The 72,089-nt window shown below is 44.8% G+C and overlaps 2 protein-coding genes across 4 annotated transcripts; both read left to right on the top strand.

Annotated features, from left to right (window-relative positions):
- Window positions 1-36,010: 36,010 nt before the first annotated feature.
- LOC123119211 (uncharacterized) lies at window positions 36,011-38,908 on the top strand. Its single transcript, XM_044538925.1, has 2 exons — window positions 36,011-37,187; window positions 37,995-38,908. The coding sequence occupies exons 1-2, from the start codon at window positions 36,817-36,819 to the stop codon at window positions 38,425-38,427; spliced, it is 804 nt and encodes a 267-aa protein (XP_044394860.1). The 5' UTR covers window positions 36,011-36,816; the 3' UTR covers window positions 38,428-38,908.
- A 10,008-nt stretch (window positions 38,909-48,916) lies between these two features.
- Window positions 48,917-64,145, top strand: LOC123119193 (SNF2 domain-containing protein ENL1). Of its 3 annotated transcripts, none has more exons than XM_044538916.1 (19): window positions 48,917-49,649; window positions 49,900-50,076; window positions 51,079-51,271; window positions 51,349-51,479; window positions 51,543-51,591; window positions 52,122-52,322; window positions 53,947-54,093; window positions 54,261-54,401; window positions 54,479-54,556; window positions 54,746-54,931; window positions 55,164-55,235; window positions 55,440-55,558; window positions 55,735-55,846; window positions 55,952-56,020; window positions 56,205-56,290; window positions 56,369-56,479; window positions 62,050-62,179; window positions 62,257-62,390; window positions 63,808-64,145. In XM_044538916.1, the coding sequence occupies exons 1-18, from the start codon at window positions 49,084-49,086 to the stop codon at window positions 62,374-62,376; spliced, it is 2,688 nt and encodes an 895-aa protein (XP_044394851.1). In that variant the 5' UTR covers window positions 48,917-49,083; the 3' UTR covers window positions 62,377-62,390; window positions 63,808-64,145. The 3 variants fall into 3 exon arrangements, with proteins under 3 accessions (XP_044394851.1, XP_044394844.1, XP_044394839.1); XM_044538909.1 differs by having other exon boundaries at window positions 48,919-49,649; window positions 51,073-51,271; window positions 63,811-64,145; XM_044538904.1 differs by having other exon boundaries at window positions 48,919-49,649; window positions 51,073-51,271.
- Window positions 64,146-72,089: the final 7,944 nt, after the last annotated feature.

Raw genomic sequence — 72,089 nt, 5'->3', positions numbered from 1 at the left:
TTCTGTTTTAAATCATTTTAAATTATCTAGGCATTTTATAAAAATGTGTTTGCTTTATTATAATTACCCAGGCATTTAACTGCACACCCCGAACATTTTAGTTTAATATTTTGAAAACTTTGTCGTTTGACATTAATTTGAATTTGAATTTGAAACGTTTTCGAATCAACCCGAGATTAACTATAGTGACCGAGGTGACATGGCACCATTAACGTGAGATTATTGTAGCATGATTATCCGGGCGTCACAATTCTCCTCCACTACAAGAAATGTCGTCCCGAGATTTAGGACTGGTTATAGGGGGGAGATCTGGTTACGAAATTCTAACTATTCTTCTCGGTCATAGTTGCTGTTCTCGAAGAGGTCGATCCATTACGTTGATGTCTTCAGTCGTCTGCTTCAGGTCATCATGAAGAAGTTTATCGGGAGCAAAGTAAGAAGGTACCATGAGAAGTTTCAAATCGATAGGCAATTGTTCATTGCCTGAAACAGAGTGTGAAAGGGGTTTAGAGCAATGGGAATAAGTATTGCGTCTGATACCAATATTGATGATCTCTCGAAAGGTGGCCCGCGAATTACTTACGAGGCCACGCGCGAGGAATAACTATGGTAACAGGGGGTGTACAGGGGAGTCAGGTTTCGATCCTATGGAACTGTGGGTTATGGGCCCACCATGTGGGTTAAAGTAGGAAGGGCGGAGACGTCTTGCGTGATCATGCAAGCAAGGCATGTCAGAGGGTAGCCTGTCGATTATGTCGGCAACAACGTCGATACCAAGGGCGAGGGACAAAGAGAACCATTTTCCTGCTTGTTGAACGAGGCGGACCAATAGGCAAAGTTCCCGTCCGTCGGTGGCTACCGAAATGTCATCAACAGTAGAAACAGGGTCTTACTGACAGAGCGGTACCACGAGGTGTTTACGTAAGCAGGAGAATATTATTGCTTAGGTCATATAGATCACAAGAAAGGTTAAACCAAACAATGTAAAGGAAAATATGATTATCAGATTAAACAGAACAATGGAAAGGAAAATGTGTTAAAACACATATTTCAGGGGTATTTCCTTCCCAAGGACAAACAGAGCATGATATCCATGACAGGATAGAAGTAACAAAACCATTTAGGTAAGGGGAGAGGAATCTCATGACATTACCCAAACAACAGTGTTTGAATAATTGATAAAGAAAATTTAGTATTGTGCTTCAAATGTTCTTGAGTACCACAAACTTGCTTCGAGATAGCATTGACATGGTCTTTCAAGGGAGGTCGGACTTTGGATACTCAAAGGATTCCTCAGGAACAACTTATAGAATAAGTCTTACAATTTCCTCATGGAAGAATGGATAACCTTGATAAAAAGGAAACTATAACAATAGGCCTCCGGCCAAGTGTGCTAGGCACGATAGCACCTTACCGGGTCACATAAAGACCATTGTTATAACTCTTGGAAATATGTTCCAATCATCATATCTGACCGAGATTCAGATCTGATTGGTGTCAGGATATCTCAGACTCGGGGAATGAACTATGGGAGTGAGTTCCGAAGCGAGAGTTCATCATTAAACTAAGGAGAGGACGAGGAGGTGGCTGATGGACTCGCGACAACTCATCGAGATTTCCAAAAAGATGTATTTCCACAATTATGTGAACAAGGATATATCATTTGTCAGATCAAATGATATAATGATTTATGCTCGAGCAAAACATACATATTTAAACATTGGTTGAAAGTTGCACCCGAAATATGGGCTCGATAGCACGATCAAGGTTAGAATGGTAATTCGATAACCATTGGTCTAAGAATGAATTGTCGATCATTAACTTCAAAGCATTAGGGTTGCCAGAAGTACAGAATCCAAACAGCACTGTTCACTTGTTGGTACCCCAGTTAGAATCAACACGGGAACCAAGAAAGAATGGTGATGGTGAGAAGTATCACTATACCAAGAATTCTTAAGAGGTGGAGTAATCCTCATGACATTCTTGACATAAAAGATGGTAATACTCCAAGGTAAAGAAGAACAATGCTGGGTAGCAAGGAACTCAAGGTATAACACAAAACACAAACAAGTTTGTGTTGGAGGGAAGGCAATAAAGTGGTTGATGATAACACAAATCATCGAGGTAAGGATGGTATTTCTCATAATGAATCCGATTGATATCCTGGAAGAGCTCATAAGGTTGATGATGATCACGACACATTTGTCGAGAGGTTACACGAAGATGTAATCTATCGACGATGACATCAAGTCAAACAAATGATGAAGCAAAAGGTTATTGGAACCACGGTTAGGACACAAACTCGAAATCAAGTTTGTTGTTCAAGGAGAAATGATATGACGATGAAAATCGACGCAAGCTTAGTTCATCATTGAAAGTTGTGCTCCGGGAATAAGGACCAGGTAGCACAGTTAAAAAAATTAGTATGATGATGATATAGCTGATCAGGCTAGGAATGACTTAAAGGATTATTAAACTCGTAAGCAACGAAAATTACTTAGATTTATTGAATCGGAGTGCTGAATCGATTCACTTATCAGTGTTCTCGGTTAACATACAACCCAGAAGCATGAAGTGACAAAGACAGGGTAAAGGTAGTACTCCATCAAAGGACGGGGTAATGTAGTGCAATGGCATGATATCCTCGAGATACCAAGGGTAATACTCGACGACAGACCAAAGTAGAGGTTGGTCTAGGGTATTGCTTTGCAGAGGACAAGTGTTTAAACTTGCCCAAGAAATGGGATCAAGGAAGAACATATGGTCAGAACCACGATTGCAAAAGGCCAGATCCCAGATATAAGATGAACTTATACCAAGGGAATAATTAATTTAAGAGAAGCTTTTAATGATAAGATCTACATCGTGTCCATGGGCATGAACACAAAGTTCAAGGTCGACTCCCACTTCTTTAATGCATAACCTTTCATTCACTTCTCGCCTTCAACGAAATTGTGTGTTGAAATTTTATCTGACATAACACTAGTAGAGTATGACCCGTAGTAGTTTCCGGGTTCACACAGTTTAGAGAAGGCAGATGTCCAACCCATCGGGGCCTCTTAGGAACATATACCACAAACTTCAGGAGTAAATGACACAAGCTCGATAGCAGAGCATGGTTGACAAAGCAGAGGATACAATTTACTCAAGGCATTATGTACCACGAAAGAACTTCTCGAGATTTTTGTATACGAAGGACACTGTCGGATGATATTTCAACAAAGGATCCAACGGTCCATAGTGAAACTGATGTGAGTATCGGCACACAACTAGAGGAAGAAACAATGTGAAGGCATTGGATTATAGAAGCAACTGACTAATTCAAAGCTCACATGTAAAGGAATTATGATTACCAAATCAAAGGATCAGAAGCAAACGCTCTGATTAAGGATGGATAGGTTGAGTAAGCTTAGGGGTAAGATCGACAACAATTTGTTTGGTCGAGATCAAGCTCATGTTTAAAGTGACCTCTGAGTCGGAAAGATAATTTAAAAGGATCAACTAATGATTGCGTGCATTCGCACTCATGTTGAATCAATAGGATCAAAATGATGGTGCCTAAGGATGCTAACGAATATTGCCAGACATATGGAAAGTATCCACAATGCAAGCAGACAAGTATTGCAGAGCAATAAGCTACTAAGGATTTTTGGAGGATCGAATAGTATTTCGAAGACCATTGTGGAACACATGAACAATGGAGGAAGAACGGATACTCGGTAAGCATGAGGAATTATCCATAGGGGGTATTCATGTGGCAAAGATCTGCAATGCAATGGCATCAAAAGATTCTTAAAAGACGAAGAACAATTCGATGCATCTTGTAATAACAAGAGCAGCTAGGGATGAATGTAAGAATGGCAAGGGTAATAAGTTATCCAAAAGGATTTATCGATGGTAGGGAATTGCAAAAGAAGTGGGCACAAAGTCTCGAGAGAACTTCAGCGAGTATCTTCGGAATCTTCTGGAGTAGCAAACAATCATCGGGAGTGAGGGGCTCTCCGGGAGAAAGTATTTTCGAGAACCTAAAGTTAGTTTTGTTTTTTTAGCAAAATCATTTAACCCGAATAGAAGAGTGATCAGAGTCCCAGAGTATAGGTCGAGGAATAAAAGATCCTAATACCACCCAATGGCGACATGGGCCCACGGGCTGCACAGCCAAGTTAGTAAAAAAAATTCATCGACTAGACTCAACTTCGGCCAAAGAGTTGGGAACAGGGATTCCTACTGGCAGTCGGCTCTGATACCAACTTGTGACGCCCCTGATTCAATCGTACACTAATCATGCACGCAAACGTGTACGATCAAGATCAAGGACTCACGGGAAGATATCACAACACAACTCTAAAAACATAAATAAGTCATACAAGCATCATAATACAAGCCAGGGGCCTCGAGGGCTCGAATACAAGTGCTCGGTCATAGACGAGTCAGCGGAAGCAACAATATCTGAGTACAGACATAAGTAAACAAGTCTGCCTTAAGAAGGCTAGCACAAACTGGGATACAGATCGAAAGAGGCGCAGGCCTCCTGCCTGGGATCCTCCTAACTACTCCTGGTCGTCGTCAGCCGCCTGCACGTAGTAGTAGGCACCTCCAGTGTAGTAGTCGTCATCGACGGTGGCGTCTGGCTCCTGGGCTCCAACGTCTGGTTGCGACATCTGAGAAGAAGAGGAAAACGGGGTAAAAGAGGGAGCAAAGCAACTGTGAGTACTCATCCGAAGAACTCGCAAGCAAGGAGCTACACTACATATGCATGGGTATATGGGTAAGGAGGCCATATCAGTGGACTGAACTGCAGAATGCCAGAATAAGAGGGGGATAGCTAGTCCTATTGAAGACTATGCTTCTGGCAGTCTCCGTCTTGCAGCATGTAGAAGAGAGTAGATTGAAGTCCTCCAAGTAGCAACGCATAGCATAATCCTACCCGGCGATCCTCTCCTCGTCGCCCTGTTAGAGAGCGATCACCGAGTTGTATCTGGCACTTGGAAGGGTGTGTTTTATTAAGTATCCGGTTCTAGTTGTCATAAGGTCAAGGTACAACTCCAAGTCGTCCTGTTACCGAAGATCACGGCTATTCGAATAGATTAACTTCCCTGCAGGGGTGCACCACATAACCCAACACGCTCGATCACATTTGGTCGGACACACTTTCCTGGGTCATGCCCGGCCTCGGAAGATCAACACGTCGCAGCCCCACCTAGGCACAACAGAGAGGTCAGCCCGCCGGTCTAAATCCGATGCGCGCAGGGGTCTGGGCCCATCGCCCATTGCACACCTGCACGTTGCGAGGGCGGCCGGAAGCAGACCTAGCAACCTCCATTACAAAGGAAGTCACGTTACGCGGTCCAATCCGGCGCGCGCCGCTCAGTCGCTGACGTCAAGAAGGCTTCGGCTGATACCACGACGTCGAGTGCCCATAATTGTTCCCGCGTAGTTGGTTAGTGCGTATAGGCCAGTAGCCAGACTCAGATCAAATACCAAGATCTCGTTAAGCGTGTTATTATGAAGCAACCGCGAACGCCGACCAGGGCCAGGCCCACCTGTCTCCTAGGTGGTCTCAACCTGCCCTGTCGCTCCGCCACAAAGTAACAGTCGGGGGCCGTCGGGAACCCAGGCCCACATCTACCGGGATGGAGCCACCTGTCCTTTCAGCCCCCACATCGGGATCACTTGCGGGTACTCAACGAGCTGGCCCGACTTTAGTCACCATCTGTATAGTATGTATGTATGTATAGTATATACCCGTGATCACCTCCCGAGTGATCACAGCCCGATAGTATAGCATGGCAGACTGACAAGAATGTAGGGCCACTAATGGTAAACTAGCATCCTATACTAAGCATTTAGGATTGCAGGTAAGGTATCAGCAGATGTAGCAACAATGACATGCTATGCAATAGAATAGGATTAATCGAAACAGTAACATGCTACACTACTCTAATGCAAGCGGTAGAGGGTAGAATAGGCGATATCTGGTGATCAAAGGGGGGGGCTTGCCTGGTTGCTCTGGCAAGGAGGGGTCGTCAACTCCGTAGTCGAACTGGGGGTCGTCGGCAGTCTCGGGTTTACCGGAAAGAAGTAATGGAGGGTGAACACAATAAATAACTGAGCAATCAAAGTATCACAAAGCGTAGCATGGTAATACGCGGTGCTAGAGGTGACCTAACACAGTAGGAGGTGATACCGGTGAAGGGGGGAACATCCGGGAAAGTATCCCCGTGTTTCACGTTTTCAGACAGATGAATCGGAGGGGGAAAGTTGCGTGTTCGCTATGCTAGGGATGTGGGGTGGACAAACGGGTTGCGTATCCGAATTCGTCTCGTCGTTTTGAGCAACTTTCATGTACAAAGTATTTTCATCCGGCTTATGGATTATTTTATATTAATTTTTAAAGATTTAATTCATTTTTAGATTTTATTTAATTATTTAATTCTAACATTATCCAGAATAGTGCATGCTGACGTCAGCAATCAACAGAGGCGTTGACTGGTCAACTGACGTGTGGGTCCCAGCTGTCATTGACTAACTAAACAGAATTAATTAGTTTTAACTAGTGATTAGGTGAATCTAAACAGTATTAATTAACTTAATTAATTAATTAATTAATTAACATTTATATTTCTTCTTATTATTAATTAATTTTTTTTACTCTTTAAAAAAAGGTTCTAAGGGGCGTGGGCCCCATTCGTCATAGACACAGAGGGCCCTAGCGGGTTAGCGGGCAGGGGCGTGCGGGTGGCTGGCGTTGCCCGTGCTGAGGCTGAGCCCAACCGGGGGGCAAGGTAAGGCCGCGGCCGGAGCGGGACTGAGCGGGCGTGGCCGGCGTGGGCAACGACCGGCGACTGCGTATGGCAGCGGCGAAGAGAGGGAGTGGAGCGGGGGCCAACGCCTCGGAGGCGGGTGCAGATGGTCGCGGTGGCCGACGGGGTGGCCGCGGGCGGTCCTGAGCAGAGGGGGCGAGTGAATGGAGCCCTAGGGGCACCGGGCCCGGGCGGCGCCACGGGGCAGCAGCAGGTCGGCGGGGAGCGGCTGGGGTGAGCGGGCTCGTGGCCGACGAGGGCTCGGGAGGCGCGCGCGGGGTGCAGGCGCAGCTTTGGCGCGACGGGACTGCAACACGGCCCGTGTGGGCACGAGCGGCCGTAGCAGCAAAGGGGAGGGGCGGCGGCTAGAGCCAGTAGGCCAGGGAAGGCTCCCGGGATGCGGGGCTGCACGTCTCGGCGCGGCAAGGGATGCGGCCAAGGGCGGGAGCGCGACGACGAGCGGCGGTGACAATGGCGAATGAGCTAGGGGAGGGGAGGCCGGAGCACGGGGCGAGGGAGAGAGAGGAGGGGCACAGAGGCCGTGGCCTCACCGGAGTCGTAGGGTCTGGGCAACGGTAGTCGAGGGCGGTGACGGGGACGGCATCGGCGGAGCGGGTGCAGGCCGGTGGGGAAGGGCGTCGGCGAGGTAGAGGAGGCAGGCCGGTGAGATGGCGCGGGCTCCGGGCGGCGGCGTCCTGGCGCGGGGCGGCGAGGTCGTCGCAGCGATGGGTGATGGGATCGTGGGTTTGCCCCGATCTAGATCCAGTCGAGGGAGTGGGGGGAAGAGTGGGTGAGTGGGGCGACTAGGTAGACGGCTAGGGTTTCGGGGGGGTTAAGGAGAGGAAGTGGGGCGGCTGGGCCTTTGCCCAGTTGGGCCGGTGCCCCGGGGGGGCTTTCTCTCATCATCTTTTCTGTTTGTTTTCTATTTTGTAGTTTCTTTTCCTTTTATTTGTCTTCTTTTCTGTTTTAAATCATTTTAAATTATCTAGGCATTTTATAAAAATGTGTTTGCTTTATTATAATTACCCAGGCATTTAACTGCACACCCCGAACATTTTAGTTTAATATTTTGAAAACTTTGTCGTTTGACATTAATTTGAATTTGAATTTGAAACGTTTTTGAATGAACCCGAGATTAACTACAGTGACCGAGGTGACATGGCACCATTAACATGAGATTATTGTAGCATGATTATCCGGGCGTCACAGTATCATGCAAATATATTCTGTTTTCGTTTCGAGTTGTTCCTGTTGCAGAATAAAGCAAGATGTCTTCTCAGGAATCAGTTGGGGAGAGTCGGGTGTCTCACCCAACGCCAGGTCCAGGAGCAAATAGCGATGCCTATCACTTTGGACCATCAACGGAGGATGAGATGGAGGCTGATTTGAAAAGGATAGATGCCATGGAGGAAGATCAAGAAGTTACCTCTCGTATCCAAGCAGAATTCACTATGGGGGAACTACCTAGCTTGGCTGTCCCTGCTTCGGTCATCCCTTCCAACTCTAGATTTCTTTCTTATGAAAATATGAAAAAGAGTTTCACGTGTTCTCCAGAAGCTATGCAGCATCCTTGGGTAAAAGGAGCTTTGGCCGTTACGGGCAAGCTCCGTAAAGAAATTATGGACCTCAAACAACAAGTTAATAAGCTCGAGGAGGAGAACCGTATCCTGAAGGGCATCATTGCAAAGAAGATTATAACACCAACCGTGAAGAAGGAGAAATAATCACATGGGTATGGGCACTCCCCTTGGCAACTGCCAATCTTGGGGGAGGTGCCCCGGTATCGTATCACCATCACACTCCTATCTTTACCGCTTTATTTAGTTCGATCCTTTTAGTAATATCTTGATCTAGTAGATTGAAGTTTGATATCGAGTAGTTTTGAGTTTTGCATTGTGATCTATTTATGTAATCGAGTCCGTGTGCTATCTATAATAAAGATTAGTGTTGAGTCAAGGGCTTTGCTATGTTGCTATGATCTTGAGAAAGTATAAAGAACAAAAGAGTTCATATTGATCTTATGGATAGTGATAACTTCACACATAGAAAGTATGAGGCATAAAAATTGTTGAGAGTTGATGAACATAGCCTTGGTCATCGTTGCAATTAATAGGAAGTGATAAGGAAAGAGGGGTTCATATATAAATATATTATCTTGGACATCTTTTATGATTGTGAAGCACTCATTAAGTATGACATGCTAAAAGAGTTGATGTTGGACAAGGAAGACAACGTAATGGTTTATGTTTTCCGACATCTTAGTTAAAGTATATTGTAATTGACCTTCCAAACATGTTGAGCTTGCCTTTCCCCCTCATGCTAGCCAAATTCCTTGCACCAAGTAGAGATACTACTTGTGCTTCCAAATACCCTCAAACCCAGTTTTGCCATGAGAGTCCACTATATATACCTACCTATGGATTGAGTAAGATCCTTCAAGTAAGTTGTCATCGGTGCAAGCAATAAAAATTGCTCTCTAAATATGTATGACTTATTAGTGCAGAGAAAATAAACTTTGTACGAACTTGTTGTGGAAGTAATAAAAGCGACGGACTGCATAATAAAGGTCCACATACAAGGGGCAATATAAAGTGACGTTCTTTTGCACTAAGATTTTATGCATCAACCCTAAACGCGCATGACAACCTCTGCTTCCCTCTGCGAAGGGCCTATCTTTTACTTTATGTTTTTACTTTATGCTTGAGTCAAGGTGATGCTCACCTTTCCCTTTTTCTCTTTATCCTTTGGCAAGCTCCTCGTGTTTGAAAGATCATGATACATATATCCAATTGGATGTAAGTTGGCATAGGCTATTATTGTTGACATCACCTAAAGGTGAATACGTTGGGAGGCAACACAATAAGCCCCTATCTTTCTCAGTGTCTGGCTGAAACTCTATAACCACAAGTATTGCGTGAGTGTTAACAATTATAGGAGACTACGAGATAGTTGAGTATGTGAGCTTGCTGAAAAGCTCTATTATTGACCCTTTCTGATGTTACAATAAATTGCAATTGCTTCAATGACTGAGATTATAGTTTGTTAGTTCCCAATAAAGTTTTTGAACCATACTTGACATTGTGAATTGTTTATTACTTGAGCATAGGAAATCATATGACAAAATCTATATATGTTACTGTTATTAGACTGATCATGATGCCCTCATGTCCGTATTTTATTTTTATCGACACCTCTATCTCTAAACATGTGGACATATTTTTCAATTTCGGCTTCCGCTTGAGGACAAGCGAGGTCTAAGCTTGGGGGAGTTGATACTTCCATCTTGCATCATGCTTTTATATCAATATTTATTGCATTATGGGCTGTTATTATACATTATATCTCAATACTTATGGCTATTCTCTCTTATTTTACAAGGTTTACCATGAAGAGGGGGAATGCCGGCAGCTGGAATTCTGGCTGGAAAAGGAGCAAACGTTGGAAACCTATTCTGCACAACTCCAAAAGTCCTGAAACTCCACGAAACAACTTTTTGGATTTAATAAGAATTTATGAGCGAAAGAAATAGGCCAGGGGGCCCACACCCTGTCTAGGAGACAGGGGGCGCGCCCCCCTATAGGGCGCGGCCCCCTATCTCCTAGGCCCCCTGGTGGGCCTCCGGCGTCCATCTTCTGCTATATCATCACTTTTACCCTGGAAAAAATCGTGGGCAAGCTTACGGGACGAAACTCCGCCGCCACGAGGCGGAACCTTGGCGGAATCAATCTAGGGCTCTGGTGACGCTGTTCTGCCGAGGACACTTCCCTCCAGGAGGGGGAAATCATCACCAACGTCATCACCGACGATCCTCTCATCGAGAGGGGGTCAATCTCCATCAACATTTTCACCGGCACCATCTCCTCTCAAAACCCTAGTTCATCTCTTGTATCCAATCTTGTATCAAAACCACAAATTGGTACCTGTGGGTTGCTAGTAGTGTTGATTACTCCTTGTAGTTGATGCTATTTGGTTTACTTGGTGGAAGATCATATGTTCAGATCCTTTATGCATATTATTACCCCTCTGATTATGAACATGAATATGCTTTGTGAGTAGTTACGTTTGTTCCTGAGGACATGGGTGAAGTCTTGCTATTAGTAGTCATGTGAATTTGGTATTCGTTCGATATTTTGATGAGATGTATGTTGTCTTTCCTCTAGTGGTGTTATGTGAACATCGACTACATGACACTTCACCATTATTTGGGCCTAGAGGAAGGCATAGGGAAGTAATAAGTAGCTGATGGGTTGCTAGAGTGACAGAAGCTTAAACCCTAGTTTATGCGTTGCTTCATTAGGGGTTGGTATGGACCCATATGTTTAATGTTGTCGTTAGGTTTACCTTAATACTCCTTTTTGTAGTTGCGGATGCTTGCAATAGGGGTTAATCATAAGTGGGATGCTTGTCCAAGTTAGGGCAGTACCCAAGTACCGGTCCACCCACATATCAAATTATCAAAGTACCGAACGTGAATCTTACGAACGTGATGAAAACTAGCTTGACGATAATTCCCAATGTGTCCTCGGGAGCTCCTTCTTCATTATTAGAATTTTTCCAGGCTTATCCTTTGCTACATAAAGGATTGGGCCACCTTGCTGCACTTTATTTACTTTATTTACTTTTTGCTCGTTACTATTTATCTTATCACAAAACTATCTATCACCTACTATTTCAGTGCTTGCAGAGAAAACCTTACTGAAAACCGCTTATCATTTCCTTCTGCTCCTCGTTGGGTTCGACACTCTTACTTATCGAAAGGACTGCGATAGATCCCCTATACTTGTGGGTCATCAGTGGCTGGCAGGTGTCAGTTTCTCCAACTTTAGTTGAATCGAGTGTGGCTACGCCCAGTCCTTGCGAAGGTTAAAACAGCACTAACTTGACGAAATATAGTTGTGGTTTTGATGCATAGGTAAGAACGGTTCTTGCTCAGCCCATACCAGCCACGTAAAACTTGCAACAACAAAGTAGAGGACGTCTAACTTGTTTTGCAGGGCATGTTGTGATGTGATATGGTCAAGACATGATGAGATATAAGTTGTTGTATGAGATGATCATGTTTTGTTGAAGTTATCGGCAACTAGCAGAAACCTTATGGTTGTCTCTTTATTGCATAAGATGCAAGTACCAAATAATTGCTTTACTTTATCGCTATGCGATAGCAATAGTTGCAAGAGCAATAGTTGGCGAGACGACCATGTGACGACACATTGATATAGATCAAGATGATGGAGATCATGGTGTCATGCCAGTGACGGTGGAGATCATGATGATGCCTTGGAGATGGAGATCAAAGGCACAAGATGATGATGGCCATATCATGTCACATATTTTGATTGCATGTGATGTTTATCTTCTATACATCTTATTTTGCTTAGTTTGACAGTACCTTTATAAGATGATCCCTTACTAAAATTTCAAGGTAAAAGTGTTCTCCCTGAGTATGCACCGTTGCCAAAGTTCGTCGTGCCGAGACACCACGTGATGATCAGGTGTGATAAGCTCAACGTTCACCTACAACGGGTGCAAGCCAATTTTGCACACGCAGAAATACTCGGGTTAAACTTGACGAGCCTAGCATATGCAGATATGGCCTCGAAACACTGGAGACCGAATGGTCGAGCGTGAATCATATAGTAGATATGATCAACATAGTGATGTTCACCATTGAAAACTACTCCATCTCACGTGATGATTGGACATGGTTTAGTTGATTTGGATCACGTGATCACTTAGATGATTAGAGGGATGTCTATCTAAGTGGGAGTTCTTAAGTAATATGATTAATTGAACTTTAATTTATCATGAACTTAGTCCTAATAGTATTTTGCAAATAATGTTGTAGATCAATAGCTCGCGTTATTGCTTCCCTATGTTTTATATGTGTTCCTAGAGAAAACTAAGTTGAAAAATGATAGTAGCAATAATGCGGACTGGGTCCGTGATATGAGGTTTATCCTCATTGCTGCATAGAATAATTATGTCCTTGATGCACCGTTAGGTGACAGACCTATTGCAGGAGTAGATGCAGATGTTATGAACTTTTGTCTAGCTCAATATGATGACTACTTGATAGTTTAGTGCACCATGCTTAACAGCTTAGAATCGGGACTTCAAAGACGTTTTGAACGTCATGGACCACATGAGATGTTCTAGGAGTTGAAGTTAATATTTCAAGCAAATACCGAGTTGAGATATATGAAGTCTCCAACAAGTTCTATAGCTAAAATATGGAGGAGAATTGCTCAACTAGTGAGCATGTGCTCAGATTGTCTGGGTGCTACAATCGCTTGAATCAAGTGGGAGTTAATCTTCCAGATAAGATAGTGATTGACAGAGTTCTCTAGTCACCATCACCAAGTTACTAGAACTTCATGATGAACTATAGTATGCAAGGTATGACGAAAATGATTCCCGAGCTTTTCATGATGATGAAATCGATGAAGGTAGAAATCAGGAAAGACCACTATTTTCAAGAAAAGGGCAAAGGGAAAGAAAGGGAACTTCATGTAGAATGGCAAGCAAGTTGTCACTTCCGTGAAGAAGCCCAAAGCTAGACTAAAGCCTGAAACTGAGTGCTTCTACTGCAAAGGAAATGGTCATTGGATGCGGAAATGTCTGAGTATTTGGTGGATAAGAAGGATGGCAAAGTGAACAAGGGTATATTTGATATACAGGTTATCGATGTGTACCTTACTAGTGTTTATAATAGCCCTTGTGTATTTGATACTTGTTCGGTTGCTAAAAATTAGTAACTCGAAATAGGAGTTACAGAATAAACAGAGACTAGTTGAGGGTGAAGTGACAATGTGTGTTGGAAGTGGTTCCAAGATTGATATGATCATCATCGCATACTCCCTATACTTTCGGGATTAGTGTTAAAACCTAAATAAATGTTATTTGGCATTTGCGTTGAGCATGAATATGATTTGATCATGTTTATTGCAATACGGTTATTCATTTAAAGTCAGAGAATAATTATTGCTCTATTTACATGAATAAAACCTTTGACGTTCATACACCCAATGAAAATAGTTTGTTGGATCTCGATCATAGTGATACACATATTCATAATATTGATGCCAAAAGATGCAAAGTTGATAATGATAGTGCAACTTATTTGTGGCACTGCTGTTTGGGTCATATCGGTGTAAAGCGCATGAAGAATCTCCATGAAGATGGATTTCTGGAATCACTTGATTATGAATCACTTGGTACTTGCGAACCGTGCCTTTTGGGCAAGATGACTAAGACTCCGTTCTCCGGAACAATGGACGAGCTCCTGACTTGTTCGAAATAATACATACCGATGTATGCAGTCCAATGAGTGTTGATGCTCGTGGCGGGTATCATTATTTTCTGACCTTCACAGATGATTTGAGCAGATATGAGTATATCTACTTAAGGAAGCACAAGTCTGAAACATTTGAAAAGTTCAAAGAATTTCAGAGTGAAGTGGAGAATCATCGTAACAAGAAAATAAAGTTTCTACAATCTGATCATAGAGGAGAATATCCGAGTTACAAGTTTAGCCTTCATTTAAAAACAATGTGGAATAGTTTCACAGCTCACGCCACATGGTACACCACAGCGTAATGGTGTGTCCGAACGTTGTAACCGCACTTTATTGGATATGGTGCGATCTATGATGTATCTTACTGATTTACCACTATCGTTTTGGGGTTATGCATTAGAGACAGCTACATTCACTTTAAATAGGGCACCATCAAAATCCGTTGAGACAACGCCTTATGAATTGTGGTTTGGCAAGAAACCAAAGTTGTCGTTTCTTAAAGTTTGGGGTTGTGATGCTTATGTGAAAAAATTTCACCTGATAAGCTCGAACACAAATCAGAGAAGTGCGTCTTCATAGAATACCCAAAGGAAACTATTGGGTACACCTTCTATCACAGATCCGAAGGCAAGTTATTCGTTGCTAAGATGGATCCTTTCTAGAGAAGGAGTTTCTCTCGAAAGAAGTGAGTGAGAGGAAAGTAGAGCTTGATAAGGTAATTGTACCTTCTCCCGAATTGGAAAGTAGTTAATCATAGAAATCAGTTCCAGTGATTCCTACACCAATAAGTGAGGAAGCTAATGATGATGATCATGAAACTTCAGATTAAGTTACTACAGAACCTCGTAGGTCTTCCAAAGTACAGTCTGCACCAGAGTGGTACGGTAATCCTGTTCTGGAAGTCATGTCATTAGACCATGGTGAACCTACGAACTATGAGGAAGTGATGATGAGCCCAGATTCCGCGAAATGGCTTGAAGGCCATGAAATCTGAGATAGGACCCATGTATGAGAACAAAGTGTGGACTTTGGTGGACTTGCCCGATGATCGGCAAGCCATAGAAAATAAATGGATCTTCAAGAGGAAGACAGACGCTGATAGTAGTGTTACTAACTACAAAGCCCGACTTGTCACAAAAGAAATTCCGACAAGTTCAAGGTGTTGAATACGATGATATTTTCTCACTCGTATCGATGCTTAAGTCTGTCCGAATCATGTTAGCAATTGCCACATTTTATGAAATCTAGCAAATGGATGTCAAAGTTGCATTCCTTAATGGATTTATTAAAGAAGAGTTGTATATGATGCAACCAGAAGGTTTTGTCAATCCTAAAGGTGCTAACAAAGTGTACAAAGCTCCAGTGATCCATCTATGGACTGGTGCAAGCATCTCGGAGTTGGAATATATGCTTTGATGAGTTGATCAAAGCATATAGTTTTATACAGACTTGCGGTGAAGCCTGTATTTACAAGAAAGTGAGTGGGAGTACTATAGCCTTTCTGATAAGTATATGTGAATGACATATTGTTGATCAGAAATAATTAGAATTTTCTGGAAAGCATAAATGAGTGTTTGAAAGGAGTTTTTCAAAGAAAGACCTCGGTGAAGCTGCTTACACATTGAGCATCAAGATCTATAGAGATAGATCAAGACGCTTGATAAGATTTTTCAATGAGTACATACCTTGATAAGATTTTGAAGTAGTTCAAAATGGAACAGTCAAAGAAGGAGTTCTTGCCTGTGTTGCAAGGTGAAGTTGAGTAAGACTCAAAACCCGACCATGGTAGAAAATAGAAAGAGAATGAAAAGTCAACCCTATGCCTCAGCCATAGGTTCTATAAAGTATGCTATGCTGTGTACCAGACCTATTGTATACCTTGCTTTGAATTGGGCAAGGGAGTACAATTTTGATCTAGGAGTAGATCACTGGATAGCGGTCAAGAATATCCTTAGTGAGGACTAAGGAAATGTTTCTCGATTATGGAGGTGATAAAAGAGTTCGTCATAAAGAGTTACATCGGTGCAAGCTTTTACACCGATCCAGATGACTCTAAGTCTCAATCTGGATACATATTGAAAGTGGGAGCAATTAGCTAGAGTAGCTCCGTGCAGAGCATTGTAGACATAGAATATTTGCAAAATACATACGGCTCTGAATGTGACAAATCCGTTGACTAAACTTCTCTCACAAGCAAAACATGATCACACCTTAGTACTCTTTGGGTGTTAATCACATAGCGATGTGAACTAGATTATTGACTCTAGTAAACCCTTCGGGTGTTGATCACATGACGATGTGAACTATGGGTGTTAATCACATACAGATGTGAATATGGTGTTAAATCACATAGTGATGTGAACTAGATTATTGAGTCTAGTGCAAGTGGGAGACCGAAGGAAATATGCCCTAGAGACAATAATAAAGTTGTTATTTATTTCCTTATTTCATGATAAATGTTAATTATTAATGCTAGAATTGTATTAACCGGAAACATAATACATGTGTGAATACATAGACAAACATAGTGTCACTAGTATGCCTCTACTTGACTAGCTCGTTGAATCAAAGATGGTTAAGTTTCCAAACCATAGACATGAGTTGTAATTTGTTTAGCGGGATCACATCATTAGAGAATGATGTGATTGAATTAACCCATTCCTTTAGCTTAGCACTTGATCGTTTAGTATGTTGCTATTGCTTTCTTCATGACTTATACATGTTCCTATGACTATGAGATTATGCAACTCCCAAATACCGGAGGAACACTTTGTGTGCTACCAAACGTCACAACGTAACTGGGTGATTATATAGGTGCTCTACAGGTGTCTCCAATGGTGTTTGTTGAGTTGGCATAGAACGAGATTAGGATTTGTCACTCCGATTGTCGGAGAGGTATCTTTGGGCCCTCTCGGTAATGCACATCACTATAAGCCTTGCAAGCATTGTGACTAATGAGTTAGTTGTGGGATGATGCATTACGGAACGAGTAAAGAGACTTGCCGGTAACGAGATTGAACTAGGTATTGAGATACCAACTATCGAATCTCGGGCAAGTAACATACCGATGACAAAGGGAACAACGTATGTTGTTATGCGGTTTGACCAATAAAGATCTTCGTAGAATATGTAGGAGCCAATATGAGCATCCAGGTTCCGCTATTGGTTATTGACCGGAGACGTGTCTCGGTCATGTCTACATAGTTCTCGAACCCGTAGGGTCCGCACGCTTAACGTTCGGTGACGATCGGTAATATGAGTTTATGTGTTTTGATGTACCGAAGGTAGTTTGGAGTCCTGAATGAGATCGGGGACATGACGAGGACTCTCGAAATGGTCGAGGCGTAAAGATCGATATATTGGACGACTATATTCGTACATCGGAAAGGTTTCGAGTGATTCGGGTATTTATCGGAGTACCGGAGAGTTACGGGAATTCGCCGGGGAGTATATGGGCCTTATTGGGCTTTAGGGGAAAGAGAGAGAGGACGTTGTGCCCCCCCTCCCAAGGCCTAGTCCGAATTGGACTAGGGGGAGGGGCTGCGCCCCCTCCTTCCTTCTCTTCTCTTTTTCCTTTCCTTCTCTCCTACTCCTACTACATGGAAGGGGGGAATCCTACTCCCGGGAGTAGGACTCCCCAGGGCGCGCCATAGTTGAGGGCCGGCCCTCCCCCTCCTCCACTCCTTTATATACGGGGGAGGGGGGAACCCCCATGGACACACAAGTTGATCATTGATCTTTAGCCGTGTGTGGTGCCCCCCTCCACCATAATCCACCTCGGTCATATCATAGCGGTGCTTAGGCAAAGCCCTGCGTCGGTAGCTTCATCAACACCGCCATCACGTCGGCGTGTTGACGAAACTCTCCCTCGAAGCTCTACTGGATCGTGAGTTCGTGGGACGTCACTGAGCTGAACATGTGCAGATCGCGGAGGTGTCATACGTTCGGTACTTGGATCGGTCGATCATGAAGACGTACGACTACATCAACCGCGTTGTCATAACGCTTCCGCTTACGGTCTACGAGGGTACGTGGACGACACTCTCCCCTCTCGTTGCTATGCATCAGCATGATCTTGCGTGTGCGTAGGAATTTTTTTGAAATTACTACGTTCCCCAACAGTTATAGATCCTTCGACATGTGGTGCTTGTCCCCCATCTTTGGTAGCCAAAAATTCCGCACCAAGTAGAGATACTACTTGTGCATCCAAAATCCCTTAAACCCAAATCTTATTTTCAAGAGTCCAAGATACCTACCTAAGGATTGAATAAGATCCCTCAAGTAAGTTGTCATCGGTGCAAGGCAATAAAAATTGCTTCTATATGTGTTAGATCATTTAGTGTAAGAGAAAATTGAGCGTTGTTACGAACTTGTGATGGCAAAGAATAAAAGTGACAGACTGCATAATAAAGGTTGCTATCATAAGGGGCAATATAACGTGACGTTCTTTTGCACTAAGGGGATGAGCATACAAACAAATAAGCGCATGGCAATCTCTACTTCCCTCTGCGAAGGGCCTATCTTTTACTTTTATGTATTTACTTTCATGCAAGAGTCAAAGTTTTTCTCTCTATTCCTTTTTATTTTTCTCTTTTGGCAAGCATCATGTGGTGAGGAAAGATCTAGGCACATATATCCAGTTGGATATGGTTAGCATGAGTTATTATTGTTGACATCACCCTTTAGGTGAATACGTTGGGAGGCGATATAATAAGCCCCTATCTTTCTATGTGTCTGATTGAAACGTTTTGCTCATGTGTATACGGTGAGTGTTAGCAATCATAGAAGACTATATGATGGTTGAGTATGTGAAGCTCTTACTTAAACTCTGTTGAATAAGTTGAATTGCAATTGCTTGGTGACTGAGAACAGAGGTTCTTGAGTTTCAAGAGAATTCATTGTTTGAACCTTAACATGTGAATTTGTTGCTACTTTAAACATGAGAAATTTTATAAGAAACAGTTGTTATCATGATGTTAGGAAAAGTGATTGAAATTATCATGGATCAAACTTATACACTTTGCTAGCATTCACACTTCATAAATTATTTCTTTTATCATGTACCTACTCGAGGACGAGTAGGAATTAAGCTTGGGGATGTTGATACGTCTCCAACGTATCTATTATTTATGAAGTATTCATGTTGTTTTATTATCATTCTTGGATGTTTTACAATCATTTTATAGCAATTTTATATCATTTTTTGGTACTAAACTATTGACCTAGTGCCCAGTGCCAGTTGCTGTTTTTTGCTGGTTTTTTACATCGCGGGAAATCAATATCAAAGGGAGTCGAAACACCGCGAAACTTTTTGTGGATTTTTTATGGACCAGAAGACTCCCGATGGGCCAAAGCAGCACCTCGGGGGTGCCTCGAGGGGGGCACAACCCACCAGGGCGCGCCTGGGGGCCTAGGCACACCCAGGTGGGTTGTGCCCACCTCGGTGGCCTCCCGCACCCCCTCTTTACACAATAAATTCCCAAATATTCTGAAAACCCTCGGGGTTAACATAGATCAGAAGTTCCACTGCCGCAAGGCTCTGTAGCCATCAAAAACCAATCTAGACCCTGTTCCGGCACCCTGCCAGAGGGGGGAATCATCTCTGGTGGCCATCTTCATCATCCCGGCCGCCACTACGATGAGGAGGGAGTAGTCCACCCTCGGGGCTGAGGGTTTGTACCAGTAGATATGTGTTTAATCTTTCTCTCTATCTCTCATGTTCTTGATGTCACAATCTTGATGTATCGGGGGCTTTGTTAATATAGTTGGATCATATGGTGTTTTCCCCTCTCTATCTTGTTGTGATGAATTGAGTTTTTCCCTTTGAGATTTTGTTGTTATCGGATTGAATACTTTTATGGATTTGAGAGCACCTTATATATGTCTTGCATATGAATAGTCGTGGTGACAATTGGGTATCATATTGATTCTGTGTGTTTTGGCATTCAACTCGTGGATTCCCGTAGTGACATTGTGATAGAGGCGAAGGGGTCGTGCTGTTTCGATGAGATGGTGGCTATCCTTTTCTGTGGGAGTCGACCTTGACGATCCGACTACGAACGTGCGAGACGTCGCACCTTAGCAATCGCTAAACCAACTTCCAAGGGGTTATTGACCACGCCGGAGCACGATCAACCTAACCACGAGGGTCTGTTTCCTGCGAGCAAACGAAGAACAAGCAAGAAACTGAGATTGTAATCTGGATATTGTGAATATAATAGGAAAGCTTTATTAATGAAGGTGGGTTTATGTGACACCTTTGTCTGGTCGTCGAACACAAACGAAGTACGGAAGTTGCAGCTATGGCAAACTTTTAATCTAAACAAAACCCAAAGTCTAAAGGATGCCCTAAGGGTTGTATATATGGAGGAAGAGGGGGGGGGGATTTCGTGGCCCTTAGAGGAGGGATCCGAAACCAAACCTAACTCTTGTTTCCCCACACATACAGACCCTAAAAATAGCCTACATTCAAGTATTTCGAAATTACATGGGCCTGGTCCAATAATAAGGTGACACAGCACTTAGAATAGCCTCTGGATGAAAATTATGAAGTGGCATCTTGTATATTTTGTCCAAGGCTTCATGCACTCATTATGGTGGCTTCAAAGTCCTGAAATCATCACTTGAAACTCCGTTCTTGTTTCCCTTGCGCATGCCATCAACTCCATGCTTGTTCTTGCTCCAATGTTCATCCTTCTCCAAGCTAGGCCCTTCATTTGTAAGCAAAACAAATGTATCCAATTTATGCAGCATCATATTCTCATGAACATTAGAATCATTACCAAGAAACTAAAGTACCTGGTAATTTAATTAGCGTGCGCGAGCTCTAGTAACCGGACCAGTATGTATAGTAGCAGGGGCTGGGGTGTAACAATGGTATTGATGTCCTCATCACATTGGGGTAATCTTTGCATAGGGGTTGATGCACGTTCTCATCTTTGTTTCTCCGGTAGAAATCTTGGGGCACTCTTGAAGTTCTTTGTGTTGGATTGAGTATTATGAATATGAAATTATTTGGTGTTATTTTAGTATGAACTCTTGGATAGATCGATCGGAAAGAATAGCTTTGAGGTGGTTTCGTACCCAACAAAATATTTCTTCTTATGTTCTCCGCTAGATAGGAACTTTGGAGTGATTCTTCATCGCACTTTGAGGGGTGGTTATATGATCCAATTATATTAGCACTGTTGAGAGATTGCACTAGCGAAAGTACGGACCCTAGGCCTCATTTTCAAGCATTGCAATACCGTTTTTGTGCATGTTTACTATTTGATACCTTGCTGCTTTTATTTATTTAGATTATAAAAATATATTTGTACCATCAATATTACACTTTTATCACCATCTCTTCGCCGAACTAGTGCACCTATACAATTTTCCATTTAACTGGGTGTGTTGGGGACACAAGAGATTTCTTGTATTTGGTTGTAGGGTTGTTTGAGAGAGACCATCTTCATCCTACACCTCCCACGGATTGATAAACCTTAGGTCATCCACTTGAGGGAAAATTGCTACTATCCTACAAAACTCTGCACTTGGAGGGCCAACACGAGTCTACAAGAATAAAGTTGCGTAGTAGACATCAAGCTCTTTTCTGGCGCCGTTGTCGGGGAGGTTAGGTAAGCGGCACTCACATCCCGTCAACGAAGTTCTTTTCTGGCGCTGTTGCCGGGGAGGTGAGTGCTTGAAGGTATATCTTTATATCTTGCAATTAAATCTTTTAGTTTCTTGTTTTATCACTAGTTTGGTTTATGAAAGAAAACTACAAAAAATGGAATTGAGGTTGCATCATATTACTGATCATCTTTATAATATCTTTCTTGAAAATGATGGTTTGGAAAATTATGCTCAATTGTTAGAAGAAGAAGTCAATAAAGTGTTTGGCACAAAATATTTGAATGATGAGCATGATTGCAATGTTGTTAGTATGAATTCTTTGAGTATCCAAAATGCTAATGATGATTGCACAAGTCATGACAAAACTATTTCTTATAAGCATGTCAATTTTTGTGGAGTGCATAAAGTTTGTGAAGACGTGCCTTATAGGGAAGATAGATTTTGCAAGAAGCATAAACATGATAGAACCAATTCTTTGCTCAAAGTGATAGATGAATTTGCTACAAAATTATGTTCTCTTTGTCCTATTACTTGTGAACTTTGCAATAAGGTTGGTCATCTTAATTTCCAATGCATGCTTTTCCATGATCGAATCGTGTCCAAATATTGCAATAACTTGATCATCCTTGAACTTTATAATGAGCTTTGTCTATTTTTGGGGAGTGAAGAATTGACATATAAAAAATAGTTGGTTTGAAGTATTCATTCTCACGGACGACATTGAAACTAAACTAAAAGATATCCATATGTTTTGCATGGTAAATTGCAATGAGAATGCTTATATTGCCAACTATAGAAAGATGGGAAAACCAATAGAATATAAAAGGAGTACTAATGAAAGGGTAAAGATTTCCACTTTCCCTCCTATTGTCTCTCATGATGAAATAGGTGACGAGGAGGAGCTCCCTATTCAACCAATCTCATCAATAAGAAGCTTAAAAAATTAATTAAACCCACACATGATGTGGTGAAGAAGAATAAAAGAAGAATAAAGAATAGAGGTAAAAAGGTATTTGTCCCAATTGGTGTTTCTTCTATTATTGGTGTGCCTCATGAAAATGAATCAAAAATAATTGTGGAAGATGATGCACTTGATGATGATATTGCTTCTATGTCTTATGGCACAATTTCGAGAGCACTATTGTGATGATTTTATTATGCCTATTGCTTGTTGTGATGATTATGATTGGGAAGATAATGATACTTCTTATAATCTTGGAAATATTTTTGGCACCAACTTGGGAAATTATGATGATAGCAATTGTTATACCGTTGGTGCTATTCATACTATTAATGATGAGAGTGATTATGCTTATGATATGCCAAGTCACAATCTTGGGGATGCTATATTTGATGAGAATGACATGTTTGAGAATTTATTTGCTGCAATTAATGTTTGTCCCAAGCTTGGGGATGCTATGCTTGATGAAGATGATCTTTTTAGTCCCCTTACTTTGAATGATCAAATTTGCTATGATGATTGCATGCCTCCTACATATGATGATTATTGTGATGATATTTATGTTATAAAAAGTAGTGATAATTATTGTCATAATTATGATTATCCTTTTACTGAACATAACTCTTTTAATGTGGGAACAATTTATAGTATTCGAGTTTCCTATGATACTCCCACTATTATGAATAAGAATAAAATTGCTTATATGGAGAGTAATAAATTTTCTATGCTTTTGGATCATGAAAAGAATGCTTTATGTGATGGTTATATTGATGAATCTATTCACGATGCTACTGAAAATTATTATGAGAGAGGAACTTATGATTCATGATGCTCTCTTTATGTTTCAATTCTTATCTTTTATGCGAGCATCATTGAAATCATCATGCCTAGCTAAAAGGCATTAAAGAAAAGCGATTGTTGGGAGACAACCCAACACTTTTACCTATTGTTTTTGTGTGATCACATGATTGGGCTACTGTAGTAATTCATGTTTTATTGCTTTCGTTTCAATAAAGTGCCAAGACCTTTGGGATGGCTTACGGTGATAGTTGATTTGATCTTGCTGAAAAAAAACAAAAACTTTTGCTCACAGGAAAACAATTCTCATTTTTGACAGAAGCGTGATAAAATGCTGACTCTTTTTGCAAGATAGATTTCCCAGGTTTTCCTATTTTTTCAGGATTTTTGGAGTAGCAGAAGTATGTTTGGAGTACAGATTACTACAGACTGTTCTGTTTTTGACAGATTCTGTTTTCAATGCATAGTTTGCTTGTTTTCTAGTTTCCATGGCTTATATTGCTCAATATAAATTGTGGAAATGATATGATACAGTAGGCACGGTGTGAGAACAATTATGAATCTTGTCTCTAACAGTACTAAAAGTGAAATGTTTGCTCTTTTTTATACTAACCTATCTCACAAAGTTCCGTTAAGTTTTGTGTGATTGAAGTTTTCAAGTTTTGGGTGAGATATCGATATGAGGGGAACAAGGAGTGACAAGACCCTAAGCTCGGGGATGCCCAAGGCACCCCAAGTTAATATCCAAGGAAGATCCAAGCAACTAAGCTTGAGGATGCCCCGGAAGGCATCCCCTCTTTCGCCTCCAACATTATCGGTAACCTCACTCGGAGCTATGTTTTCATTCGTCACATGATATGTGTTTTGCTTGGAGCATCATTCTATTTTGTTAGGATTTGCTTGCTGTTATTTAGAATAATGTTTTGCATCTTTCATTTCAGTAAAAATATCAAGTATAGCCTTTCTATCATAAAATCGTCATGGATGTACATGCATGGCAGAAAACGTGACATACTGTGACAAACACGTATCATCACGGAAATGGTTTTTTGTAGTGAGAGCGAGTGAGGGAGAAGGGAATAGGCGAGTTAGGGTTTCAGCCGAGGGGCGCAGGGCATCAAGTAGGCGTCGGGGGTGCTGAGGGCACGAACTCAGACGTGCCACTAATTTGCCTCGATCTTTTACGATGCAATAACCTCCAAGATCCATCGATAAAAATTACTCCCAATTACACGAGCAGTACGCGTAACCTGAAGTAAGGGGTAACGATGATCAATGAACAATCCCTCAACACACGAGGAACCTCCCGCCAAAGTAGACGTAACCAGCACGCAACCCGTCGAGAACGACGGACCTCGAGCCAAGTGCAACTTTCACACAGAAAATTCACACAAAATAAATAACAACGACACCCAAAGAGGGCCACTTAATATTTGATACACATGTTGTCTAACCTGTAGAAAATATAACCTAAAAATTACAAAGCATGCAGGCTTGGCTTTATAGTAGTAGTCGCACCTCTAACTTGACCCAAAAGAAAAATACCAACCGACTAGAACCAGAAAAATCTAAACAAATGTATCTAATATTTGTGTCATGCACATTATCTCTAATTGCCATGCATGTTGGCGGACCCCAACCCGTGTTGATGGAGAATAATCTCCATGAGTGACGCCCCTTATACAAACCATCGACAACTTCTGGTGGTCGTGACCGACTAAAAAAAATAACAATCTTTATTTTCCTGTCTGTTTTGATCACTTTCCTTTTCAAACTGACTTACCTATTTATCCAAGGCATTCGACTGTTTATCCTAGGGATTTATTTTGGATATCTTGAGAGCCAGAGGCTTTCGTAGCAAGTGATGTTCCTGGATATGTGGTCTTCTGAGCTCAGCGTCCTCCTCAGTACTCATCAACGGTGAAACTAGATCACCGTTCGCCCTGGGGAAGGGAGTCAGACAGGGAGACTTCTTGTCACCGGCACTCTTCATTCTGGCCATCGACGCGCTGCAAGGCATGCTCGATTCGGCCGTGAGTAACAACCTGCTGGCTAGCCTTGGAATGGAAAACAGGATCCTCAGGGCCTCTATCTTTGTATCGACACAGTGTTGTTTTTCACTCCAGCGGCATCGGACCTACAGGTGATCTCGGCCATGCTGCAAATATTTGGGGAGGCCTCAGGTCTGAAGATCAATTTTGCAAAGAGCTCCATCACATGCATTAGATGCGGGGATGACCGAGTCATGGAGATTGCTGGCTTCTTTGGCTGTCAACATACAGGGTTTCCCCTAAAATACCTGGGGCTGCCACTATCAATATACAGGTTAAAGAGGCAAGACATACTCCCGCTGATCGACGGGCTCTCTAGCAAGATGAAAGGATGGAAGCCCAAACTGCTGGCTCCTGTTGGAAAATTAGCCTTGATGAGTTCGGTGTTGATGGCCCTGCCAATCCACTTTATGTCTTTCTTCACTCTACCGGTCTGGGCGCTCAAGATCATCGAAAGGAGGTGCAGAGGTTTTGTGTGGAAAGGAGAGGAGGATATCAATGCAGGGCACTGCTTGCTCCCATGGGCCTGAGTTTGCAGACCAAAGGAATGGGGCGGGCTCAGCCTTCTCAACTTGAAGAACTTCGGGACGACACTTAGTTGCCGCTGGCAGTGGCTGGGATGGAGATCAGCAGGACAAGGATGTTGCTGCCATGTTCGATGATGCATGTCGGAACGACGCAATTGCAAAATTCTAGACAAACAATTGGGCTACGGGGGGCAGGAGTATCCTGGCTTCGGCCCCCGCACTGTTTTCCTACGTGAAAGACTCCAAGCTGTCAGTTAAAGATGCGTTGCACAATCACAGGTGGATTAAGGACATCAGAGGGGCCCTGACAACACAAGCGCTGGCGCAATACTTAGCGGTCTGGGATAGTGCCCAGGCCACAACACTATTTGATGAAACGGTAGATCACCTCGTGTGGAAGTTGACGGAGCACCACCAGTTCACAGTTAGCAGCACGTACAGGATGTTCTTCATGGCCGGAGTCCCTTTTGCTTGTAACAAGCCTATATGGAAGTCAAAAGCCCCTCCACGTTGCAAGTTCTTCATGTGGTTGGTTATACAGAGGAAGTACCTCACGACAAACAATCTCCAGCAACGCGGGTGGCCGTCCAATGACCACTGCCCGCTCTGGTTGATACATCCCGAGGACTGCACACATTTGTTTCTGCTCTGCAGCTTCATGCAACAACTCTGGACGGCGTTCCAGGGATGGATGGGCGTATACTTCCCAACGCCGAATAGCAGCTTCGGGTGCTCATAGGACTAGTGGCTAGAGGCGAGAAGGGCAATACTGAAGCATGTGCACTGGAATTTCGACACCATTGTTATTCTCATCCGCTGGAGGATCTGGAAGGAATGGAACGACTAGAATTTTCCAGCAAACAGCTTGTAACATTAACAAGGTCCTAGACCTCATTAGAGAGGACATAGGAGTATGGAGGTCTGCGGGGTGTGTAGCCAACCTGGGTAGCTAATCTCCTCCTGAGGTGCCTGTTGCAGCCCTGCTTTTCTAGGGGATACTACATGTACTAACAGTTCATGATCTCTTGAACTGTGAGACGCCTTTGTACTGCTTCTTTTCCCTCTAATAAAGATCGGCCAACGGCCCTTCGACAAACTGACTTGCCTTGTTATCTGTCATATACATGGGTGAGCCAAACTCATTTTCCCATTGGTCAACCAAGAGGAGTCCCACATCCATGCATGATTTCTCTGGATCATATGCATGTTCAGCTTTTTTAGCCTTGTATTCCAAGGTCCTAGTTTGCCTCTGGTCATTCTCTTTGAACTGAAAATACACAGTCTCGTGAACAACATTATATATTGATGGTGCCACATCATTCTCCCCCTCTTCAAGCGAAACCGTCCTCGGTTTCAAGTCATCATCTGCCGCAACATCTTCATCAACAGGGACGTCAACAACAACTTGATTTGCACAAAAAATAGGAGCAACAGACCTCTTCAGAAAATTTGCCAATACAAAATTGTACCTTGGTCTGTTCGGTGACAGTGAACTCGTTGGAACCCCAACGCAGTAAATATGGTTGCGGATGTAACGTCCAGCAATGTGGCCGCCAGGATCCCCACTGCCTCCCCTCTGTACAGTACAGAGGTAGGGGAGAGGCTGGTGGTGAGCTTGGGCCAGTGTACTGATGCACTAGAGCCCATGTGCACAACATGCTTTTACTCTTTTTCTTTTTTATTCTACTTTTCTTTTACTGTCACTGTCTTCTATTTATTTGAGGCACTAAATGATTTTAATAAAATATGAAACCTAGCACATAAATGCAATGCAGTGGTATGATGATGCTCACAAAGTTTCAAGTCAATTGGAAATACATAAACAATTGTTTATTTTGAAATGGTTATTTTGTTGTTTTTGGACCACTTTATATTTTACTAGGAATTAATTGGATAATCAAATGATGTTGGTTCAACATGACAAATGATCAGGGGGAATTTATATAATAATCCGAACAATTTAGTTCTATAGTTTGAAAAAAATGACTTAGGTTTAATTCAAGGGCAATTGAGCTTAGCAAGCCTGGTGACATGGCATATCAGGGGAATATCACTGTAGCATTGTTGGCGCCGCCTCCACTCGCAGCGTCGCTTCTTATTCCTCTGGCTGCCTCTCACAGCTCAACCTTCTCTCTCTGTCTCACTCAAGAACACACTATGGAGGAAAACTTACACGGACACACACTTCACCAAGGAGAAACTAGCTTTGCCTTGTCTCCCGGTGAATATCACATAGGCTACATTTTGCCTCAGCCCTCTCGGCCTCACATTCATTTGTCAACTTAAATAGGCAGTACACAAGACTCCCGCACTGCCAGGGCAACAACCTGCCCGACTCCTATGCCACTCACGCATACTCCACTAGCCCTATTCTCTTGCCCACTAACTCAACTAACCCACATACATGCATGCGCACGTACAACAATGGCCCAATCTCTCCACAACGGCCACATGACTTGGCCGACTAACAAACTCATGCATGCAACACTATCTAATCTCCTAATTTCACTACTGACTTGCGTGTACACACATTAACTCATATCCATGTGAGTACACACCCGCAATCTAGTAGCTGAACACGACTACATGCATGACTCAAAATCTAAATCTAGCACTAATAACAAGATTAGTTCTAACATTCACCTCCCTAATCTTGTTAACTTATTTTTCTCTTGAAGCCAATGGTTGTTGATGTCGTCGACGCATCACACAGACGGCTGCCAATGCCATCTTGTCATGCCGATTGCCGTCGTCGTCGTTGGCCTCGATGAGAGCCACACCTCCCGTACCTTCACCACGAGCGCACCGCCGTGGCACGCTCACTGCCGCATGTTTGCCACCCGTGCCGCAACTCTCCGGTGACTCGCCTCCATCCTCGCCGCCGGTGACACAACTCGCCGGTGACTCGCCTCCATGTTGTCGACGATGACGCACCTTATCGAAGACTCGGACATGGAACTCCTTATGCCAATGTCCTCCACGCATGGCCATCATCACCTTGCCGCCGATGCCGCAACTTACCGGGCAGCACACCCCTCTCCATCGCTCGTGACGCAGCTCGACGATGATGGAGACACGCACCGGCCGCTAGCAGCTTCGCGCCGCCAATGGCGTTCACCTTGCGCCGCCAACGTCCCCCTCACATGGAGTCCGCCGCGCCGCCACCGTCGCCTCGGATCGACAAGGCTCTGATGCCAATTGTTGGCGCCGCCTCCACTCGCAGCGCCGCTTCTTATTCCTCTGGCTGCCTCTCACAGCTCAACCTTCTCTCTTTGTCTCACTCAAGAACACACTATGGAGGAAAACTCACACGGACACACACTTCACCAAGGAGAAACTAGCTTTGCCTTGTCTCCCGGTGAATATCACATAGGCTACATTTTGCCTCAGCCCTCTCGGCCTCGCATTCATTTGTCAACTTAAATAGGCAGTACAGAAGACTCGCGCACTGCCAGGGCAACAACCTGCCCGACTCCTATGCCACTCACGCATACTCCACTAGCCCTATTCTCTTGCTCACTAACTCAACTAACCCACATACATGCATGCGCACGTACAACAATGGCGCAATCTCTCCACAACGGCCACATGACTTGGCCGGCTAACAAACTCATGCATGCAACATTATCTAATCTCCTAATTTCACTACTGACTTGCGTGTACACACATTAACTCATCTCCATGTGAGTACACACCCGCAGTCTAGTAGCTGAACACGACTACATGCATGACTCAAATCTAAATCTAGCACTAATAACAAGATTAGTTCTAACAAGCATATCTATCGGGGTGTTACAAATGAGATGGGTCGGTTGATTTGGGTAAGTTAGGAGTTAGATCTATGATCTTTTGTACGGTAAGAAAGTGTTTATTTACAAGGAAATAGTGGATAAAAAATAAACCGGTGGGGCGGTGGGAGGGGAGATGAAAAAATCAGATGAAGGTGGGAGACAAAAAAATTGTGGAGGCTATCCTACCAAGTGAGGCATTAGGAGTAGAGATTCAGATAGGAGCAATATTTGGCAGTCAAAATAGGGCACAGTGTTCATTACCTTAATTATTCCCGGATCCAAACAATGCAGCAGCAATATGAAACATTGTCATGTTCACGGTCTGACAACCTTAGGAAGCTCTGCATTAGTTACCCCTCCCTTGTGGATTGTGGCACTTGGCTCTGCATGTTATTTCTAACCTGAATGTCACCCGAGGCATTACTAAACAGTATACCACAGCTAGCTAGGGCCCCTCACAGCGATTTGATGTCCTATACCGTTGGATCCCGCAAGCGGATGTACTAGATCGTTTGAACCTCCGGTTGTGCGTCCCTGGGACTTTTCACCCGTACGCCGCACGTTATGGCTAAGCCCAAATGTCACAGGACTGCTGCTCTAGAGATGGACCTGGAAGCCTTCTCGTTAATCGGGCCAAGAAACCCCCGCAGGGCCTGCTAGGCCACGCGAGTCCGCGCAAGCCAGGCTCGTCCCCCGTCAATCATTTCCTTCTCAGGCGAAACCTAATTGTGCGATGGCGGCGGCAGTGGACGGCGCCCAGATGCCGGTGACATCCTCTCTCCTACATCATGTGGTTCTTCTCTCCCCTTCCATGGCAATACATCGCGCCGCCGTGCTCTACCCTCGATGGTCGCTCCATGTGTCTGATCAAAAAATTTAGTGGCAAAGATGTTCCCCGCGAATGAGGGGCTGGGAGCAACAGCTCTAATGTTCATTCTCGTGGAGACTTGCCTTGTACCACCTGCAAAAATCGGTTATGTTATGCCCATCTATGTTACTACAGTACAGACTGCAGAGTGGCTCATGGCAGGGAAGCTGTGTTGTCTCTGTCAGGCGCTAGACCGCAGGAAAACCAATATTATAACTAGCATAAGAAAAGGCGTTGAGAAGGTAATATGAAATGTTGCTCTTGTTCCTCTCCTTTCTATCTCATTGATTTTTTTTAGTTCTAATTGAACTAGGAAGGTCAACCGCCTCAATGATTCAGGGTTGTCGCATCCTCTATCTGAATGTTGCTTCCAGGATGAGCAAGGAGAAGAGTGACAAGGAAATCGTGTAATAAGAATATAAGCAAATTCATGTTGCCATTGATAGTGCCTGCAGATCCACCATCTTCCAGGATCATGTAAGAATAATACTTTTTGACTTGTACTATTATTACGTATTAGAAAGTGTGAGAATGTATTTTTTTAATCATTTCCTTCCAGAAGATTGTATATGTTTTGATTTATGGAGTTATCATGTAATGCTTCTTGATTCCCAGTTTTAATTCTGATTTACCTCTAAAACATTGCGTAAATTCTTGCACATTGTACTTGATTTCTGGAATTTCTTGCGGTTTAATTATATGTAAGATCTATGCCGTATTTCATAAGTTGTACGTCTTCATGACTGATTAGATGAAGAAGTAGACAATATTTTCTTGTGTTACAAATGATTTTAACTTAGATGATGTACACATCTTTCAAGAACTATTGCAAGTACATAAGTCAATTTACTCGAGACGGAGGCAAAAGTTTTGCCTCGTCGATTAGTTAAGAAAAAGAGAACCAAAGAGAAAGAGGAAGTCCAAACATGCAAAATTAAAAAAGGATAAGAAAGAGGAGGCAAAGACACAGTATTTATAAAATTAAAAACATTTGAGCTTAGTATTTTTTTTTCTTCATGTTTTTGTTTATTTCATTGTTCTAAGGGACAGGCGCGGCAACGCGCGCTATCATGGTCTAGTGCTTATAATAAATCCAAAGGAAATGTGCAATTTAGTTACACGTAATTCATCCATTTGTTCGATCAAATCAAGATAAAATCAATTTGATCAGCAAGGTTGAGAGCAAAGTGGTTGTCAGAATATATTTTCACTAATTTATTTTGAACAGACCTTAGTGGCAGTGGAGGTCAGTGTGTTGGCATGAGTCCACTGAAGTTGCTTTCAATGTTATTTTCGTGGTTTCTTCTGATACTTATTTGAGTACATGCCACAAATAGGCCACAAAGAGGCCATACTAGATCCTACAGTGAATTAAATGAAGGAAGCTTAGCACCAAGAAGCTAAGCACCTATGCATTGGGAAATTTAGTTGCTAAGCCATTTAATACACTTAGCACCTCATGTTAGCACCGATGCATTGGCAGCAGCCTTATGGATGCTAGAAATACTGCCCGCCTGACGTGTTGACAGAGGACGCAACTGACGTGATGATGGCCCGTCCGTACAGCATAACTGGAGCTCCGTTTACCGGCTTTCACAAACGGCGTTTGAGGTAAAAGAAAAGAAGGAAGTACAGTACTGGCAACCCGGCGATGGACGGCGATGGACGGCGATTGCGGCGAGGCGGCCGTGTGTGCGGCAATGGTAGCGATGAAGAAACAGGGGAGCCGACGGAGGACAGCTAGGAAGCGTGCCTTTGGTCGTTGATCTGAACGGGGAAGCGGATGGCTATGTGTGAGACTAACTGCTGCTCGTACTTTCTGAATTTGGGATGCAGCTAACATCAATTTTCTGAGCATACATTGAACTGCTGTGAGTTCAAAGTCCGAGTCGGCAGAGCACCCCCAGATCGAACCCCCTGGCAGGTGTGTGCGGATAAGTAAATTTACCGGAGCCATTAGCTAACGGTTAGCAATCCACCGTCAATCAATTTCATCAAGATCTGTGTTGCCTGAGACATATAAACTTGTAAATCTATTATCTCTCCTATACCCGGTAAACACAACTCACATGCACTGACACGTGTACTTCCAAAGTACATGCATGTCACGGAGCTTTGTCAGAGGAGAGAGAGAAAGTTGGAATGGAGAGACCGATGCATGCATGATTCTCTCTTCCCTCTATTTCGAATGATTGTTATATTTCAAACCAAATGTCCATTTTTGAATTTTTTATATATATTTGAAATCATGTTCACAAGAACTTTAGAACAAGATCAATTTTGGCTATATTTGTACTACTTTTTATTTTATATATTTCAATTATCTTTTGAATCACTTTCATAAAACATAAGATTGTTTCGCTATTTCATACAAGTGTTTTTTGACTGTTTCGCTAATTTCAAAATTTTATTTCACTCATTTTTACAAAGAACTAAATTCACTCATTTGTAAACATTAATTTCACTAATTTTAAAACACATATTTCACTTATTTGAGAAAACATATTTCACTCATTTTATAAAGATGGATTTAGGCCCATTCAAAATTATTTCATAAAACTAACTTCACTCATTTGATTTCACTCGTTACAAATAACTCATTTCAAGTATTTCAAAAAACTGATTTCACTCAATTCAAAAAATTATAAATTCACAAAATAAATTCGCTCGCTCATAAAACAGGTTTCGCTCGTTTCAAAAATTATATTTCACTCATGTAAGAAACGATTTCACTCAATTCATAAAATTGGTTTCAGTCAATTAAAAGACTATTTCACTTATTTCAGAAAAAAATATGTATGCAAAACAGATTTCACTCGTCTAAAAAAATGGTCTAACTGAATTCAAAACACCTATTTCACTTATTTCAGATTTTTTTTCATATGTATGCAAAACAGATTTCACTCATTCCAGAAAACTGGTTTCACTCAATTCTAACCGGGTGCAAATGAGCCTGGGCACCAAAAAGCCCTACTCACTTTTTTGTCATTTCTCACTGCTCAAAAGAAAGACAGTAAAAAAGGATCTAACTTTTTGTTCCTGCTTTTCCTTTTTTACATTCTCCCTAATTCATTTTACCTTCTACTTATTATATATAGGCTATGTGGCCACATGTGTGTTTCCTGTAATGGCTTAGATTATCTTGAAATTTGGAACTTCAAAGGGTTCCCTGACATAACTTTATCATATTCCACATTGCCACTCCAGACAGAATACATGTCAATTTTGCTTGAATGGTTTGAAGTTTTGACTGATGGGCATGCTGGTCCAAAGGCAAAACCAGCCAGCCAGTATAGAACTCTTCTAGTCAAAGCAAAGTGATCTGTTTGTATAGATGATTTTTCTAATTAGATGTTGTGTGTGCCATGCTCGCCAACATAGTCTAAATGTTTTCAACGAAATCAATATCATTATGCAGATTACACTTTTTTAGGAAACACTCTTCTTGTCTTCCTTGCTCTAATTTTCTAGTTGTGAAAATATCTCCACTAGTTTGTTCATGTTTATGGGCATGCAATGTAACAAGATTCAGAGCACAAACATTTGTTATTTTTTCCGGGTGTGATCAGTTTCATAGTTGAAAAGAGACATTCGAGGTCATTGCAGATCATGGGAGCTGCTGGATTTGTTGTTAGCATGTTATGGCCGTATTAAGATGATCGAATAATTTTATTGCATCTGTATTAAGTTATGTTTCGGATTGCCTTTGCTAAATTGTTGTTGCCATGCTTTAGCTTTTTTTTTCTCGAATACGCACGAGTGTGCATACTATATATTAAAGAAGAGGATGGGGCCTCCATGTTGGAGCTACAAAGTGTTACATAGCCCCATTGCACCCATGCTTTAGCTATTTGGGCAAGGTTGTGTGATGAAATCTTGCCTGCACATAATGTACGTAACGAAATCTTGTCAAATCGGTACATCAAGTTTTTAATCATAGCAGCAGCCTCTTGGTGCACGGCTCGACAGGCTTCTATTCGGTCGGAGCGGCCGTGGCCGGTGGCAGACGGTACTGTATGGCACGTGATGGCGGACCTTCCCTGTGCCATGGATACTGGATGTGAGCTGCCGGCATCCGTCATCCTGACCAAACTGTAAGGCCGGGCACTGTGGGGCCAAGACGGTATTTTCCTTGAGCCCAATTACTATCCGTACAACCATGTGCTGGGATTAGACTGGGCCATGGGAAGCCCGGCCCGAAAAAGCCTGACACGGCCCGGGCCGGGCTCGGGCCTAGATTTTGAGCTCAAAGGCCGGGTTGGGCCTAGGCCCGTCGTTTTCATGTTTTTCTAAAGGTCGGGCCGGGCAGACCCGAAGCCCGACGAGCTTTTACGTGTTCGGGTTGGGTTTGGACCCAGAAAACAGGCCCGATGGCCGGGCCGGGCCGGGCCTGGGCCTGGGTTTTTTGTGTCGGGCTTAACTAGGCCCGGCCCAAGGCCCAGCCCCGAGGTATGGCCAGGTATAGTTGGGATCCCGATACAACGAGCGCTGCTGGGAGATAAAGTGAGCAGGCGAGCTCGTCCTCTCCTCTGAATATTCGGAGGCGTTTGGGTTTTCTCCCTTTTTGTCATTTTCTTACCGCCAACGAAATTTACCGCTTAAGACGACGTTACACAATATTAAAGCGGGAAGCGTTTGCGTTTTCTCTTTTTTTGACATTTTTTTACTGCAGCGAAATTTACCGCTTAACACGTACCTCAAAAAAAAAACACGTCGTGAATATCTTTAACTGGGCCCAGTACTCACAACTGATCAGGATGAAGAAAAAGAGGAGCCAGTTGTTCACCTCCACCAGTCCATCCCTACCATGCCGCCACCATCGTTCGCCGCCGCAGTCCGCCACTGGCTGTCGCCCACGCAACTCCGTTGTTGCACTTGCACCCCCACCCACCTCGCCATCTTTCCGTTTTAGAAGGCGGCAGCACACCGCGGCGCGACGGAGGTGGAAAAAACAGCTAGTGCACGCGGCGACTTCCACAGGGCAACACTCCGTCCTCCATCCGAGCACGACCCGGTTGCTTGTGTCGGCTCTCCACGCCCGCGGCCCGTCCCTCCCTTCTCTCACGCCCACGGGCGTCCGCGGTGTTCCTTGGCGAGCGGCGGCCGCGGCCGTCCTTGCTATAGAAAGGTACGACCATGATGATCATGAGACACACATATAACTGTTTTGAGCGGGCCTCTTTATTCTTTTCAGGAATTTTCAGAATCAATGCTGCTTCTACCTCTATACTAATTGGCACCCCTCTTGGTATGGTCCAGTTTTGTTCAATACAAATTCACATGCTTGCTAAATCACTTAGTCCCTGTGTAAACATGTGTAGCTTGATTTTACATTACGCTTTGAACACAAAAGTTCATTAACACTCTATTGCCCATGTATGCAAATTTTACTTGGTCCATGGTCTCATGAAGAAGCAAGAAAGGGGACACCAAATAGAGCTCCAGTTTTTTTATCTATCTATATGTATAACTGATTAGCGCCACCCCTTCCAAAAAACAAAAAAGCTATCCTTCAAAAAGGAAAAACTGATTAGTTTTTTTTTAGACACTCTTGCTAAGCTTTATTAATCTTTCAGAACGTTTACGGGTATGAAAGGAATTTCCCCCGGACGGCCTAACCAGACATGGCGGCCAAATCAAAGGGTTAAAGCATGCTTAGCAAGACTGCGAGCCTCGAAATTCGAGCTCCTATACTCATGGACTATGTTACAAGATGAGAACGCTCTCTTATTTCGTGCACTATAGCTCCATAAGTCGCTGATGAGTTGTGCGTGATGTCCTTCACCACCGTCAGGCAATCCCACGCAACTTGAATCTGCGTGACAAAAAGATCCTCTGCAATTGACAAACCCTCACGTACTGCCGAAGCTTCAAGAGTTGTTGGTTCTGCAATATATCTGAAAGTGATTGCAGAGGCTCCAAGAAAGTTACCACGTTGATCTCTGCCAACTACAACCACCGCTCCATGAGTACCATCTACTACCACTATAAAAGCACAAGATGGCGGAGAACCAAATCATCCTATCCATCAAAACCTGCAATCTGATGGTCTACATCTCTCCAGATACTAAACGCGTTTTATGCTTTAATTACCCATCGTGCCATTATGTTAATTAATTACCCACCATGCCATTGGGTTAATATCCTCACGAACATGTCCCGTCAGAAAAAAAAACCTCACGAACATGTCGTTGCCCCTCTCGCGACCACGCCGTCGGGGCAGTTTTGGCCACCGCCCCACCCCTCGCCCCACCTCTTCCCCAGATCCTCCCCGCCAGCCACCCTCCTCGACCCGTGCCTCCGTCTGCAGGCCGCCGCCGGACCGCCCCGTCCACGCGCCGCCGCCAGGGCCGCCCCGTCCACGCGCCTCCGCCTGCACGTCGCCGCCGGACTGCCCCGTCCACGCGCCAGCCGCCCGGGCCGACCCATCCACGACGCCGTTCACACCATTCTCTCCTTGCACGGCCGCCTACAAAGGTCCTTCTTCAATTCCTTCACCGGGTCCGCACGGCTACTCGAGGATGCATTGTTTGTCCTTCTCTTCATGTCTCCTTTTAATGTGGATTCCCATGTCGTCGGGATCGATAAGTCTGGTCGTGAGCCAGCCGGCCTGCCGTACATACGAATCATGTCTATACTCCCCCCATACCTCCTTCACGTTTCATGGATCAACGAGATGTTTTCTGCTCTCTTTTTTCAGAATCCATGTTGCTATGCAGCTGGCCATTGTTAAAATTTGTTCTATCCATGTGCTGAAAGGAGCTGAGCTTAATTTACATATGTGGATGCAATCTTTCTTTCAGAAGGAGCACTAGCTAGAACTATGTATCTGACATGCATACACACAATGATTGATTTCATATCTGCTTACATTCTGCGCCTTTTCACTAACAATAAATTAGCTATGATATTATATCCATTTTTGTTATCGGGAACTTCAGCTACGACATACTCCCTCCGTTCGGAATTACTTGTCGCAGAAATGGATGTATCTAGACGTATTTTAGTTGTAGATACATCCATTTCCGAGACAAGTAATTTCGAACGGAGGGAGTGGTATACAACAACTTGAGCAAAATATTGTGAGCCTGTTGCGACTCATCAAGGCTTAGCCAATGAGGCCACAATAAGATGGGTGAGTAAATTATCCTGAGGTGACCAGCTTGGATGGTTTCTATTGTTGTTGCACATGTGAATTCCTTTTTCTCTTTGAATTCTCCCGATAACTCAAGCTAATTTTGCTGGATTGAATAAGGCAAGCAAGTGCATCTTGTTGTTGTACAGGATATGGGCCAGGGTGAGCATGAGCGTGGCATCGTGGAACCAGGAAGCACCTGCCCAGGAAGATCATCTACACCCGCCCGCCTGTCCATGCACCAGTGGTGGACTGGAGCTACAAAAAATATATTGGGCGGGTCACAGCGAAATCGCCGTGGTGACGGATTTCTCTGGTTTGACATTCAAAATTACCGATGTGCCAACGACTCCTCGCCTTTGTTCCTCGACGCATATGCCCCTGCGCCCGTTCCTCAGCATAGTCAGCGACACAGACGCCGGTGCTGTCGTTCCTCTCATAGCGGAGGACTCGGAAGCCGCTACTGTTGTTCCTCTACGCGACACCGACGTTGTGCCCTCCAGAACCATGGCAGGACGCCATGTGAATGCCTCAGGGAGTGTGTGGATGCCCACCAAATGTTTGATGGGTTCCCCTAATTGATCTTTCTATGTAGCTAGCCCTCTCTATTTCAGTCTCTCCCTACTCCTATACAGCTATACTCCATGCCTCGGGTGATGTTATTTTGTTTCAGTTTTCTGCCAGATTTAACACTGACCTTTTGTTCAAATCCTCTCCAGGTTGAACCACTGAAAGGGAGCACCCAAAGATGCAGAGGCAACAACTCCAAAGAATCAATACGGTGATGTGTTTTCAGTATTCCTAAAATAAATGAAGTAATGGTGTGATTAGCACTGACATTGATGGATCATTCGTTGCTATTGAGAAAATCATCACACTCTGTTAAGACAGATTCCATTTGTTTTTAGCACAAGCTCGCATAGGTGTCGTATGAAATTTGAGTCATTTGAACATTAAGGATATAGGTAGTTCCTGGTTGCTCTCTGCAGTATATTCATTCGAACACCAAGGATGTGAGTAGATTCAGATGATTTTTATTACATAAATGAGTGTTTAATGTATCCCCTACCCCTTTTTATTTGTACTTAATGTTTCCTGGTTTGAAATCAACATTACTTTTCTGCAATGAGACTAGAGAATTAGTGATCGCAGAATTATGCGCCTGTCTACAATGTTTCTATAATAGTATTTTCTGCAATGGCATTTGCATGTATTCTCAATTATGTTATTTGGTTCTTCTGTTGTGATAAAAAGAACGACTTATTTTATTTCTATTGATCTCTTTTTTTCTATTTCCCTTGATCCATCTTCAGTAACTACAACTCATGTTGCATTTGCCTTTACCATCTCACCTCAAAAGTGTGGATCTTCGTAAGTGTTACTTTGCTTTTCTCAAGTTTCTTATAACCTTCTGCTAGAAAATAGCATATATTGCTAGGTATTTGCCATGTTTCCATGCTAACTGAAAATCTATCTAATCTTTGGCCTAGAATGCCATAGGTTGTTGTTTTGTAGTGTCGTACTGACTATCACTAAACATAATGTCAAATGATGTGGGTTTCAGTATATATCATCGACCGCAGAGAAGTTGCTTCTGCTTATTGGAATTGCACCCAGTGCTCCAATGGGATGCTTTGTGAAGATAGTTAATTAGTATATTATCATTAATTGATGCATTGCTGTTTTATGATGGTATTGATCAAATTTCTTTTTGTGTTGCTTTCACTATTATTTCTTCTATTCCGTTGCTGGTATTGATCACTTCTACTTTTTCGTGGGGGTTGTTTGGTCTGTTTGACTGTTTTATAAATGGTGTGTGGGAGAAACTGAAAATAGGCTCTATAAATTGGTTGATTTTATCAAGAAGTGTTAGTGAACTAAGTAGCTGTGACGCTCGGATAATTAAGCTACAGCTGAACCTCTGGTAATGATGCCACGTCACTTCGATTACTGTTGCTAATCTCACGTTAGTTCGAAACCGATTTAAATTCAAAGTCAAAATCAAGCAAACAATAAAAGTTTTCAAATATTAAAACTAAATGTTCATCATGTGGCAAATAATCCCTAACTAGTTTTGGTGGTGGAACCAACCTTTTACAAAGTGTTAAATGCCCTAAACTAATTAAAAACAGTGGCTAGAATAATAATTTAATTGCTTTTGAAAATATAAAAATATTAAACTAATTTATTTTGGGTCCAATCTAGGTTTGGCAGTGGCCTATTTTGATGATACTAATTTAGGTGCTAACTTGGTATTTTAAAGAAACTGAAATAATTAGGAACTAAAAGAAAACAGAAAAGAAATATAAAGAAAAAGAAAAACAACTGCCCCCCTGACTGGGCCTTGGCCCAATTGGCCGTGTGGCCGAGCGGCCTGCCGGCCCACCCCCCGCGCCCCTGGCCTACTAGCCCCCTCCGTCAAACCCTAATCCGTAACCGCACACTCCCCCCCCCACTTCCCACGTCTCTCCTCTCCCCCTCCCGATCCGATCTGGATCGGGGGCCCGATCCACGCCGGCGCCAAGACGCCGCCCGGAATCCCATCGCCATCGCCGGATCGCCTCCTCGTCCCCCTCCCCATCGGTCGCCATCGCGCCTCGACGCCGCCCCGCTGTGGTCGCCGTCACCTCGCCGCCCGGAGCGTCCTCGCCGGCCTGCCTCCTCCTCCTTGCCGGCCTGCACCTCGTCACCACGTCGCTGCCGTCTCCGTCTCCTCCCCGCGCCCCACTGCCCTGATCCCTGCATCCCGCAGTGAGCCCCGACTCCTCCTCCCCTCCTTTGTCTCACGCGCTCACCGCGGCCGGGTCGCGCCCTGGCCGCGCGCGGCGCTCCGTCTGGCCGCGCCACTTCGCGCGCACCCCCGTTGCGCCTACGCCCGGGGCCGCGCCTCCCCCGCATGGCCTCGTTCGCCTCACGCGTCCCCACTGGCCGCTCGTCGGCTCCCCAGACCGCCACCCCGTGTCCGTCCCGCGGCGGCCCTGCTACTGCGCCGTGTCGGTGCGCCGCTCCGGCCCCCTGCGTCGCTGCGGCCGCACGTCGCTATGGCCACCGGTGCCCAGTGCCGTTTCCTCCCTATCGGCCTGGGCGGGTGCCCAGCGCCCGCTCCAGGCGCCCACTCGCGCCCGTTTCGCCCGACCTGTTAAGGCCCCTAGGCCAATGACAGGGGCCCCCCTGCCCCCAGAACGATTTTGTTAAAAAAAAGAGAATAAAAAGAATGTTAGAATAAATAAATTATTAATTAATTAATTAATTAATGAGTTAATTAGGTTAATTAATCCAGTTTTACTAATCTAGTTAAAATATATTAGCCTAATCACTTAGTCTAATTAACCCGGTTTAGTTAAACCTGAGTCTATGACCAGTGGGACCCACGTGTCAGATTGACTAGTCAACCCCTCTGTTGACTGCTGACGTCATGCTGATGTAATAATACTAATTTTGAATTAATTTAATAATAATAATTTAGAAAATGATTTAAAACTTTAAAATTAATATAAAATAAACCGTAGCTCGGATGGAAAAACTTTCTACACGAAAGTTGCTCAGAACGATGAGACGAATCCAGATACGCAGCCCGTTCGTCTGCCACGCGCCCCTAGCATAGAGAACACGCAACTTTCTCCCTCTGGTTCATCTGTCCGAAAACGCCAAACATCGGGGATACTTTCCCGGTTGTTTCCACCCTTCGCCGGTATCACCTCCTACCGCGTTAGGTCACCCCTAGCACCGCTTATTGCCATGTTATGTTCTGTGATGCATTATGTGCTCCGTATTTACTGTTTCTTCCCCCCTCTTCTTCTTCGGTAGACCTCGAGACCGACGCTGCTGCTGCCCAGTTCGACTGCGGAGTTGACGACCCCTCCTTCTTGCCAAAGCAACCAGGCAGGCCCCCCCCCCTTGATCACCAGATATCGCCTATTCTTCTCTATACTGCTTGCATTAGAGTAGTGTATCATGTTACTGTTCGGCTACTCCTATTCTGTTGCATAGCCTGTCATTGTTGCTACAGTCGTTGATACCTTACCCGCAATCCTAAATGCTTAGTATAGGATGCTAGTTTATCATCATTGGCCCTACATTCTTGTCAGTCTGCCTTGTTATACTATCAGGCCGTGATCACTTGGGAGGTGATCACGGGTATATACTATACATATATACATACTATAGAGATGGCAACTAAAATCGGGTTGGCTCGTTGAGTACCCGCAAGTGATTCCGATGTGGGGGCTGGAAGGACAGGTGGCTCCATCCCGGTAGAGGTGGGCCTGGGTTCCCAACGGCCCCCGACTGTACTTTGTGGCGGAGCGACAGGGCAGGTTGAGACCACCTAGGCGAGAGGTGGGCCTGGCCCTGGTCGGCGTTCACGGTTACTTCAAAATAATACGCTTAACAAGATCTTGATATTTGATCTGAGTCTGGCCACTGGCCTATACGCACTAACCAACTACGCGGGAACAGTTATGGGCACTCGACGTCGTGGTATCAGCCGAAGCCTTCTTGACGTCAGCGACGGAGCGGCGCGCGCCGGGTTGGACTGCGTAACGCAACTTCCTTTGTAATGGAGGTTGCTAGGTCTGCTTCCGGCCGCCCTCGCAACATGCAGGTGTGCAATGGGCGATGGGCCCAGACCCCTGCGCGCATAGGATTTAGACCGGCGTGCTGACCTCTCTGTTGTGCCTAGGTGGGGCTGCGACATGTTGATATTCCGAGGCCGGGCATGACCCAGGAAAGTGTGTCCGGCCAAAGGGGATCGAGCGTGTTGGGTTATGTGGTGCACCCTACAGGGAAGTTTATCTATTCGAATAGTCGTGTCCCTCAGTAAAAGGACGACCCGGAGTTGTACCTTGACCTTATGACAACTAGAACCGGATACTTAATAAAACACACCCAGACAAGTTCCACTGACAACCCGGTGATCGCTTTTCCATAGGGCGACGAGGGGAGGATCGCCGGGTAGGATTATGCTATGCGATGCTACTTGGAGGACTTCAGTCTACTCTCTTCTACATGCTGCAAGACGGAGGCTGCCAGAAGCGTAGTCTTCGACAGGATTAGTTATCCCCCTCTTATTCTGGCATTTTGCAGTTCAGTCCACTGATATGGCCTTTTACACATATACCCATGCATATGCAGTGTAGCTCCTTGCTTGCGAGTACTTTGGATGAGTACTCACGGTTGCTTTTCTCCCCCTTTCCCCCTTTCCCTTCTACCTGGTTGCCGCAACCAGATGCTGGAGCCCAGGAGCCAGACGCCACCATCGACGATGACTCTTACTACATCGGAGGTGCCTACTACTATGTGTAGCCCGCTGACGACGACCAGGAGTAGTTTAGGAGGATCCCAAGCAGGAGGCCTGCGCCTCTTTCGATCTGTATCCCAGTTTGTGCTAGCCTTCTTAAGGCAAACTTGTTTACTTATGTTTGTACTCAGATATTGTTGCTTCCGCTGACTCGTCTATGATCGAGCACTTGTATTCGAGCCCTCGAGGGGCCTGGCTTGTATTATGATGCTTGTATGACTTATTTATGTTTTAGAGTTATGTTGTGATATCTTCCCGTGAGTCCCCGATCTTGATCGTACACGTTTGTGTGCATGATTAGTGTACGATTGAATCGGGGGCGTCACAGTAGCCACTCACATACGTATCGTTTCTGCACTTGCATGACACCCATTCTAATTATTTCAGCTCATGATTGGTCGATAGCAAATAGATTTAATTTAGCGTACTCGACATAGTAATGAGAATATTTTAGCAACGGGATAATGATATCTGACCTTCTGTTTTACTTACATCTTGGTTAGGATCACCGTCATGAGTGTGCAGTTTGGTTACTAGGCAAAGGACTAGAACTCACATGTGGTTGGTTGACCATGCTGGAAGTGAGCGCTTGGCCAAAACTGAAGTGGAAGGAAAGAGGTCTAAGGAGGCAAAAGTTCATCGACAAGTCACTGTCTGCACTTGGTGATGTTATTGCTTCCCTTGCCTCCGAAACGCCGACGTCCCATATAGGTTGCACATTAGCATCTTCAGAAATCAACATATGTTCAAGTAAGTGCTCTTCACAAATGGTGCATGATGTTCTTCTATTCATGTTTCAGGGAATTTTTTTCGGGACAAAGGCAAGGGCAACCTATATTTATTTGTGAACTTGAACCAAGTTCCTATTTATATCCTAGAGTTCTCACAGTTTCTAACACAGTAGCAGCTTTATATTCTCTGTTGATTTGCAAGCTATCTGAAAAGAAAACATTTATTTATGGGAAAGGCAGTCAACAGTCTGCTTCTTCTAAACAATGTGCATATTTTTCACCTTATTTTTTGTTTGTACTGCCACTGATTGCATGCAGCTGTTTTGTTAATGCCTATGCAATTGATTATTCATGACAAAAAATAGCTCTTGGAGTGTGCTCTATTCTTGACGCTGTCGAAAACTCAGTGCTTATAATGAGGAGAATTTTTATGTGAACGGCAAGGGATTTATTCTTTAGATTGCAGTGACTTTGCTGAAGTATCAGGGCAACCATATAAAGGAGGTTGGCGACAATGAGGCACCGAGGAAGAAGTGCACATCTGTGGTTTTCCCTAACTCGGGGAGATCAGGCTCGCGGTATTGCTCATGTTCTTGCTTCTTGAAGTTTACATCTTCTACACTAAGCCCTTGATGTTACAAGCAAGTAGCACTGAATTTCCCAAGTGCATTTCCAGTATAGTTGTATTTCTTTTTTCAGGTGCATTTTTTTTTCAAATGCATGTTCCAATGTAGTATTTATTTTTCCAAATGCATGTTCTAATTCAAATAATTAGTTTCAAGGTGCCGCCATCAATGCCATAAGGATCATTCGTAACCTGCAGATTTTTAGCTTTGAGTTGTAATCAAGTTGGGAAAATTTTAGTTCACACAACTTCATTGGCGGGTCATTGTAGCTTTATACATGGCATTGTTTTGTTTGTTTCTTACAGAGAATAAGAGGAGGCACAAACCAACTATGAATCATGCGAGGTGAAAGGTGCCTATTGTCACATTGATGTGCATACGGTGGTTATCCCACGACATATGGTAGTTTGTTTCAATACAAGAATTAAAGGAGTAGCATTACCAGAGATATGTGACTAGACTTTCTGTGTACGGTCAATTACCCATTGTGTACTGAATTTTCTGAAACTGCCAACTGATCAACACGTGACCTCTGGTCAGATTTAAGAGGATATTTAGTTTGTTGTGCTCAAATATACGCCTCCTAATTAGAATGAATGAGGAAAGCAAATTCTTAAGATTAACGTGTATTGCACGTGCACGCTTACTAGTCATTAGTAACGGCAGCGTCTACGTTTAGTTTAACAACTCCATCAGGCGGGGGCTGCCATATTCGCTGCCTAGTTGGTACTCTCCCGCTAACACCTGAAGCTCTGCTATCAATAATGTCAAGGTCCCGAAGAAAAGACTTGATGAAGGAATTAATTGCAAATGGGGTTTCAAAAATATCTTCATGTATGGCCTTTCTTCTCAATCGCCATATCGCCCATAAGAGCAACTATAGCAGACCCCGCAAAAATTCAACCCGCAAAACTCGTTTGCGGTTTCACGAACATCTCGTTTGCAGGTTGAAAACATGCGCCGCAGATCAGATACCGCATCTAAACCTGCATAATTTGAAAAAACGCTTTCACGGGAGAAATTGCACACACATAGTTCATCACATCACATACTACATAGTTCATACACACTACTGGATCAGCAAACTAAGCATAGATCATACTAAATGCTACGTTAACTAGTAGCAGAGGAGGTCGGATCTGACGACAGTGAGGTCGCGGCAAAATGGACGATGCCGTGGAGGCCGAGCGACGCTCAATCCTCCTCGCCGGAGCTGCCAAGGTCGATGTACTTCGCCGCCTACTCCACACGGATGCGGCGCCACTCCTCTGCCTTGTCGTTGGCGGCGACCGCCTGCTGCCACTGGAGGGCTTCGAGCTCCTCGGCGTGGCGCAGGCGCTCCGCCTCCTCGCGCATGCTCCGCTCGGTGATGGCGGCGACGATGGCGTCGACGTCCGCGACGTAGTCCTCGGGCCCGACGACTCCGCGGCGACCGAGCGGAGCGGGCTCCTCCTTCACCGGGACGAAGGCGAACGGCGCCGGCGGCTCCTCCTCCTCCTCCTCCTTCTCGTCCGACCACTCCCTCTTCACGGGGAGGAAGCCCGCGCTGTAGGACGAGGAGGATCCGGCGTAGGAAGATCTCGTGGAGGAGAAAGACGCGCTACGGCCGTCGTACTCCTCCGTCTCGCGGCGGGTGAAGCTCGGCGGCGGCGACATCCCGCGGTTGGTCCACCTCCGGGCGCCGCGCTTCCTCGCGCCGTCCGCCCCGGACGCGCCGCTCGCGCTCACGGCCGGATCTGCTGCCGGAGCCGCGTCCGGAGCTCCACATTCGGCCCCACATGGCGGCTGGAGGCGGGGCGGGTGGTCGCCTGCAGCGAGGAATTGCGGAGGGGGGAGGGGAATCGGGTGGCCCGCGACGGCGGAGGATAGAGTTTGGACCCGCAAAAGGGTCGCGGGACCGCAGTTATACTGCTCGGTGCGTGCGGTTTGCGGGCTGCGGTAAAAGTTTTTGCAGGCCGGGAGAGTATGTAGGCTCTGGTCTGGCCAGAAAATTGGGCCTAGCCCGCATACTCGCCGGAATTTTTGCGGGTCGGGTGTTTTGTGGGATCTGCTAGAGTTGCTCTAACGTGGCCACTATGTTGGTGAACTCACGCGGCAGCTTGTCATGCATCTGGAACAACCAGTTCTTCGCGTTCATCGTCAGGTTATCAACCATACATTCCATTGGTTCTTCCGAAGTCAGCGACCAAACAGCTCTTGCCATAGCACAACCTATTAGGGCATGTTTCCAGTTATCTTCAGATGCACATAAAGCACAAATCCGTGTAGTGGACATGTGCCCATGATTCAAAAGGTCCGTTGTTGGTAGCGATTCATGACATGATCTCCATAAAAAAATCTTCAGTTTTGATGGTACCTTAATATTCCATAGGGCCGATCAGTCTCAAGCTTCCCTCATGGCATCCGATTGGCCTCCAACCTGCTCCAATACATCCACATTCTGAAGTTTTAGTTTCATCAAAAATCTGTAGACCGAACTGACATGAAAAACGCCTCTTTCATCTTCTCCCCATGCCCAAAAGTTTGTTTCTTCCGAAGTCAGCGACCAAACAGCTCTTGCGGTAGCACAATCTATTAGGGCATGTTTCCAGTTATCTTCAGATGCACATAAAGCACAAATCCGTGTAGTGGACATGTGCCGATGATTCAAAAGGTCCGTTGTTGGTAGCGATTCATGACATAATCTCCATAGAAAAACCTTCAGTTTTGATGGTACCTTAATATTCCATAGGGCCGACCAGTCTCAAGCTTCCCTCATGGCATCCGATTGGCCTCCAACCTGCTCCAATACATCCACATTCTGAAGTTTTAGTTTCATCAAAAATCTGTAGACCGAACTGACAGAAAAAACGCCTCTTTCATCTTCTCCCGATGCCCAAAAGTCATCAACTCTCCTTGTACATAAAGGTATTCTCAAGATAATTTCTACATCCGCCGGGAAAAGAACAACACAAATCTTTTCTTCTCTCCAAACAGCAGATGATGCATCTATTAGTTCAGAGACTAGCAGAGGTTTATCATTCACCAGGGTTATAATCGGCTTCATCAACCCTGATCGGGGCAACCAATTCCGCTCCCAGATCCTAGTGTTTTTCCCTGTACCAATTCTTCTTATTAAGCCTTTTGATAATGCATCTCTCCCATCTAAAATTGCCCTTCAAATCTGAGAGCATCTTCAACATGCGCGCAACGCGCGGCGCGCTAAAATGAGAATACCACGCCGCGTTATCCAGGTTTTGCGCGCGACGCTGCGCTGGCTTCAGCGGTCGCCGCAAAATAAAGCGCGCCCGAGCCGCTCCAGCAGGCGCGCTATATTTTATTTTTTCTTGAGACGATTGCATACATAGCATACAAACATGAAGATAGTTTGACACATAGCCTGCTTCTACGATACAAAATGCGTACATCTAGGCTTCTCCAACGATATATAGTTCTACTACGTCCACATAGCATGCTTCTACGATATAAAATAAAACTAAAAACTACTACTACTCGTTCTCCGACTCGGACTCTGCCTCGGTGATGTCCTCCTCCGACGTCTGAGCATAGGCGTCAAGGAACCGCTCGTCACGGGAGTCCCAGGACGACGCATCTCCTAGCGCCATGTTGTATTTAGCAACCACCTTCCGCGTTCGCTTGTCCTCGTGATAGGCGGCTCGCTCATTCCTTCTCTCCTCCCTCTACGCCCTCCTCTCGGCGAAGAACTATTCTTCGCTGATGATGTCTTGTGGGAAGCGTTGCCTCCACAGCGCCATGGCTTCCTCGTCCATCTCGGCCAGGCTAAGACGGCGCTCCCGCCTCCGGTGTTTGCGACGATCCTCGTCAGTGTTAAGCCGCGGGAAAGGCGCCAACTCCCGTGCCCGCTCCCGCGTCGACACGTCGGTGAAGTTCATGTCCCAACGGGACCGCCGGAGGCGCCACGCCGCAACGTCGTACGCGCGGGCGCCATCTTGGGCAGTGTCGAAGGTTCCGACACCGAGGCGCACGCTGCAGCCCGACTGAATCGAGGCGGAATAGGTGCCGGACGGGCGCACGCGGACGCCGCGGTAGCCCAAACCTTCCCGGCGGCGAGGCGGCATGGTGGCGCGGTGGTGGCGTGTCGACGGCGAGGAGAGAAAGCAGTGAGCAAGAGAGAGCGGCAGAGGGTGCTGCAATTTTATAGGCGCGCGCGAAGCGGCGCGTTAAATCTAGCGCGCGAGCTGCCGCCTTTTCCCGCGCGCGCAATCGTTTCCCGCCACCGCTAGAGCACGCGAAACCAGACGGCGCATGCTAAAAAACAATTTTACCGCGCTGGCGCGTCTTTTGGCGCGCCAGTTGAAGATGCTATGAGAAGGGTTGTTTCCAAGTTTCGCTTCAAGCAAGGAAACAGCGGGAAAAACTGGTTAGTGCCACCTGCAGATTAGTCTAACGCCAGGGCCCTCACAGCCCATATCCAACTGCCTTACAGCCCACAGGGCTCTCCCCTCCCTCTCTCTCGCCGCCGCAGCCTCCTCGCACATCTCATCTCCGTCCTCGCCCGCTGCCGCTCCCGCCGCCCCGCACCCCTTCCGCACGGATCCGCCTGCCCATCCTCCGCATCTCCATGGCCGGACATTCGGGTACCGCTCACGCCAGCGGCCGCGGGAAGACTCCGCCCCCCTCCACCAATCTCCTCCGCATTTCAATGGCGGGAGACCCGGACCAAGCTCGCACTTCACCTTCGCACTGCCGTGGCCGCGGCCGCGGCCGCGGCCGCCTTGACTCCCAGGCCCCCAAGGGCAACCAGGCCGTTACAGACGAGCCCGATTGTACGGTCGTCACCTCGTTCTTGCGCGGCCGCGGGAAGATTCCACCCCCCTCCACCAATCTCCCCCGCAGCTCAATGGCGGGAGACCTGGACCAAACTCGCACTTCACCTTCGCACGGCCGCGGCCGCCTTGGCTCCCAGGCCCCCAAGGGCAAGCAGGCCGTTACAGACGAGTCCGATTGTACGGCTGTCACCTCCTCGCGCGGCGGCGGGAAGACTCGGCCGCCCTCCACCAATCTCCTCCGCAGCTCAATGGCGGGAGATCCGGACCCAGGATTTGTGGCGGACACGCGGCGGATCAGCCAGGCCCTCGCCGCTCCCCCAACTTGCGCCAGCTCGTCACGTACTAAGTCATCGAGCAGGTGCGTTCTGGGAGTTGCGTACTCCTGTTTTTGCGAACAATGCCTCCGCTAATTACCATGGCCACACTGCCCGTATATGAGCTCTGTTTAGTATCCAATCAACGTATATACGCAGTTCACAAAGATCTGCTACAACCTCATCCTCGTGATCCTTCACGAGTGAGGTTACAGTGATTGTGTATATCTATATCTGTGGTTCTAGGGTCCGAGCTTCATTCATCATTTTATTTCCTCTATTTTCCACATGCAGCTTCTCGAGCGGCCGCGCAGCACTTCCTTTCATGGACAAAGGCAAGCAACCTGCCAAGGAGCAGGTGGCTGAGAGGCCACAGCCTACGGGATTTATGGCGGACGCGCGGCGGATCAGCCGGGGCCCTACTGCTCCTCCAACTCATGCTACTTTGTCTTATACCAAGTCACGAAACAGGTGCGTAGTGAGAGTTGTATATGTTTTTGGAAGCAACAACACAACGGCGCGGCACCCCCTTTTGTTGAGATTATTATTAAGTGGGCTGGGCATTGCATATGAGTTCTTCTTTAGTATCCAATCCACGTAATGTGCGGTTCATACAGATCTGCTACAACCTCATCCACATTGATCCTCATGAGTTACTATTGTAGTTGTACTCAAATACTACTTGCATAGGTAAATCTATAGTGGTTCTACTGTGTTCTACGATCTGAGCTTCATCCATCATTTTTTGTAAAGCCTAACATATAAATGACCAAGAGAGACGTGTTGTAAAAAGCGATGGAACATCCCATAGCATCCAGTTAGTGCTAATGTAGGATCGAATGGGGCGGAGCTACATGAGTAGTTGCAACTATTAGTGTGTGCACTAGTCACAGTTTTTTCATCCTAGCTCAACAACCATGTCTTTGACCCATTTATTTTCACCCAGGCTGCTTCTTCTATAGTTCTATTTCTAGCTAGGATGTGGCATTGTAGGCATGGTCCATTGCCGTAAGGTGCAACTCAGGATAGAATCTTGTGAATGCAGGACAAGCGCATTAACTGCAGAGCCGACGCACTGGAGGCACCGCAAGACAGTGGTGCTTGCATACACTAATTAGATTTTCTGTTTGTTTTTTTGTAACATGCACCCAACTTGGTTTTCTCCTGGTTCTTTTATTCTCTGTAGGTATTAAGCATAATCTGTTAGCGCACTCAACTTTAAAAGCTAAAACATTAAGCTGATACTAGAAAGGTGGTAGTTGAGCGAGCGTAAATGATATGTTGACATTGTGCTGTAGCACTAGCTGCCCAGCCACTCACCTTACTAAACACAACTCTAATTATTGGACAGCACAGATTAGAGAGTTGAATGTTGTTTCCGAAAAACCTCCTGCTATTTGCAAGTAATTTTTATTTGCGTACCAAAATATTCAAAAATGTGATCGTTCTATCTCTTTTTCCTTGAAGGGTCAGAGAGGAGGCAGTGTCAAATTTTACGCTCAAGCCTTTAGGATCTACCGTGACAAGACCTTTTATACTCCGCAATGAAGTGTTCACAGAGCTGCTCCCGCATCAGGTGGAGGGCCTGGAATGGCTTTGGAATATCCATTGCCGTGGAACGGGAGGGTTAGTAGCTGATGATATGGGTCTCGGCAAGACTAAACAGGTGCTGGTTCTGAAACATTTTTTTTTGCATGATTAGGCATATGATTCGACTTCCTAACATATTTTCTCTGGGTATAGATACTAGCATTTTTAGCAGGTCTCCTTGAATCAAAGCTGATGAAAACAGCACTAATTGCTGTTCCTGCAGCCATTGTGCATCAATGGATTGAAGAAATGATTGATCTTGGCCTAGAGAACTACATACACATGTAAGTTTTTTCTGTCCCATCTGTTTTGCGGCATTTCATGTCTGATTAGCTTTTCTTCTACAGATTTAAGGATAAACAAACAAGGAAAGAGGAGCTTGCCAAGTTTTGTGAGGTACGCCCTGATCCACCGTCAAATTTAGGTGTTTTATTGCTTCGAGAGAAATCTGGGCATAATAAATATTGTTTTTTATTTTTGTTAGTGTATCATAGTGGTCGGACCCTTCCCCAGACCCTGCGCAAGCGGGAGCTACATGCACTGGGGCTGCCCCCCCTTTTTTTTTATCATAATGATCATACCCTTTTTCTCTGATGGTTGTTGCACAATTTTACCTGAAACCAAGGGCTAAACATTTATAAAAAGTTGCTTAATGAAAAGGATTTCAATGCCATGAATATTTGTATGTTTTTTTTTTTGACCAACTACAGTAGGGAAAAATCCCTACCGTGATCTTTTTCATTATGAAGTTAGGGGTTAAATCAAAGTACATGGAAGACATGAGTATGCCAGTTACATCCCATTAGTCTAGATCTAATATTTGTATGGTTATCTGGCCACTTGTCTAATAGAAGCATAGTTAGAGACTGCAGCAGTAGATTTTTACATAAATAAAATGTTATATATGACTTATATTTTTATTGCAGTCTGGGGGCCTTCTTATCACTACACACACTCTAGCAACTAATAATTGGTCAGTGCTGAAGGGGCCGTGGGACTATATGATCATTGACGAGGCTCATGTTACTTGCAAAAAGGAGACATTAAAGTCATACTGTAACTTGCAGAGGCTTCATTGTAGCCACAGAATACTCCTTACTGGAACTCCATCACCGAATGGGTTGAAGGTTTGCTCTCACCATCTTTGTAATTTTTTTTCCTACTTAAGGGTGAATAATACAAAATTACAAATAGTTATGGACCATCCTCTGCTTGCAACAAAACCCCTCTCCACACATCACAGTACATGATTTAACTAGGAAGGCACCTTATTTGCACTCAACATGAGAAAGTAAACAAACAACAAAACCCTAACTTCAGCAGAGCATGACAATAAGCCAGCATACACATCGTTCCCCTCTTTTCCAGCATCCGAGCACATCATTTCCTCACCTCACCATACCAGCCCCAGGACTGCAGGTGCCTTCCTTTATTTCTGCTAAAAGCCTCAGCTGCCGCCTGTAGCAACAATTCTGTGCCTTTGACTTGTATTCCTCGTAATCCTTGCCTCTGTACCCCAGGCCAAAGTGTCATCCAGTGAGAAGTTTGCACGATAACACTAGTAGGATCCTAGGGGAACATTTATCAAAGCAAGCTTTATTCCTAGCCTTCCATATTGTCCACACCACAGCCACTAAGCCTACTGCAAGCTAGTGCTTCTGTTATTAGAGCTGGTAACCTTGCTTTGTTGCGGTAGTTGAGTTGCCGACTTTTTTTATTAATAGGCCGGAAGGATTGTAGAATCTACTTGCGAACACACAATGCATTCCCATTCACCTGTTTACAACACTGCCCCTACCAAACTATATACTCCCTCCGTTCCATAATATAGTGCCTATAGATTTTTGCAAAAGTCAAACATTACAAACTTTGGCCATATCTATAGAGAAAAGTAGGTACATCTAGAATACCATATGCACATCATTGGATACATCGTGAGTTATATTTCCAGAATGTACATGTTTGATATTGTAGATGTAGACAGTTTTCTCTATACACTTGGTCAAAGTTAGCAAAGTTTGACTTGCACAAATATCTATAGGCACTACATTGTGGAATGGAGGGAGTAAGACAAAAAACTAGCAACAGGCACTGGCATGCCAAACTCCACGCCTTTCACCCGCTAGTTCACTATTGGTGCTCTAGGTTATTTGGGGTGTGTAGAAAAGCAATCCACGAGGAGATCTTTCAGAGCTCGCTCACTATTTTGGTTTTGTGCAAACCTTACGAGCGGGACTAGAATTGGCTCAACCGCCGAGGCGGGGCTGGGCAGCTTCTTCTATGGAACGACCACCCCAGTGGATTCCACCGCCACATGACTATATGAAGTTCAATGTTGATGATGCGAAGGTGCAGGTCAAAGGAGCAGTGGCTATCATCTCTCAAAATAAGGATGGAGTCTTCCAGGGCTGTCGGTGGGGGTTCACAGGGACCCTCATAATCCACCTATACGTCATTGCTCCTGTACCGAAGTAAAGTCCGTCTTAAGACCAAAAGCACAGTTTACAACACCCCAAACATATCTAGCTAGAGCAGTGTATAAATAAATGATAAATATTTTCATTAGCATTACAGAACCTACATTTCTTACTGCCAGACCAACCTCTCTAACAAATTGTTCTTGGTAAGAATGCTATCTCTAAACAACAACCACAAAAAACTTTGATTTTAAAGGCTTAATAACCATGTTTGTATGATAATATCACATATTTTCTTTCCTCTTTCTAAATCATTTTTTCTTGGAAAATGCAGGAGTTACGCGCAATTCTTAACTTCTGCTGCCCAGGAATATTCAGTTCTGTGAAGGACTTTCATGAAAACTATTTAGCTCCTCTTGTCGAAGGAAACTACAAGGGGTCTTCTTCAGAGCAGCTGAATGAGTCTTTCAAGGCTTCGCAGGTACTCCTCTTGAAGTTTATTTGTTATTTTTGCAAAGTGCAAACTTCTAATTTCTCTATACTTTGGTTTTACTTTCATTGAATGTTCCCGTGGATATGCGATTTAGTCATATGTTTCTAATTTTAGCATCTTATGTGTGATCTTTGTTGACAATTTCAATTTCACAGAAACTGCAAGGTCTGCTCAGTCCTTGCTTCTTGAGAAGATTGAAAAATGTGCTATCATCTACAGATACGCCTGAGAAAAAAAGATTAAATTTACCTGAAAAGGTTGAGTTTGTCGTTTGGCTTAGATTGTCGCCTTATCAGGTACTATTTTATCATATGGATACAGAGTGACTTAGAACATGTAAGATTTTCCTTATTAACATTTTATTTTGATGCAGGAGAAGTTATACAGAGAGCTTCTGAGTGGTGGTATTGTTCGAAAAAACAACCCAGGAGAAATGATAGTAGCTTCAACGGTATACAACATAATCATTAAATATTCTGTAACTACTTACGATACACATAATGGCCGTTGCTTGTGATAGTCTGCTGTATTTATGTTCGATTCAAATGCTTATTCAATGTTCATGAATTATTGTGATAGTATTTCCGAACATAACTAATATAATAAATTTAACATCTGTTACTTTTGTCTTTCTAAACAGCTAATGCAAAAAATTTGCAACCATCCTACTAAATTGGACAAGATAAGTCAAGAAGACCTAGATGGTACGCAGAGATTTGTTCTAAAATGCATGGTAAAAAAATTAAGAAGCAGAACATCTACAGATGATAGACATTTTTCTGAAGAACATCACTCTTCAAAACTTGATATCATAGTGAGGTTGCTGGTAAGTCTACTCCCTCTGTTTACATATATAAGACGTTCTAACTTTTTTGTGAATTGGATGTATATAGACACACTTTAGTGTATTTGTTCACTCATTTCAGTCTTTATGTAGTCCATATTGAAATATCCAAAACATTTTATATTTGTGAACAAAGGGAGTAATTTATTAATATATCCATTAGCTACCAGTACAAAAAAGAAACAGTGCAGTAAATTTTTTTAATGCCTTACAGGAAAGGTTTAATGAGCAAAAGCTTCGAGTGTTGATATTCTCTCGAACTTGCGAAATGCTGGATGCCATTGAGGTATTAAGTGCCAACCCTACTTTATGGGTACACACATTTAATTCTTATCCTGTAGGAAGTGATAGTTAAAAAGGGATATGTACATGATCGAATAGATGGAAGTTTGAGTGACAAACAACGAGCTAAGAGGATCGAGGTACCTTTTTAAAGTTCTCTTCTTAGTACCTTATTGAAAGTGCTTATTCCTACTCTCAAACTGTTCAGGCGTTCAAAAAAGCTGACGGAGCGCCTATTTTCTTAATTTCCTCCTTCTCCGGTGGTACTGGATTAGATCTTCATATTGCTTCAAGAGCAATCATTGTGGAGCCATTCTGGAATCCATGGTATATTATTTCTTGCAGCATGGAATGCTTTATTTATTCTGTTAAGTTTGACTGTAACAGTGTATGACTACTGCCTCTAAATAGTGAACCATGTCTAGAAAAATATTTTTTGATCTTTGTTTATGGTTTTTGAGGGAAGAAAATAAATCTGATAATAATTATTACAATCTTTACAGTGTTGATGACCAAAGTGCCGATCGCATTTATCGTGTGGGGCAGAAGAAAAAGTGCATTATCTATAGACTAATTAGCTCGGAAACTATTGAAGAGATTGTGTATAAAGCACAGGTTGGTATTACTTATGGCATAAGAATTCTTAGGTTCTTCTTACACTTTTGTGTTTAAATATTCCTTATGTGTTCTCCTAGATTTAAAATCATTTTAATTTTTCAGGTTTTCAAACTAGGCATTTTTAAGTCTGCCACTGAGAATAAGGACTTTCAAAGATATATTACCGAAAAGGTATACACATCTCTTTTGGTTTCTCATATAACCACTACAGCTTATTTAGCTGCGGATGGTCATGGTCTACAAAACTACTTAACTACATAACTTTATTGGCGATTTAGCTAGCTTATCCTCGTAAGGGATACAAGCTGTTGCTTAAAAAAAGACTACTGTACCTTACCACTTCAATTATTCACAGAGGAATGAGCTTCTGAAAACACCTCCAAATGGGTATGGAAGTTCAAGAACTCTACAAGAGTTAGAGAAGGAACCCACCCAAACCTTGTAAGTAAAACCGTTGTTAAACTGTTCATGGCTATTTATTTAGTGTTGCACTGAAACTGCATTAAAACCTCTAATTAGGTCTGAGGAGATGAGCAACGAACTAAATTTCCTCAAGAACAGAGATATTGTGGGTGTGTCCATTCACGGTGCATTGTTTCAAGGAGCGCCAAGTAGAAAGCCTATTAAGAGGTATGATTCTCCTGTTTAGTACTCCCTCCGTTCCAAATTACTCGTCGTGGTTTTAGTTCAAATTAACTAAAACCACGACGAGTAATTTGGAACGGAGGGAATAGGCTCTTAGCTAACGAAAATGCCTATCTGGTCGCGAGCACAGCTGCTCCTGTTATCTCAGGTGTCTGTTCTCTTCTAGATTCCCTCTGCCCCTCTTATTTCTTAGTGTATATTTTCGAGTATTAAGGCCTACTCAGTCTATATGGCCCACTCTATGCAGTCAGTTAATGCAGCCTGCATCGTGATATTACCCTCCGGTCCAATTATCTTCTGACGTTTTGGCCTGCTTCCTCCTCTGTTCTGGGCCGTCGGATTAATGCCAAGCCTCCCTGGTTCATGGAAGCCATTGGCGAGGCCACCTCCTCGATCAGTGTTTTTTATAACAACCTCCTGCATCAAGAGTTTTGCTGGTATAGAATAATGCAGCTAATTATCGCCTCCATAAACTGATCCTCACTGAGGTGTTGCTAAAGCTTGCCATGTGTCAATCTAGCTGGTCTCAGAATCCATGTGTCAACGTAGACTATTTATTTCGACCCTACCACCTTTCCTTCTACAGTAAACTTAATTTCTTCTTATCGGAACAACCACTCGTCCACGGTTCTCTTAATGACAGACTAGGGGATGGGGGGGGGGCACCCAAGGTGTTCTTGTGCGGTGCCATATAGGCAAATGCCCATTCCATTGCATTTTTTGGCAATTGTCGTGACACTTTTGAATAGACATGCACCAGGAAGAACCAGCATGTTGATAGAGTTTGACTTCTTTGAGAAACTTCTAATGGGCTAAAACTGAGTTGATGATCTTATTTATGTTGCAGAGAGGGTAAGAATTGTTTGATGATATCCACTCCTCTTGGACAATGAACACACTTTAAGAAGAAAAGTATTAGCCATTAAAATGTTTTTTTAAAGGCTCTTATTGGTAGTTCCCCATAGGCACTCACGGCATGATCATATGATCCTGTCTACAAAAAGCCACACCCAAAAAGCACCCAAAATAGGACCCAAATCTATGAATGTACTCACACTAAATAGCTACACATCAGATCAACCTCAAACTTTGTCTCACAACGAACCTCATAAAACACATTAAACATGGATGCATCAGCCAGGCAAGTCATTTCATGGAACATTGGGGGACCTCCATACCAAACAGAGCAGCAAATAGTAATTAGGGTCTTGACAAGCCTGATGGGGATAACCTAGCTTGCAATGTCACCTGAAGTATTGGATCGTCATGGCCACAGACCTGAATCACTTGTCATTCCGGAGTTATACCGCTGAACCACTTGTCGTTCCGGAGTTATATCCGCTTAGATAACCCAATGATCCCTGATTCATGGTTTCATATATGAGATAATCTGTGAACCGAGGTACAAATCACAGATAGATCAGCTCACCAACCAATTAATATAGGACCTTTTACATTTGTGTCCCTAACTCGAACCCACTACTCAGATTTGCCCCTAATTTCGAAGCATGCTCAAATTTGCCCCTCTGCCGCCAGTGGCACTTATAAAAATGCCCTTCCGTGCCATTACTGTCCAATCAAAGGGCGTTGACCGCTATCTGGACGTTTGTTGGACATTTTTCCCATGGAAAAAATAAAACGGAAAAAGAAAAAGAAAAGAGAAAGGGCGCCCTCACCTTTTGGCCCAGGACGACCCAGCCAGCCCAGCCCACTGGCTGGTTGGCTTCTTCCTCTTTAGAGACCGAGGGTGTGTTGCCCGCCCGCTCACCCGAGCGCCGCCGTTCATGTGGCCAACGGCAATGAGAAGCCGCATTTCCATGTCTGCATGTCCCGCCATGAAACAGAGCGTCCTCACACCGGAGATCGTGACCTCGGGTGCCTTTCTACTCCGCGACCAATGCCATCTCCGCCGCATCTGCCCACCGTCCGCCGTCTTTGATTCGCCATTGTATGAGGTCCACCGGCGATCCCTTACCATCCTGTTGATACATCTGATGTTGCGGAGTCTTTTACACTTCAGCGATGAGCCCTTCTTTGTCTAGCCCCACCCCACGACGCCTCGCCCCGGTGGCCGTAGGCGAGGTACATGTGCTCGCCGTCTGCCCTCCCCAGACCCTTCGACCACTATGGCATGCTCGCAATGAGATGCTGATGCCAATACACCTCTATCCCCTGTCCCCCCTGCTTTCTAGCCCCCCTGCCACCTAGCTTCAACCGCTGTCGCCACTAGCCTCGGTCGTGCCCGACACTCCGGCCGTCCCCGCTCACCCTACCACTTCCATTCAACGCGGAGCAAGCCCAGGAGCACGTAGGACCATTCCATCGGTCATTTGGTCGCCGGAACAGAGCTCCCCTGCCCTCGTTCATGGCGTATGCTCGCAGGTGGTTAGATTTGGATTAATGGCTTCCTATGACATGTGGGGCCCATTAGTTGCACTAATCCCACCTAGTGTTAAATATTATGCTAGTTATTGAGACTAATCGTGGGCCCTATCAATTAGCAAAACTGCTAAATCAATTAAGAAAAATAACTTGACATGTACATGTGGGGCCCCACGTGTAAGTGAGAGAGGTTTTTTTCTGCAGCGGACCCACATGTAAGTGAGTGAGAGCCTGGATATGTTTTTTTTTCAGTGGGTCCCACCCGTGACACATATAGTCAGGGGCAAAATGTCCAACAAACGTCCAGATAACGGTCAACGCCCTTTAACTGGACGGTAACAGCACGGAAGGGCATTTTTGTAAGTGCAATTGACGGCAGAGTGGCAAATTTGAGCATGCTTCGAAATTAGGGGCAAATCTGAGTAGTGGGTTCCAGTGAGGGACACAAATGTAAAAGACCCATTAATATAACCTTCTTCTGGAAAAGGCCATAAAAGAGTGTGTAGCCACAAAACATCATTTAGTTCTTTACCAAGAATGCAAACGTACAAAGTACAGTCTAAACAGAGAATAAAAGGTTCCCAGTAGAGCATATAGTCGAACTGGTGATGTTCCAGTCCTTCAGTTCTCTCTTTACAGTCTCCTCTCATGTCAAGTTTTGTCTACCCTGACCTCTCTTGACATTATCAACACGCTTTAGCTGTCCGCTATGCACTGGAGCTTCTGGAGGCTTGCGCTGAATATGCCCAAACCAGATGTTGGACAAGCTTCTCTTGAATCGGTGCTACCCCAACTCTATACATATATCATCATTCCGGACTCCACCCTTTCTTGTGTGGCCACATCCATCTCAACATGCGCATCTTCGCCACACCTAATTGTTGAACATGTCACCTTTTAGTCGGCCAACACTCAGGACCATACAACATTGCAGGTCGAATCGCCGTAGTATACAACCTGCCTTTTAGTTTTTGTGGCACTCTCTTGTTATAGAGAATGCCAGAAGCTTGCCGCCACTTCATCCATCCGGCTTTGATTCGATGGCTCACATCTTCGTCGATATCACCATCCTTATGCAGCATTGACCCCAAATATCGAAAGGTTTCCTTCTGAGGTACCACTTGCCCATCAAGCTAACCTCCACTTCGTGCCTAGTAGTACTGGAACTGCACCTCATGTACTCAGTTTTAGTTCTACTAAGCCTAAAACCTTTAGATTCCAAGGTTTGTCTCCGTAGCTCTAACTTCCTTTTAAGAACCCCTATCCGACTATCATCGACTAGCACCACATCATCCGCAAAGAGCATACACCATGGGATATCTCCTTGTGACCTCATCCATCACCAAAGCAAAAAGATAAGGGCTCAAAGCTGACCCTTGGTGCAGTCCTATTTTAATCGGGAAGTCATCGTTGTTGCCATCACTTGTTCAAACACTTGTCACAACATTATCATACATGTCCTTGATGAGGGTAATGTACTTTGTTGGGACTTTGTGTTTCTCCAAGGCCACATCAATGAGCTTACGACAATTAATGATTGTGTTTCTCTCTGTGGTTTGTTATGTAAGTCCTCTGATCTAAGCAACCTAATCAGAGCTGGGCACTCACAACAACGCGAACAATGCGTTCTCTAACCCGGCTTCCGCTGGATACAACAATAAAAAATAAATAAACAATTAGCAGGTTCTTCTAACAACACCATATTCCAAAACTAGTAATTTCCCTATCACACTTACTGTTCATCCACAGACTATTCCCTGCACACATTTTATCATCTCTTCTCATACCTGGTACCAAAACCTTTCCCACAAGTACACGTTTTAAAATCATAGGCCTCAGTTAACGAATCAAAGCTAGTACCCAGAGTTGGTACAATGACATTATCACTTGCATTATTGGCGAAACTTTTTTGCTTTCTCCAATGCAGTTCCTCTCTGTTGGGCATAATGTTCTGAAATTGGTGCCGCTGAGCCAATCCTTACTCTACACAGAAATCATGTACTGCTTAGACATAGCGAAACTGGAAATAGGTGTAAGTGTTCATGATTGCCAGAAGTCAGATTGATCAACTAATCACTAAGTCCTGCATTTTCTTATGCAGCATGAATACTCTTTGCTTGCACTGTTAGTCATACTGACTAATGGACCAAATAGCTTCTACGCCTGAACCAAAATCAAGCTTGAATCTTTTCATCTGCCAATTTTTTTCGTCTATGAGGACATTAACCATGACGGACGACAGAATACAATGTACATAAGATCCAAAATTAACTGTGGAGAAACATATTTGTTAGGATTTCAGGTTAATGAGGTATGTCAGTTACATTATTCAAACCTCAACACTATCATAAAATTGGGGTCTGTATAGTCGTCTTACTCCATTCAGGTTCTTCCAGAGTTCATCTTTCTCGTTGACTGCTGAGATACGGCAAGCGGGCCAGTCCTCCCTGTCTCTAATCAGCACGTCCGCCTTGTCTTAGATCTGTGCGTCTCAGCTCTCTGCCGCCACAACCGCTGTCTCCGCCAACACTCCGTATACCGACAAAGCGTGTTCCGCCAGATCCATTGGTCGCTCATTGTCGTCCATGCCCTCAAGGACTGGGAACCTGAGTACCATAGAAACAGAGCTTTCAAATCGACCTCAAATCCATGAATGCTTGAATGAACGAAATCGAGAAATCATCACTAGCCTGTTTACCGGTTGCAGTAAGAACTACATGCTGTCAATGGTGTCCTCCCCAACCACCGAATGGCTCACAGCAAGCTCTCCTCTCCCTGAGTGGAACTATCTAGGAGCCCCTGGGACGAACGGCACCTCATCATACTCGCTGTTCGGTCCCACACATTAAAGAAGCTTTTCCTGTTCCACGGATCATCATGAACCTTAATGTCATGAGCCATGGCTCACCAGAAAATAGATCATAGCGTAAGCGCTTCTGTTCCTATGTGGGGTCAGTACACAGCAGTTGTCCATACGTATTTCGGTCATTGGGATATTAACCCACCGCCTCGATCCCATAAAATGAAATGGAACAGATCTCGACACATTTTTCATCGGCATAGATAAAGGGCGCATGTGTGCTCGAGTTCAGAAACTCCGCGCCCCTTAGCTAACTCTTTTGTTGTTGTTACCATAACTCGTGTTTGTGACGCCACTTTTTTTTTTTTTGCAGCGATGATTCAGGCGGCTCAATTGAAACAAACTGGCACTTGGATGAGAAAGAAAACTTAAGAATGGCACGACAAAATAAAATTGCATTTCATGAAGCTGAAATTAGAAACTATAAAAGTTTGTTAGCCCAGGCAAGTACAATAGTTTTATTTGTTATGGCTAATAATATATGGAGTATATCCTTGTCTTACAAAACAAATATGTGCAGATTAGCAAGGGAGGAAGGCTACTTCCTGATGGGGGAGCAAAGCTTGTTCAGACCATTGCACGTAATACGGATGCTCTTTCTAAGCTGGGTGCAGATACAGACCCAAAAGATGACACGTAATTCTTTGTTATCAGGTAATACATGACCCAGTGAATACGCACATGGTAAAGCATTTTTTGCCTTTCTGATCTTACTGTATACCATCCCTCCCTCCTTCGAAGTATGTATCAGTGCAATAAATTATGCACGACTTATTTTAAGCAATTTGGGTTCCCATTGCTGTTTGTGCAACAGTACAAATTGTACATTGTAATTCTAGTTTTGTCTATGTGAAAGCTGCTGTAGTGAATTAGGACTACCATGTTTATTTGGATGAAGTGGCATTAATCCCCAGATTCATCCGCTTCTCCCAACTAAATATAATGATTGCTTACTAGGAATACTTATCATTAATTTTAGTTCTTTTTTGATTTTTTCAGAATTTATGTGACATGTTATTTCCTTGCTTATTCTGTTTTCTATTCCCCTTTCCTTTCCTCTCCTTGGAAAACAAAACAAAATGTGTTCTCGTGGTCTTCAGCGGCCTCACCCCGGTCCGCTCTGTTCAGCAGGTCAGCCGTTAGCCTACCGCCCGAGCCTTCAGCCATACCTGAATCAAATATGCATATACTATGGTCCAAGTGGATATTTCTTCACAAAATTTAATTAGCTTTGCCTTGCCTTTTGGAACATTGGCACTTGCTTTCTTTTGCTTTTGGTCAAGCAGTACATGTTTGACCACTTCCTGTTCCTCCAGCTTGTAATTATCCTGACTGACCAAACAAAGCCGCAGTTAGGCAATCTGTATTTCAGCTGGAGTCATGTATTGCTTGTGATATGTGATGTAGAGTTTAGTTAAAACTTTTACTCGTAGATTTGATCCAGTACCATATAGTTTCAGTAAAGAACTCAGGTTAGATGTGAGAGATAGTGATCTACTTATACAACATCAATTTATAGATCTACTTATACAATATGGACCATCATATCTGACCCCCTAGGAAGCTGGGATTATTGTTTTCATTTCTTGTGCCTTATTTGTTATTTCCATGATTAATCTAAGACATTGTTTTACATAGGCTTATATAAGCTATGACATGATACTAAATTATTTCAAGTACTGTTTAAGGAATCTTCTGATCTGATTTGAATCATCTTGTCAAAAGTTTAGTCCTTGTTTGCAGCAATTCTTGGTTGATATGCACTATATTTTATTACGAGGGAGTAAATTTGTTGAATGGCTGAATTTTGTACAGCTTAGACCCTGTTAGCGATAAGTCGGCATTGTATTTAGACTGAGTATACATAGTATTCCATTGTAACACAGTGCCACAACCAATTTGTTTTCCTATCATGCTTTGCTCTCTTATTTGTACCAAGAGGCTGGGAGTACCAAGAACATCTGCTTTTTCCTCATGCTCTGTGTCTTTGCTATTAGCCAGCTACAATCAACTTGATGATGGTACTAGTCAGTTGCATTTTTACTTGCTAATGTTGTGTCTCCTTTTGTAGCAGGCTGACCTGAAAGATTGTAAAAGATGGTTGTGCAAAACAGAAAGAAATCAGAGTCACCATGCTTTGGTGTTGATTCCAAGGAACAGATTTATGTTATTTTGTTATGAGAACAGTTTGTAGCTTTCTGTAACATCTGTATGAATCATTTTCTTTCCGGTAATTTGGTTAACATATTACCATTGAGCTAGATAATTTTAGTTACTTGAAATGTTAGTAAACACAGCTTTTGATGAAATAGTCACTTGTTTGAAGTCATGAAAAAGAAAAATGAGAGAATAAATATTTCATGGTTACTTCAAATATTCGATTCTGAGCTCAGGCTCAGATGATTCTGATATGGCCGATGCTAGGCGTCATCAGGCTAATGTGACGACAGTCGTTAACGTTGTCTGTGGCAAGAAAATCGGCTCATCCTTATCATCTTTCGCTCGTCTCCTCCCCTACATCGAAATATACGCACACAGGTTTATTCACTCGCCGGTGTCCCCCTCTGGAGGGAGCCAAATCGACTCAGAGCATTTTCATGTAGATGCAAAAATAATTAACTTTTGCATCTCCGAGGCTCATCTTCATGTAGATGCAAAAATAATTAACTTTGAGGCCCCAAAACCCTTCAACCGATGGTGTAGATAATTTTTTTTATACATCTCCGCCTTTCGAACCTCGCGATGAAAATTTGCATCTCCACTCCTAGGAGATATAAAAACGCAACTGCCGGCCAACCCAGCAACTGTCATTCACTTCACTTTTGCACGCCCGCCCAACTCTGCCGCCGTCCGAATTCGCCCAAATTTGCAACCGCCCGCCCGGCCACTCCGGCACCCTGCTGCTGGTTTCGACTGCCGGCCGCCGCCGCACGCTGCGAATTGGGTGTTTTTCCGCCGCCGCTCGATTCCACCGCCGCCACTCGATTCCACCGTCGCCATCGCCCCGCCTGCTTCACTAGCCGCATCCCCGCACTCCCGTTGCTGCTCGATCTGGCCGCAGCCCCGCACCGCCGCCTCGCCCATTGTCGTCACCCCCCGCCGCCGCCTGAGTACTAGTTGAAGTACAATTTTACATCTCCATTTGCATCATATGTTGGAGTTACTCTTTTACATCTCCGTTTTGCATCATTTGTTAGAGTTGGCACTTTTTTGGAAATGCAAAAAGCATATTTTGGAGATGTAAATTTTTACATCTTATGTTTTACATCTTCTATTGGAGATGCTTTTACAAAGGAAGACATGGAGCTACAATGTTTCCTTGTGTAGAAGGGGAAGTGAGAGAGCTTACCGAATTGAAATAAATCTTTTGAAAAAAAATAAATGAGTTCTTTGAAAATTGAAATGAGTCATTTATGATTGACGTTGATCTTTTAAAAATTGAAACCATTCTTTTGAAAATAGAAATGAGCACTGTTCATGGAATTAGAAGGAAGGAGAGTTAGGTTACCTGACTTCTCTTCATAAGTCAGAGGATCCAGTTACCGCAGCTTACCTGACTATCCTTCGTAAGTCAGAGGATCCAGCCTGACTTCCCTTCTAAGTCCATGAACAATGATCATTTCGTTTTTCAAAGGACTGGTTTCAAGTTTTAAAAGATCAATTTCAATTTTTGACAAGATCATTTCACTTTTTTTTTCAAAAGATCTATTCCATTTCATAAGCTCCCCGACTTCCCTTCTCTTTCTACACAAGGAGAACATTGTAGCTCGATGACTTCCCTTGTGCAAGTCAGAGAATCAACCTCCCCACTCCTCATCTTCCATCCCCGTGCCCTCTTCCGCGGTGACCAATGTAGTAGGGAGGGGAGAAAAAAACCGACACCATTTCTACAAGTGCTGCCAATACAATGTACCGAAAAAGGCTTTCACCCCACTTTATATATAAAGCAAACCACCAGAGCCACAAGATCCTACAAGATTCACACACACACACACACACACACACACACACACACACACACACACACACACACACACACACACACACACACACACACAAATATCAAACAAACAGGGTTCCAGAGGGTTTTGCTGAGGGCACAACTTAACATGCCCTAAAATAAAAAGGGAAAGTACATGCCACCACGTGGCTAATCCATCTCGGGAGGCAGCGGAGGAAGCGGCAGCGCCAAGCGGAGAGCCAACGTGTGAAGATCTGCAATGAAGGTGTCGATGGCGTCTCAGTCCTACGGGCGGTTAAGCGACCGCCAGAGCTACAAATAGCCAGACATTTTGAAACCGCATCAGTAGCCCATCAAAGAGGAGCATGCTGGATCACGAGTTTACCGCGGACCGTCCAAAGCGTCTAGGTGAGGACCCTAATAACCAACCACCTAATGTGGCGGGCGCGCTGTGGAGAGGCCTGGATTTCCGCGAATAGGTCGGGGAAGTTGTTGTTGCACCAACACCCACCGACCACCTCTCGGAAGCAACTCCAAAAGAATTGCGCGGAGATGCAGGTGAAGAAGATGTGATTTGAGTCCTCCGCAGTACCACACAAGGGGAAATTCCCATCGCTAGGGCCATTCCACTTGCGTACCTTAACCCCTGAAGGTACTCGGCCCCGGTCCATTGCCACAGGAAGATCCTAATCTTTAGTGGAAGTCTAATGGCCCAGATATTGACAAGGGGCTCTGGGTTGGGCTCTGCCGCAATGGCCTGGTATAGCGATTTAGTGGAGAATCGTCTCAAAGACTCGAGTCGCCAGGAGACGCGATCATTCGGCTGATCCATGTCAGGCGACTGGAGAGAAATGCACTCAAGGAGCTCCTGCCAGGCGATAAGTTCCGGAGGCCCAAATGGCCGCCGAAACACGAGGCACCCTAAGCCAATAAGAGCCACCTCAGCGGAGATCCTAGGCTCCACCATGATGGAGAACAAGTCTGTGAATCGGGCGGCAAAGGGAAGATCTCCAACCGACCCGTCGAACCAGAAGAGGGTCGAGGCGCCAGAACCCACCAAGATGGAGGTGCCGATGTGAAGAACCAGAAGCAGCTAAATGATGGACTGCCAGAACTGCGAGCCGCCTACCGTTGATAGAAGGCGAGCGGTTGACCTTGGAGATATTTATTCCGGATGATGTGAAGGCAAAGGCTGCCCTCCTCATTTGCAATCCGCCAAAATCAGTGGGTCAGCGGGGCAATGTTCATGCATTTGGACGGCATGAACCCGAGCCTGCCCTGGTCATGGGGTTTGCAAATATCCGGCCAATGGACCATGTGGTATTTGCCAATGGACCATGTGGTATTTTTGCTTATCGTCCTCGCCAACCAAGAAGAATCTCGTTCGATACTTGTGATCTCATGATGGAGGGTCTCATGGAGACTATAGAAACTCATGATGAACAGGACCAGGCTGGAAAGTGATGATATGCATAGTCCGAGCCGCCTTGGACAGCCAACAACCCTGCCAAGGCTCTACATGGTGTTGGAGCTTAGTCACAATCGGGCAAAGATCCGCCACAGAAAGCTAAGAGTCAATAATGGGTATCCCTAGGTAGGAGGTAGGGAAGGAACCCAGCTGACAATTAAGCCAGTCAGCAATGCTCTAGCATTCAGCAGGCGAGTAGTCCAGAACCATCACTTCTCTCTTGTCAAAGTTGATTGTGAGACCCGACATCTGTTGGAATCATAGGAGGAATTTCAAATTTGTGATGTCATGCGCGGCTCCTTCCACCATGATAATGGTGTCGTCGGTGTATTACAGGAGAGAGAAAGTGGGAGAAGGGCTCACCTTGTCTAACCCCACATAGTGTGGGGAAGAAGGGGCCGATCTCCCCATTAATGTTCATCGCGGTACGTCCATCATAGACCATTTGCATGAGACATGTGACCCAACGATCGTCGAACCCCTTATGAAGCAAGACTTCCCGAAGGGCCAATGCACAATGTCATAGGCTTTATGAAAAATCAATCTTTAGGAAGACCTCCTACTACTGTTTGGAGCGGATGAAGGACTTCATGGAAACCAAAACCCATCCAAAATATATCGGCCTTGGATGAAGGCCAACTGGCGACTGGTTGGGGTGAGTGATGTGATCAGCAAGAGAGTTCACCCTATTGGCGTACCTCACAGAGTGGATTTCCTTCAGATCCCTCGGTAGGGTTCATGACGAGACCGGAAGTACCGGAACGGAGTCTGCACACACAGTTTACCCAGGTTCGGGCCTCCAAAGAGTAATACCCTACATCCTACTTTGTTTTGGTATTCATGGTGAGGGGATACATCGTGCAGAGGATTACAATGGTGTATGACGTGTCTATCGAGAGTTTGTTCTAGATTGGATCCCTAATGAGGGCCCTAGGCCTCTCTTTATATAGATATGAGAGGTCTGGTTTACATGGGGAAGATATCCTATCGATCTGGCGGCCGCCGTCTACCTTGGGGTACATGTTCGCCCGCCCTTTCCTTCTTAGGGTTCTTTGATGCCCTCTGGGTCTGGTGGGCCCTGGTCAAAGTCGAGGTTGGGCTCTTTTACATTAGGCACTCTAGGTCTGGGACCCCGTTAGTAGCCCCCAAGTGCGACAGAGTTTGTGGGCATCCGGGCTCAGAGATCTCCGTAGGGCTCTTCTTTCCATGTCTCTGGCCTCCTGATTTCCCCTGTAGGGAGGTCCTGACCTTCTTCGTGTTGGTGATGCCACCACACCATTTTTGGGTGAATGGGCAGGACAGAGCTTAGTGGACTGGCCCACTGGTCGCTGGGTTATCGTCCTGGACACGGTTCGTGTTCCAGCCTTCCTTAAATACAACAGTCATACGGTTCGCCGAACCTTTCTTATCCCCCGCCGCACATCTTACTAACCTCTTCTGGGTCACTGGCGTTGGTGCCCTCGTGGGAGAGCTATGGCCTCTGTCCCTTCATCTTCCAGGCAGAGTGACCCGCCTGAGGCCGCGCCGCCGCGTCTGCCTCATCTTCCCGAGTGGGCCAGCGATTGGGAGCACTCCTCTGTCTCGCGATCCCAATTGGAGCAACTGGTTATGAAGGGGCTTCTCTAGGAGTTCACTGAGACATGCTGGATTGTGCCTAGATCAAGGGACAAAGTTCTGCGGCCACTACGCTGGAACAAGGTGGTGCACGTGGCGTCCATCCACCGCGGGCTGCGGTTCCCGCTCAACTCGTTTACCAGGGACGTGCTGACCTTCTACGGTCTGCAGCTGCATCACCTGACTCCGAGTGGCATGTTGCACCTCGCCAACTTTGTGCCCTTTGTGAGTGCTTTCTGGGCATCCGACCCCACTTTAGCCTTCTATGGTACATTTTCGAAGTGGTGCCCTTCCTCAAGGACGGGAAGATACCCTGCCGTGGTGGGGCCGTCCTGAAAACTCACAAAGGTCCCGGCTATTTCGATTTGGTGCTGGCCCCAAAGGTGGAATCATGGAAATATGGGTGGTTCTATGCCCCAGATTCTCCCACGATCCCGATGACCCGGGGTTGTCAGAGTTCGTCAATGCGCCTTGTTGGCAAAAACCTGAGTGGCGGTCGAAAATCGACTTCGACCCAGGAACCGACTACCTCATAGACGTCGTCGTTTGTCTCCAAGGCCGCGGTCTCACCGGAATGCAAATCTTAAGGACCTGGGTGTAAATAAACATCCATCCCTTGGGCCAGATCGACCCTCCCATGTAGGAATATCGTGGGAGGTGTGACCCCAATCGTCTGCTTCGATGAGATCTTTTAGAATTTGAGATTGAAGAACGTCTGCATCTGCTCACTGGAAAAAAAATCATATATAACCTCGTCGTATGCCTCTGTTATGGAGACCCACTACATTGAGCAACACGTGGCAGTTCTAATCATAAAACATTGAGACAACTTCTTCTCCAACCCTGCTGTGAAATCCCAACTACCCATCCGCCATTCAATTCAACGAGTTCGCGAGCCCTGCCGCCAGCGCTTTGCCCCGGCTGTGATGCCTTTCACTGGTGGTACTGCCTGTCTCCCCCGCCAGTGGAGGCAACACTCCTCGACACCGACGAAACTCTACTGCTCGCCCTGGTCTGGCTAGGGCACCATCGTCTTGCCATGCCATCTTCATCGTCGAGAAGGAACTCACCGTGGTTGGAATCGAAATTTGGCGAAGGGTCACTACTCGCCGCCAGTGTCATGAGCACTTCATCTCGCAGAGGAGTCCAAGAATTTTTATCTAGTCTAGCAAGCCCACAATGAAGTTGTTTAGTCGGACACTGCCGTCTTCCCAAAGCACCGTCGTCTTGCTACGACGACGTCCTCGTCGGCAAGGTACTCGCATGGTTGCAATCGATATTTGGATAAGGATAGATGATAAGTTGAGGTGAAGTGACCCGTCTGCTTTAAGATTAGTACTGCCACGTGTTGCTCAATGTAGTGGGTCTCTAGAACAGAGGCATACGACCAGGTCGTATAGGATTTATTCCTGCTCACTGGCCTTCCTCTAAAGGAACTTCGTCTCGGGGTTGCCGTTGAGCCCTACAACGCGTACAACCCCCGGCCTATGGTAGGTCACCTCGTGTTTATCCATTCTTTGGCCCCTGTTTGGTTAAAATGTCCTAAGACTTTTTTTAGTCCCAACTAAAAAGTCTCTAGTCCCTACTTGTTTGGTTCCAGGGACTAAACATGGATTAGAGGTTATTAAATGACATGCTAAAATACCATGTTACCCCTAGTAATGAACTAATAGAGATAAGGTGCGGTGCGGGGCAGGGGCAACTGTTGGAAGAAGTCCCAAAAAGACTCTCCCGCAGGGTCTTCTTTCTTTAGTCCCAAATGCCCACTTTTAGTCCCTAAAAGTCCCTCTTGTTTGGTTTAGATGAGACTAAAAGGGACTTTTGTAGTCCCTACACCAAAAAGTCCCTGTAAACAATGTTGGGGAACGTAGTAATTTCAAAAAAATTTCCTACGCACACGCAAGATCATGGTGATGATATAGCAACGAGAGGGGACAGTGTTCGTCCACGTACCCTCGTAGACCGTAAGCGGAAGCGTTAGCACAACACGGTTGATGTAGTCGTACGTCTTCACGATCCGACCGATCCAAGTACCGAACGTACGGCACCTCTGAGTTCAGCACACGTTCAGCTCGATGACGATCCCCGGACTCCGATCCAGCAGGGTGTCGGGGATGAGTTCCGTCAGCACGACGGCGTGGTGACGATGATGATGTTCTACCGAGGTAGGGCTTCGCCTAAGCACCGCAACGATATGACCGAGGTGGAATATGGTGGAGGGGGGCACCGCACACGGCTAAGGAACGATCACAAAGATCAACTTGTGTGTCTATGGGGTGCCCCTTGCCCCCGTATATAAAGGAGGGAGGGAGGAGGAGGCCGGCCCTAGAAGGGGCGCGCCATGGGGAGTCCTACTCCCACCGGGAGTAGGATTCCCCCTTTCCTAGTCCAACTAGGAGTCCTTCCATGTAGTAGGAGTAGGAGACTAGGAAGGGGAAGAGAGAAGGGAAGGAAGGAGGGGGTGCGGCCCCTCCCCTAGTCCAATTCGGACTAGGCTATGGGGGGGGCGCGCGGCCTGCCCTAGGCAGCCCCTCTCTCTTTCCCGCAGGGCCCAATAAGGCCCAATACTTCTCCCCGACGAATTCCCGTAACTCTCCGGTACTCCGAAAAATACCCGAATCACTCGGAACCTTTCCGAACTCCGAATATAGTCGTCCAATATATCGATCTTTACGTCTCGACCATTTCGAGACTCCTCGTCATGTCCCCGATCTCATCCGGGACTCCGAACTCCTTCGGTACATCAAAACTCATAAACTCATAATATAACTGTCATCGAAACCTTAAGCGTGCGGACCCTACGGGTTCGAGAACTATGTAGACATGACCTAGAACTATTCTCGGTCAATAACCAATAGCGGGACCTGGATGCCCATATTGGCTCCTACATATTCTACGAAGATCTTTATCGGTCAAACCGCATAACAACATACGTTGTTCCCTTTGTCATCGGTATGTTACTTGCCCGAGATTCGATCGTCGGTATCCAATACCTAGTTCAATCTCGTCACCGGCAAGTCTCTTTACTCGTTCTGTAATGCATCATCCCGTAACCAACTCATTGGTCACATTGCTTGCAAGGCTTATAATGATGTGCATTACCGAGAGGGCCCAGAGATACCTCTCCGACAATCGGAGTGACAAAACCTAATCTCGAAATACGCCAACTCAACATGTACCTTCGGAGACACCTGTAGTACTCCTTTATAATCACCCAGTTACGTTGTGACGTTTGGTAGTACCCAAAGTGTTCCTCCGGTAAACGGGAGTTGCATAATCTCATAGTTACAGGAACATGTATAAGTCATGA

Source organism: Triticum aestivum, chromosome 1B (assembly GCF_018294505.1).
Source record: "Triticum aestivum cultivar Chinese Spring chromosome 1B, IWGSC CS RefSeq v2.1, whole genome shotgun sequence".
Taxonomy (NCBI): domain Eukaryota; kingdom Viridiplantae; phylum Streptophyta; class Magnoliopsida; order Poales; family Poaceae; genus Triticum; species Triticum aestivum.
The sequence above is the reverse complement of the archived record's forward strand: the minus strand, read 5'-3'. Positions and strand labels throughout refer to the sequence as shown.

Excerpts from the sequence above, each read along its gene's own strand:
- LOC123119211 (XM_044538925.1), top strand. The coding sequence starts at position 36,817 with ATGTTAATTAATTACCCACCATGCCATTGGGTTAATATCCTCACGAAC. Across the intron at positions 37,188-37,994 it reads TTGCACGGCCGCCTACAAAG|GATATGGGCCAGGGTGAGCA; the intron begins GTCCTTCTTCAA and ends GTTGTTGTACAG.
- LOC123119193 (XM_044538909.1), top strand. The coding sequence starts at position 49,084 with ATGGCCGGACATTCGGGTACCGCTCACGCCAGCGGCCGCGGGAAGACT. Across the intron at positions 52,323-53,946 it reads CATCACCGAATGGGTTGAAG|GAGTTACGCGCAATTCTTAA; the intron begins GTTTGCTCTCAC and ends TGGAAAATGCAG. Across the intron at positions 54,402-54,478 it reads TTAGATTGTCGCCTTATCAG|GAGAAGTTATACAGAGAGCT; the intron begins GTACTATTTTAT and ends ATTTTGATGCAG.